Below are 72089 nucleotides of genomic sequence, written 5' to 3'. Positions count from 1 at the left end.
TTGAGATTTTTTCTGCCTTCTTTTTATTTCTAAAGAAAACACCAGCTGTGTGTTCAAGTCTCATGTTTGAATATTAGAACAAATCTAGAAGAGACAGTCTCTGAATGTGAGTATCAAATAGATACTCCCTCCGTACCGGTTTATTAGGCCCCTAATGGCAAGCTCTGCGACCAAGGTTAGCAAGGATTGGCCAGAAGGATTTTGCTGTCCCTTTTTTTCCAGTCCAATCAGCTCTCATGAAAAGTCCCGGGAACAATCCTGTTTAAGGTGCTAATTAATTAGGCCATGTGAAGAGACCGAGTATGCTCATGCATTTGCATGCTAGCAATTTTTTATCTCCTATTTATCCTCTGTGTTTGGCAGTATTCACGTAGTGAAATTAATCTAGAGGAGGCGGAGGAGTGGCCCCAAGCGCGGGAATAAATCGTCGTATTTATTGCTAATTGAGCCCTGTTTATCGGCATTGTTTTGTTTTCAATAGGAGCCCAGTAAACTGGCATAGAGTGGAGTAGGTTATTAGCGGCTTTGTATCTTTGCACATGTTTTTGTGAAATAAGTTGCTCGGAATAACGATGATAGAAAAATATGTAGTTATTCTGAAGGTGCTTGAAGTTAGGTGCTGCTGAAATATTTGCAGTGTGGTTTTGCATTTTTAGCTTGGAGATGTCATCTTCCAGATTTCTTATCGTGTTCCTTGTTCTTAAAGTGTTACAAGTGTTTTTCAGGTTGCTTCTTAAATATTTGCGGGAGATGGTCAGAAGCTCGTGTCAAACTCATTGGTGCAGTATACCACCATTTTTTACAGATGATCGGCCGATGACCACCCCAACAACAAATTGTGAAGTTCCCGCCTAGCTAGGGAATCTCTTCACAACTGCCCGTCAGCACAGTTCTTGTTTGGCTGAAGATTTTGTAGCGCACAATCCGTTGTAGGGTAAGGGATATGCAGCTCTGTAGTAGCAATTATTGGTGGATGCTCAGTAGTAGCTGATGTACGAATTGTTGTTCAAATGTATGTTATGTGCTTTGGTACATTTGTTTGATACAAGTACATGAGAGCAAGCCCACCATTTGCTGTAAAGTCAATACCTAATGATAATGGCTATTAATATTTTTGGTGCATGCATTGTGTCACACAATGGACAAAAATCACCGCTATCTTGCAGCTCGGTCTTTATTTCGATGCTGATGGAAAACATTCTATAGCCGGTGCATTGTGTGAACTACACTGCTGATTCGGTGGTAAAATTAATATGCAGAATTTTCTATCACATATAAAAACTGTGTATCTTTTTTTTTAGATAAAAATTGTGTTTCTTAGCTGAAGAAAACAAAGCAAGATAGGTGTTTGTGATACAAACACGTTGGCGTGTCTAAGCAAAAAATGAAAGCCAGCTGCGCATCGTTAAGTCTAAAATGAAATAGCTAGGCCAGCTGCACATCCTTAGTCCGGCTCTTTTGATTGGTTTAGTAGGTCATGCACAAGGACCCTCCCTGACAGCACACCGGTCCGAAGCAGTGTCAACAATTTTGTTGAGCAGCAGGCGAAGCACGTTGGTTCAAGATGCGTTCCTTCAAAAGCTGCCAGGAAATACGAGGAGAAAACAAACATAGGGGAGAGAGTCCCGATCATTGTGCTAGTTTCCACGAGATATGAGTAATTGGCGGAATCAACATTTAGAGAAATCAACCATTAGGCCAGAGTCCACTTGAATTCCATGCACACATTAATTTTTCACCTAGCTCTACCTAGCCGCGCCAACACGCATAATTAATGCCAAAATTACTGGGACGTTTGCTGTTTGGTTTCCCTAGACTAGCTGGCATGTCAGCGATCCATGGCAATAGTCATCTAGACCATCAATTCTCTCTACTAGTAGTATCAATCAATGAGAGGAGCAGGAACCGAAAACTCAGCCCCACTTCCCGCGCTTCCACATCTCTTGATTTCCCTCGTCAAAGTTCAAACCTACCTGCTGGCTCTTCTATAAGTAGAAGCTAACAGCGAGTAACCACGCGCGGTATCGTGTGTGACTTGTGACTTATTTGAGACATGCAAAGAGAGCGTGCCTTACTAGCCCTGGTGTGGTGATTTATACGCCAACCATAAAGGAAATCGTTGTGATTGAGATTTACTATATAATTTCTAGCATCAATCGAAAAAGATTGGATAAGGAGAAGGGATGGTGTGTGTGCGTAGATCCTAGAGAAACGCCATAACTCCTTTCAGAAAAAATAAGCGGTCCTACAATTACGATTACCTGTGCATGCAAGTCACATAGTTAATGCCTACTTATCGGGACGTTTGCTGTTTGGTTTTCCTAGACCAGCATCCATGTGAGCAATCCATGCCAGCAAGTATCTCAACCATCCATTCTCTCCATCAATAAACGATGACCAGAAAATCGAGAACTAAGCCCCTTCCCGCTCCTCTGCATCTCTTGATTTCCCTAGACTAGTTGTTTGGTTTCCCTAGACTAGCTAGAAAGTGAGCAATAGGGATCTAAAGCACCCAAAAACGAGAGGAGTAGGGAACCAAAAACTCAGCCTCTTCCCGCTCTTCTACATCTCTTGATTTTCCATCGTCAAAATTCAAACCTACCTGTTTGCTTGTCTATAAGTAGAAGCCAGCTGCGAGAAACCGCGCGCGGTATCGTGTGTGACTTGTGACTTTTGTTGGGCGAGGAGAGCGAGAGCGAGGGCCATGACCAACCAGCCAGGCGACGGAAGAGGCTCTTCAGCACCTTGATGGAAAATTTGATGGTGATGCAGTTGTTGGGCGGCTGCGTCGGACGGAGGTACATGAATGGTGAGGCGAGGTGACGTGAAGGAGCGGTGTTCCTCATCATCGATCAAGCGGCCGACAGGTAATTGATCGACTCCATCTATCCACACCTTCTCAATTATCTTTTTGTTTTCTTGCTTCCATGCATGAATCAGTCGATCCAGTTGTTGTAGATTAATTTGTTTTGAAGAGAGCGTTTTCTTTTTCCTATATCCAAGGTGTCCTTTTTGTTTTATGAGGCACACATGTATTGTTTTTATGTACACTTGCTGCTCATCTGGCTGTGTGGAGTAACCACATGTTAGCAATCAGTAAGAACGGTGAGCTTACACCCAATGGTGTAATTGGATCAAGACCGTGTAGTTTAATTCAATAGCTGACTTGGTAAGGAATGGTCTAGCATATTTTATTGTAGAAACCATTTTTTTTGTGCGGTGTCATTCTTCTTGGTATATAAATGATTTGTTACTCCGATTTTTGTGATGAGGCTTAATGTATTACTAAAACTATGATACCATGCCTTTCATGCTGCTGTTGGTGACTTTCTCGAGCTGATGCTCCTGCCGCCGACCACCACTCCAGCACGCGGCTGCTCCTGCCGCCTCCTGACCTTGATATTGCGGCAGGGGTCTCCTCTTCCATGTTTCAATCCCTAATTCTTTTTCCCTCCTTTGTCCAAGTAATTGAGAAAAGTTGATAATGGAATCCTTGTTGGTAACCTGACAAGAATGAGGATAGGGAAGAGATGGGGATAATATGCGACCCATGGGTCGTGGATTGAGCCCAAGACTAAAAAATGGGTCGGGGACGGGATTTTCCAGGATGGGCGGGCCCAAAATCTATTACCAAATGGGCTATGGGAAAACTGGAAATTCGGAAATGGGCTGAGATAATACTCGCCTATCCCCGCAAATACTCTGGTACCAAACGAGGCATAAAGGAAAAGCTGTCGTGCCAAGCCCTACCTCTGAAACTTGCCTTATCCCCTCTTTTGAGGCATTGTTCTACAGGTAGCAGCCATTTGTACATCTAGACACCCAGCTGACCTTTTGTGAGATGATTTTGGTGAGCTGAGCTCTCACTAGTAGGAAAACCATTATAGGTGGAAACCACCTCTGTGGCGCACCAAACCACCCATGCGCCACAAAAATATTTCTGTGGCGCACCACTTTAATGCGCCATAAACAAATGGCTGTTTCTGTGGCGCATGAGCAAGCATATGCGCCACAGAAGATGGAGATTCTGTGGCGCACCGTGGGCAGTGCGCCACAGAAAGTTTGTGGGACCCACGCTGGGTCCACCACTGCACATGGCCGAAGGATATTCTGTGGCGCATGGTCCAGCGTGCGCCACAGAAAGTTAACTTTCTGTGGCGCACGTTGGTCCATGCGCCACAGAATTTCCTGCGGGGACCACCCCCCGGCTCACGCCACCATGATTCTGTGGCGCATGTGCTGATATGCGCCACAGAAGTTCATGTTTCTGTGGCGCATATCAGCATATGCGCCACAGAATGTGCACAGTAGATCTGGCTTTTAGGACTGCTTCCCCCTCTTCTCTTCCAACCACCACTCTTTCCATTCTTGTCTCCTCCAACCAGCTCGTGTTGCTCCTCTCTCCCACTCCATTTTGATCATACTTGGCTCCATTGTTGATAGCTCTAAGCCTATTTTGTGGGCATATTTGTGAGGGGAAGCCACTCCAACTTGTAGAGGGGTACTAAAAACCACAATTCTCTTCCCCTCCTCCACTTTCCCTCTTGCATGGTCCATTGTTTTCTCTCCACCACCCCATCCTCTTGCTCCACCATGATTGGTAGATTTATGAGAGGTTGAGTACAATTGGATGCATGTTTTGTGTGTATGGATGTTTTGTAGGTGAAGATTATTATCGCGCTCCCGGACGGTTTGCGGTGGCGAGACGATGATGTTTATATGTGTTGAGCTTTGTGTTGTGGTTGAATGTTTGCTTGCGAAGAAGCTTATTTGTGTTGTTGGTTTGTGCCGGCGTGTGGTGCATGGATGTTTGCCGAAATGTTGATTCATTTCCATTTCGGCAAATTTTTGCACTAGCCATATGTCCTACTTTTAGGATAGGTCATGCCAAAATTTTCCGGCGATCATGCATGCATGTGTGTTTGTGCATGGTGTGTGTGGTTCTGTGTGTGGTTCTAATTAACTCTCTTTTGCTCTATATATGTATGATGCAGTCAACCATGGTCGTCCATATGAGGGAAGGACAAGTGGTTAGATACAAGGTGAACGCGAAGGCCGACATGGTTAGGAACAACATGACCCTGATAAGATGTCCGTGTCGAAAATGCGGACTCCGGCAGTGGATCGACCCTGATTCTGGACAACTGGAGGAACACCTGCTCAGGCGCGGTTTCATGCTCGGCTTCGACGAGGAGCCGGCGGCAAATGTTGGTCATGAAGAAGAGGCCGACATCGGGCGAGAAGACGAAGAGTCTCCCGAACATGGTGTTCATCATGAGGAAGGAGAGGCCGATGAAGGAGATGATGATGCCGGAGGAGATGGTGGTGGAGATGCCGAGAGGAAGCGAGACGCCGCTAACGTCGGCCCTCGCGGGACCCTCATGTTCAAGAGCTTCTCCCGAAGGACACGGGCAACGCCAAACCTGAAGTCAAGCTGGCGCAAATGGAGGTAGACGGGATGACTCCATTGTATCCAGGGTGCCGGCCCGAGGATACACGCTTGAGTGTAACGCTCGAGTGTCTGGAGATGAAGGCGAAACACAAATGGACCGACAGCAGCTTCAGCGATAACATGAAATCCTCGGCATGCTCGTCTTCCCAAGGACAACACATTGCCGACAAGTATCGACGAGGCCAAGAAAGTAGTTTGCCCACTCGACCTACCGCACGTAAAGTACCACGCATGCATCAATGATTGTGCACTTTTTCGGAATGAGTACAAGGATAGAACCACATGTCCGGTGTGCGGCCAAGGACGGTACAAGAGAGGGAACAAGAAAGTTCCTCTCGAAAGTTGTCCGGTACTTTCCTATCACTCCCCGTCTGCAGCGGTATTTCGTAGATCCTAAGGAAGCAAAGCTCATGCAATGACACGCGGAAAGGGAGAAGCCCGCAGATGATCCGGAGAAGGGCAAGATCCCGACACACCCCGCGACGCTAGCCGTGGAATGCGTTGGACATTGAGTTCGCAGATGAGTTCGGGAGCGAACCGAGGAACATTCGTCCGGGCATGAGCACCGACGGACTCAATCCCTTTGGAAACCGGAGTAGCACGCATAGCACCCGGCCCGTGTTTGTATGGCCATACAACCTCCCCCCCTGGCTGTGCACAAAGCAGCGGTACGTACACATGAGTATTCTTATTCAGGGGCCAAAACAACCGGGCGTTGACATGCATCTGTATCTCGGTCTGTTGAAAGAGGAGTTAGCCACGCCGTGGCGTACGCCGGCCCGTACTTGGGACGCGTACAAAAGAGATTATTTCCCTCTCGTAGCCGCATTGCTAACGACAGTGCAGGACTATCCCGGTTACGCATATGTATCGTGCCGGGTGAACCACGGATTCAAGGGATGTGTCAAGTGCATGGATAAGACCCCGCATCCGCAGCTGCCGAAGCCTCCCGGTCTTGTAAAACCGTGTTCCAAGGGACTCGAATGTGGCTTCGCTTCGATCACCCGTGGAGAAAACGCAAGGATCCGTTCAACGGCGAAGAGGAGCTCGGAAGAGCCCCACGACCGAGGAGCGGCGAAGAAATATCCGAGCTTTTGGAAAATTGGGAAGAGTGCCCCGCGCCGGAAAGAAGCGACCGCGAGAATCGCCGCTGCCGGGAGTATGGAAAGCGAGGTCCGTTTTCCGGGACCTGCCGTATCGGAAGGTCCTCCACACGCCCCATAGCCTCGATGTCATGCACATCACGAAAACGTTACCGAGAGCCTACTTGGCACTCGATGAACATGCCGGAGAGGACCAAGGATGGCCCGAAAGCAAGAACCGACCTGAAATTGCTTGGCCTCAAGAAAGAACTTCAGTACCCCACCGATAGTGATGATGATGATGAACAGACGGAAACGACTCAGGGTCACCACAAAAGGGCTAAGAAGAATGAGGTGGTGGTGCTTAAACCTGCCCGCTTCACTCCGAGCGAGGAGGAGCTCGAGAGGTTTTTCGAGTGCCTCCTAGGAGTAAAAGTTCCTCACGGTTACTCGGGGAAGATAAGCGGATATCCGGACGTAGCGAAGAAGAGGTTTAGCGGGATGAAGTCTCACGACCGTCACGTGCCGATGACACGGATACTTCCCGTTGCGATGCGAGGGATAATGGACGACCACGTCCGCGAGACGCTGTTTGGCCTCTCGCAACTTCTTCGACGTCATCTCTAGGAAGTCCATCGGCGTTAAGCAGCTCAACAGGCTACAAGAAGAGATCGTCGAGATACTATGCGAGCTCGAGATTTACTTCCCGCCAGCCGTTCTTCGACATCATGGTGCATCCGCTTGTCCATGTAGTGGATGACATCATCCACCTCGGGCCGACATTCCCGCACAACATGATGCCATTCGAAAGGTTGAACGGTGTCATCAAAGGATTCGTTCGCAACAGGGCCCGTCCGTATGGAAGCATAGCCAAGGGCTTTCTTACCTACGAGTGCATCTCCTTCCGCCGGAACTACCTAAGCACCGAGAACGAGGATGTCGGTCCGCCCACCAGGAAGCACGTCGGCAGGCTAGCAGGTGGTTTGGTCACCGCGAGGGCTACCGCGCAATGCATGTCGGCATCGCCGGTCGACACGCCGACTTTGACAGGGCACACCGAGTCGCGCTACAACACATAGAATTGGTCAGCCCTTGGGTGGATAAGCACAAAAGCTTAATCGAGCAGAAGTTCATCGACCTAGGACGGCCGAGGAAAACAGGGGACGTTACGAAAGAGCACAACTCCAACTTCACGGGGTGGTTCAAGAAAAGGCTACCGGAAAGTCCCGCACCGATGCCTTCTACCGAAGAGCAGAAACTCATATTCTCCCCGTCGCAGGGACCCGGGCACAACGTAAGGACCTATCAGCCGTACGACATCAACGGCTATAGATTCTACACCGAGGAAAAGGACAAGAATAGCGAATATCAAAACTCAGGAGTAACTATGCTATCCTACACCGATGACAAGACCGATGTCAAGGAAAGATTCTACGGAAGGATCGAGGAGATTTGGGAACTCGACTACGTTGGAGTGACGATACCGATGTTCCGTGTGAGATGGGCCAAGAGCGTCGAAAAAGATGGACTATATTTCACCACCATGGTTATACCCGATGCCAAATCGAAGACCCCTCCGCGAAAAATGAGCCGTGGGTGCTCGCTACCCAAGTTGACCAATGCTTCTTCATTACCGACCCGTCAAAGCCCAGCCGTGTGGTCGTGAGGAGGGGCAAGAGGAGCATCATCGGAATGGAAGGAGAAGCCGACAAGCAAGACATCGACAAGAACGGCGATCCGAAGATCGAAGAGGAATTTGACAAGTACTTCGACAAGCCTACTACTTATTCAAAAATAAGAAGGAAGACCACCCTACCGGCTAAAGGTTGCCCGTACACAAGAAGAAATCTCAAGGTGGCCGGGCTAAAGTATTCAACAACCGCGATGAAGAAGGGCAAGAACATTGTCAAGAAACGCTAGCTAGCCACCGATCGGAACCGAGAAGTTCAATTGTGGCTTTTTTTGTGTACTATGTACTTTGGCAAAAATCACATGTGTCTATATGTGTGTGTATATATGACACACAAGAGCATCCATACATGCATGTGTGTGTGTGGATGTGTGTATATTGTGATTTTTTTTTGAATTATCTATATTAATTAACTTGCATAATTGAACCTTCATTTATTTCTTGGAATAATACACTAGGAATGTATTAAAGGAAAAACTATTAAAAATTAATAAAACACTAGCTATATGATGCAGGATTTAGAAATATGGCTAAGTGTGGAATTTCGTGGCGCACGAAAGCCAACATGCGCCACGTAATCTTTACATTCTGTGGCGCATGTTGGCTTTCGTGCGCCACAGAAATTCCACACTTAGTCATATTCCAGAACCCACAGTTACTCTGCGCCACACGGTTACTAGTTGGCCAAAATTCTGTGGCGCACCACAGCCTACATGCGCCACAGAATTTCAAGATTCTGTGGCGCATGTGGGCTTTGGTGCGCCACAGAATTTTGGCACTTAGCCATATACGAACGGTTTCGCCCTTCTTCTCCCCCAACCCTATCACATCTCCCCCAACTGTCGCGCCGCCGCCTCCTCGCCGCGCCCACTGCCCGCCGCCTCGCCGTGCTCGCCCACTGCCCGCCGCGCCCACTGCTCCGCCGCGCCCACTGCTCTCGCTCACCTCGCCGCCTCGCCGCGCCCACTGCCCGCCGCGCTCACCTCGCCGCCTCGCCGTGCTCGCAGGAGGAGGCCCGCCGCCTGCAGGACTAGGAGGAGGAGGCCTCGTCGCCCGCCGCCCGCCGCCCGAGCCCTCGCCTCGTCGACGACCACCAAGCAGGGTGAGCTCTCCCCCTCCCCTCTCCCCACTCTCCCCTCCCCTCTCCCTCCCCCTCCATTGTTCTTCAATTCGATTCTTCCACAGTCAGTAAATGCTTATATGATCTGGACTGCATAATTGCACTCTCCTACGATGGAAGAAATATTTGCTGTTGGGCAGTTTTTTTTTACTTAAAGACAGGAGCATATTTATGTTGTCTGTCCCTTGTCATTGGTGAATTCCTAGTGTAAAGGCATTCCTATTCCTAGTGTAACTGCATTCCCAACTTCTGTAATGTAATACTTGCATCTTGGAACTCAATTGTTGTACAGAATCTGTCTGAGATTAGAATCTGTCTGAGATTAAAATTGATGCTTGGTGGGTGCTTCTTTAATTATATGTAGTAGCAGGACATGGCAATGTGTTTGTGACTATGCTTCCTTAATGTCTCATCATGTTTCCTGATCTAATTTGGACAACTACCATCTATGCCATTTACTTGAAAATGACACAGTGCTAAGTTTAGACATGCCATCTATTGTTATTTGATTTTATCTACATAATTGCTACTGTTAAATTGCTACTGTGTTAAAATTCCCACTGGTTATAAAATGAGCAAGGTGGCTAGCAAGCAAGCAAACAATTTTATCATTAATTGTTTGCATAGGTTAATTGCCCACTGGTTATAAAATGAGCTTGCTTGCAAGCAAGCAGTAGTAAATTGATGTAGTAAGCAAGCAGTAGTAAACAATTTTATCATTTTGGATATGCTACAGTATTTCTGATATGCTACAGTAGACACATTCTTTTTTTGGGTGCTTAATTGAGTAGGTTTTTTCTCATTGCTTAATTGTAATAAGGCCATTTAAATATGTTGGCTATCATTTCTACCAGGAAAAATAAGGCCATTTAATTTCTACCAGGGAAAATATGTTGGTTTATCAATTTTATTCATTTATCTGTTGGTAATGTGATGCATTTGTAGTGAACATGTATTAGCAGTAGACCCTTTAAGAAGTTGATCCAGTTTACTTCCTTTGCTTCTCTATTCTTCTCAATTTGGCAGTAGCATTGCAAAAAATGAGAATCAATTGAGTAGCATTGTATATATAGAGAATCAAGTCTGAAATTTTGTTTCTTATTCTCCAAAACTGCAAAGATGCAAGTCTGGTTGGCAGTAGCATTTTTAATTCATCATGTTTACCAATAATTATTGGCAGTAGCATTGTAAAGATGCAAGTCTGGTTTGAGTTCATGAATTGGCAGTATACTGGAGCATTATATTGGCAGCTGTAGTGGCATGCAGTAGTGGTGTGTATGTGTTGCTGCTGTACACACAATTTTATTACTGCTGCTGTATAAGTGTATAAGTGCAATTGTTGCTATCATAAAATTTATATATTGTTGCTGCTGTTGTTGTATAAGTCACTAGCTATCATTTACTGTTGTTGTATTGCTGGTGCACATTAATTAAGTGTATGTGATGGTGATGGTGGGGATGGTGTGTATGTGCTGGTGATGGTGATGGTGGGGATGGTGTGTATGTGCTGGTGATGGTGATGGACCTGATGGTGTGTGTATGCTGGTGATGGTGGGGATGGTGTGTATGTGATGGTGATGGTGATGGTGGTACTGTGTATATGTTGCATTATATGTTGCAGGGACTTCAATGAGCTGCCCATTTCTCCCGAAACGTTGATTCACTTCCGTTTCGGTTGAGAAATGGGGCTCCTATGTCCAAAAATTAGCAAAGGTCATGCCGAATTTTCCGGCCGACAATTGTACTAATAGATTTCATCCTCTTCTTTATAGAAATTGCAAATATGTCGGCCGACGACAACGTTGCCGGCACTTCTAAGGCCGCCATGACCCTCGAAGAGGAAGCCAGAGCGGCGAACGTCGAGTTCGGGAATTCGGCCCCTCCCAGCGACAAGAGGAGGAGGAGGTGGACTTGGCGGCGGAGGAAGTCGGAGCTGACCGTCAGATGACTGAAGCTGGGGAGGAGGAGGAGTATGAACCCACCACCGACGGCGGCGACCACACGGGGGGTGACGGCGTCGGGGAGGCTGACGGCGTCGGGGAGGCTGACGGCAGCGGCAACCCGGCTGCTAAGAAGAAGAAGAAGCCGCGGAAGGATCGGAAGCCGACGGTGCTCGCCAACACCACCAGCGAGATCACATTGGTCTCCGAAAGTGGGCAACCACAGGAGCCGGAGGCTGTTGCCGCTGGGTACGGCATGCAACTCGGGTGCATTGTCCGGGAAAGCATGTCGATCAACACGGTGAAAATCCGAGGTGAAGGCAATGAGCATTTGGTCGAGCTCGCCTTCGTAAGCTTCACCGACGGTACAAGTTCCCGCGCCATACAATAACTTGGAAAGATCCAACCCGGTGAATAAATTGGCCATCACGAAGATGAGCAACGCCCTGAGCAGCTGGAAAAGCCGGGTGAAGGCCAAGATCGACAAAGGTGAAAGCTTTGAGAGTATTAAGAAGGGTGAGCCGATGCTCGATGAAGCAGAGTTCTAGATATTCAAGGAGCGGCTGGATAGCGACGATGCGAAAGCATGGACGGAGTGGGGTAGACAAATGCATGAGCTCAACTTAGGAGCACATCACCTTGGAAGCGGCGGTTATAGAGGAAAGATTCCCATTTGGGAAAAGGAGGACGAAGAACTTGCACGTGCTGGGAAACCGAACCCATGGTTGAAAATTACGGACCTGCAGGTGAGGTACTTTGTCCGGGCCCGCTACACTCTGGACAGGAAGACAATGGAATTCGTTACCGAGCATGACGACGTGAGGAAGTTCGAGGAAAAGCTGGTAAGGGAATTTACTCGCGCGGTCCATTGCTGCACATATTACATATATGACGTGAATGCAATGCCCTAAATGTGTTCACCCTATCCTTGTCCGCGAACGAGCGAGTTGGCGAAGGCCGATCTCCCCGAGGCCGAATCGTCGTCCCAGGGCTCGACGGAGCCGTGGGACACGCCTTTCAACAGGGCGTTGAATATCCTCAAGGAGAGGCCAGCATCCAAGCCGCCGACGTCGGCCGGACGTGTCTCGCGGCTTTGGTACAAGCATGAAGTTTCGCGAGTACTACAAAGAGGAAAACAGCAAGAAGAGAAGGAGGAGCGCGATGTCGAAGAGGATAAAGCCGAGGTGGAAGAGCTGAGGAAGAAGGTCTCCATGCTCGAGGAAAAACAGCAAACTCGATGGACAAAGATGAGGTGGACAAGCTTTTCGAGAAGAAGCTCCGCGATTTCCCGCCCCCTCAGGTCATCGAGGGGATAGCTGCGTGGAATGCGGCCGGTCGGTGGGGTCGATAAAAGTGCCTAGCGCCGGGGCCAGCAACTCGATCTTCAACGCGTCGCCATCTCCGGATCTGGTTACCCCGCCGCCCACCATCGCCGCGGGGCAGCCGATGGAGTTGGATGAACCGGTGCCCCCGCTGATCCTGCCGAGGCTACCAAGGCGCAGCCGGCGGCGGCGGTGCTTCATAATGCACCCGAGCCCCCGAAGATTGATAGGCCGGCCGCCACTGTCTCCACATTAGCACAGCTCAACGCCATCACCAAGGTACTTAACTAATTAGTTATTCCATGCCATCTCCTTCATGCGTTTTGATACCCGGCTATCTAATTAATGATGCCCAACATTACTCAGGACACTCCTTGCGTGCTCCTTCACCGCGCGCCCGGCGGCGAGTTGAAGGATGTTGCCACGGGAATGATCATACAACCGAAGAGCACCACGTTGCACACCGTGGCTATGGACGCCAACGTCCCGAAGGTCACTTTGGGTCGGGTGTTGCCGGGGTGCGAAGACATGGACCCCCAATACAGCCCGAGGGAGCCGACGAGCACCCGACGCTTGAGAACTGCCATGGCTATACCATGGTATGGCCAAAGACCCGGATCCGTCTTGGGGGTCGCTCCACCGGCGCCTCCTCGATCATCCGCCGGCCGATCGTCCGGCCGCTCGCTCGGAGGGCAGCTCCTCCCGTCGTCACCGCCACAACAAGCCGCCACAAGAAACCGCCGGGAGAGTCTCGCCTCAACCGCCACCGGCGGAGCCTAAAGGCAAGGCCGCTGCACCGCTATCGCCCATCCCATCACCCAACGAAGATGACATCGATGATGATGGGCCGGTAGACGTCGATGCCTACCTCAACACCGGCGCCGACATAGATGATTTGTACATGGCGGGCGCGGATGAAGAAGCATACCGCGCTCGCGACGAACCAGCCGGCCCACCCAAGGCAACCAAACAGGCGCTCGGTGTTCCGCGGCTTCTCTCAAGAGACGCCTCCGGCAGCCGATACACAAGAGCCAACCGCCGCAAACATCTTCAGCCCCAATACGCTGATCAACAAGGTCAACGAGCAGTTTGAAGCGTCGGGGGCCGTTGTTCAAGAAGCCCCGTAAAAGACCTAGTAAGAACAAGGAGAAGTCTCGCGAGCCAGCCACCTCCGACGATCCGTCATCGGGACTCCATGGTACCTCCCAGCCAAGGATGGCTTGACCAGAATGCATGAAGCCGGCAAACCAATACCGGGTCCGGAGCTGCAACACCTTGCTTCCGGAGCTATGCTGCCTCTGCAGGACAGTATCCTGGTCCTAGAGAGTATCCTTCTTAAGGACAAAGATCCAAATTACCCGGTCTTCACGGTCAAGGTGCCAAGAGATGTGGGCTTCATCACTGATGCCCCCGCGGATATATTCTTTATAGCGTACGAGGACATCTTCAAGCTATTCCACGCGAGAAGGCTGGACTATAACTTGGTCCGCCTATTCGCGCTCAATCTGGCGATGAAGATCAAGAGAGAGAGTACCCCGGACGTCGCGATAGCGGACCCCTACTACATGCGTGAAAGCCAGTTGAACTTATCAGCGGTGCGGGTACGGGCTTCGTTGTACCTACGAAGTGCTTCTTGGACAACAAGAGGAAGGACAACATCCTCTTGGCTTACTTTCCCGAGTAAGTACACATCCGCTAGCCCTGTAATAAATTTCTTTTCCATTGTTCATTTCCAACCTCGATCCAAATTTGTGTTGCGCAGAGACACGCACTGCGTACTCATCTCCATTGCCCCGAAGTTTTCTCTTGCCACCTATTTCGACTCGGGGAGTGCGAAAAAGAAGAACTACGCCAGAATAAGGGGTGTGCTAGATGATGCTCTCGAGGGCTACTTCAAAAGGGAGGCGCCTTCAAAGAAAAGGCGGAATGTTTCAGGGATGATGGTAAACACAAGTTCAAGCACGTGTTCGAGTTCCCTCGTGTCAAGCAGCCGGAAAACAGCACTCGGACGCCTTCTATGTCATGCATCACCTAAAAGGGTTTGTCCGGGATAGCCAGAACTTGCGTTTACCATCTGCTCTCCGAGGATGGGCCGAAAAGTTGGCGCGGATCAACGATGATGACCTCAGAGAAGACTTCCAGGATACCAGGGTCAAGTTATCACATATCATCATTCAAGACGTCACCACAGGGGGAGGGCCCTTGCACCAGGGTAGAGCGTTATGCAAGAGGGACATCGAGCACCGCCTCAAAGCGCAGGGTGACACGAGGACGTGGATTACAAAAGATCTGTACAAGCCGTTCCCGGAGCCCTGCGAGCCTTGACTTAGTGTGTGATAAACTAGCTATCTTCATCGGTTAGTTTGTATATATATCGATGGACGTGGTCTTTTGTGTGGGTCGTAATTAAACTCTAAGTACTATGTTCATCGGTTTATGTGTATCGGTGGACGTCGTCTTGTGTGTGCGTGTCGCAAACTTATTGTTGCCGTGCTCAACTTTACTATATACTTTGGTCTAATATTTATCAACATATATATATATGCATGATGTACTAATATGATATACTAATATACCCTTGTCAATAGAGATGTCGACGTACGTTGTGTACAAGGGTCGGGTTCCAGGTGTCTACGAGGAGTGGCAGGACTGTCTCGAACAGGTGCACAAGTTCAGCGGGAACAGCTACAAGGGATACGCGACTAGAGAGGAGGCGGTAGCACAGTGGAGGGCACACGTGGGCAAGAAGAAGAACCGGCTGAAGTTCTTGGTCCCCCTCTTACTCACCGCCACCGCGGTTGTACTCTACTTTACTTTAGTCTAGGTGGCCGGTGACGATGCATGTGCATATGAGACGAGATGAACACATGTATGTGTATGCGACGATCAAACACATTTCTACTTGTGTAATTTGGATCTAAATGATGTAATGATGAAGACTTGTGTGTATCATGTCATTTGTGTGTCATTTGTGAGTAATTCTGTTATTTCTGGAATGTGCTATGTATTTCTTGTATATATCTGTATATTTCCTGTGAAATACCACTATATACTGCAGAAATGGAAAAAATTCGAAAATCCAAAAATTAACATTCTGTGGCGCATGAACTGGCAGTGCGCCACAAAAACTTATAAATATTCTGTGGCGCATGGAAATGTAGTGCGCCACAAAAGCTGGCGCCAAATTCTGTGGCGCACGACCGATGGTGCGCCACAGAAGTCTAAGATTCTGTGGCGCACTGAACAGCGTGCGCCACAGAATTCCAAACTTCTGTGGCGCACCCGCTGCTGCGCCACAGAATTCTAATACTAGTCGCGTGGCAACTGTGGCGACGGCCATATGCGCCACAGAATCAAAATTCGGTGCGCCACAGTTAGCCCTTTTTCCACTAGTGTCTGAGAGAGGCGTGAGTTGTAAGGTGGAAAACTTGAGATAGCATAGCTACCGCGGCCCTGGTGATTGAGCTTGCGACAGCGGCAAGTGCACTCTGCGATTTGGCTCGTTGGTGGCGCAAATCGTGGCGTGCTCTCGCCGCCTGGACGCGGTTAGCATCTTGCACGGCGGCCCCCGCTCACCCTCGACACAGGAGCTCGATACTAGCTCCAACGGCCAAGGTGAGTTGCAGTTCATCACTTGATTTACCATGTAGGGCATACTTCACTTGTAGCATATGGATTTGTTTACTGTAGCACATCAAATTGGGAATAGCAGATTGCTGAAAGTTCCTTAGAGGAAATTTAGTGTCTAAAACCATATACTCTATTTAACTTGACAACTAACACTGGTGGAAAAATGGCCTTCGGTCGCGGTGCGCAACTGCCATTAGTCGCGGTTGCGCAACCGCGACCTATTATTCGCGACTAAAGGTCCCACCTTTAGTCGCGGTTCCTTACGAACCGCGACTAAAGGCCCGTCCACGTGGGCGGCAGGCGAGCGCCAGGGCGGAGGACCTTTAGTCGCGGTTCTGCTCGCCAACCGCGACTAAAGGCCGCCGCAGGTTTAGGGTTTTAGCCCCCCCCTAACCTGGTTCCCCTAACCTGGTTACTTTTTAAGTTGTATTGTTTTATTTCTTTTGTGTTTTATTTTAATTTTGAAGGAGTTTCACATATTCTACGGTATACATGCATGTGAATGTACAATTTCAAACAAATTTGACATTAGAACCAAAAAGAATTCAAGAGGAATATACAATAATATATATTCAATATCGGACGACCACATATACAATTTTGAACAAGTTTCCATACATAATTTATAAGTGCATATAAAGTTCTACGTCCTCTACATAGTGTTCTCCTCTAGGATCGATGACTTGGTTCGCCAACCATCTAGCTAGTTCCTCTTGAATTGGTCGGAAGCGAGCTTCTGGACTAAGCGTCGCCCGGAGGTTAATCCTCTTGAGGTTGTTCTCAGACGGCTCCCGCTCAGTGGTGTATCTCCGGATCCTCTCACAAACATAGTATCCACATAGATTGGTCCCCGGTGGCTGAATATCCCCAGGCGCAGTCTTTGCCCTTTTAAATTGCAGCTCTTTTTTAAATTCACCGACCTTTTGATCTACGAACCGTCTCCAAACCCTACGAGGCAAAGAAAATTAAATGAACAAGAGAGTTATTAATAATTACTTTTGATATTAGGAAATGATGAACTAAATAGGCCGATCGATATAGAGCGCAAATGAATGAAAATAATTACTTTTGCATCATTTTTCTCATGTCGCCCCAAAGCGCCGAATCCATATTCAGAGAGTCGTGGACGAGAACTGTGGAGTTATGAATTTGAATTACTAGCAGAATCCAGTGGAACCTGTGGACACGATACACGCACGATCATGCATAACTCATCGATTAGCCACATACCATGCATGGAGTAAACAAAAGAGAATGTGCTCAAGACAGAAACACTCACCCAAAATGGTAAGGAAATAGAATATCACTTTTGAGTTCCTGTTTTGTAAGAAACCGCCACAGGTCTGCCTCCACGTCCCTGGGGTGGTGTTCTAACGTATATGAATTAACGATGTGTGGGTCAATGAACCCAACATCATGGATGAGCCTTATTCGCATTTCCCGCTTCTTCAATCTGCATAATAGCGTACACAACAAGATAGTTAGGACAATATATATATATATATATAGTGCAGGCAATGAACGAGATGGGGTAGAAATTAATAAATCACTTACGTAACATAGCAACCGATGATAGATTTGTCGAGCTCGCGCAGATTGAACAGCTGGAACAATTCATTCCGTTGAATTGTTATAGAGTAATGTTTGAAGTGATGCTCGGGTCTAACATCCGCATAAATATAGTCTCCGGCGTTTTTAAGTTTTATGTAACCCTTGTACCAATTTAGCGGACCTTTCATTTGTCGAGGTAGATCCTCTTCCTGCGCAGGCTCGACGAGAGGACCATCCTTCACATATCCAAATACTACGTCCTTCATTGCCACGTCATCAAGGCCTAATGCTACACGAAGAGTCGGACCTAAGTCTGCCGCTTGTTCTTTGGCTTTCGCTACAGGTCAATCCCCTGTGCTGCCGCAGCTGCTATGACATCAGGGGCTTCGTCCTCCGGACCTGCGGCTTTCACTATGAGCGGGGGGATCGACTGTTTACTTTGTTCCCCGAGCTGGGCAACTTGTTTCCCCCTTTCTAATTTTTTCTCGGCCTCCTCCAAGGCTTTCTTCTCCTGCTTCTCCGCCTCCTCCTGCTTCCTCCTGAACGTGAGTGCTTGCCTACGAAGTTCACGTTCATAGTCGTCAGGGAGATTCTTCGCGGCTTGGGACGGTGTGTTCAAAAATGTCTTAGCCCACTTCTTTTGCTCATCAGAAAATACTGGCTTGGGCTCGCCCTCTATTTTCTTCTTGCAGCTCGCCTTCCATTTCTCTAAATCAGCAGCCGCGCCCGCCTCGACTTCCTCGGCACTACATTCCAAGACCTCTTGGGGAGAGGCTTAAGTGATGGCTCCGGTATCTTTGTGGTTGCAGTGTACGTAAGGGTCCGGGTTAATAACCCAGGACTGCTTCGCTTCTTCGCCGGAGGTGGATTGGGGGCGGCGTCCGATCACCCGCCGGACGAGGACCGGGGGCGGCGTCTCGCTACCCGCCGGAGGTGAATTGGGGGCGGCGTCGGCTTACCCGCCGGAGGTGTAGGTGAGCCACCACCACCACCACCGCCGCCGCCACCACCACCGGAGGGGGGTGGACTTGTTTGCCTTGGCGCCTCGCCTGGAAACTTGATAAACTTCTTCTGCCACAGAATGAACTGGCGCTTGACATCTCCAAGTCTTGTCGCCCCTTCAGGTGTAGCAATGTCAATGTCCGGGTCCTCAAACCCTTGGACTATCTCCTCCACCGTGACACGAGCATAGCCATCCGGAATGGGGTTGTTGTGGTGGAGTGCTCCAGGTGGTAAAGCATCGCCGGTGGCTACCTTCATGGACATGTCCCGATAGGATAATACAGATGACATGCTTTCATCTCCTTTATATCGTCCACGGGGTAGCGAGGAGGCTCCGGTGCAGTAACTTCGACCACCAGATGCTCCGGTGCAGTAATTTCGATCGTCGGTGCACCAGCCGGTGAGGCCTCCGTGGAAGCCATGCTGCTTCTTCTCTGCTGGCTTCCGAGATCCATTGGATGATCTTCATGCTGCGCCCAAGCTGCATCTCTTTCGGCTACTAGTACACTCACGGTTTTCTTCATCACATCCATTTCCGTTACCAGCTTCGCCACAACATCTGCATCCCGATCCATCTTTCTCTTACGGCTTCTGTAACCGTACGGGTCATCGTTCGGGGAACCCTACTTTCCACGGAATGTCCCCGGGCATGCCTCGTACACGTCCTCCGTGTTCAGGATTCCCGAGGGCTTTTGTCGTGGCGTCGTTCTCTCGTTGAACTTGATCCTCCCCTCTTGAGCATCCCTCATTGCCTCAATAAGCTTTTGGGTGGGTTTAATTATTTTGCCCTGATAAACACACTCCCCTGTCTCCGGGTTCAGCGATCCCCATGCCCGTACCACCAGCTTTTGGCCCTTGGGTCCCATCCCTCCGTACCTGGATGGATTCCTCGCGCCCTCAGCTCGTTCTCCATCTTCTCCCACCTAGGCTGCCAAAAGCGATACCCTCCTGGCCCCATAATATGATTGTACTCCTTCTTGGCCGCATTCTTCTTATTTTTTTTCGACATTTCAATGAACTGCTCCGATTTCTTTTGCTTCACAAATTCTGGCCAATCATGTTGCAGTTTCTCATATTGTCCTTTGAAATCCGGAGTCTTGCCCTTCTTGACAAAGTCATGGGCTAGATTTTGCTTGTATTTCCGGAATGCGTCGGCCATCTTAGAAAGAGCGAACTGTTTGACTAGCTTGCACCTCTCCTTGTTTTCCTGAATCTTGTTACCCGCCTCATCGTATCTGCGGTATTCCGGAGGTAGAACGAAATGTTCTATAAGCTTCTTGAAGCAATCTTTTTTTGTTCTCTTATCGACGAAAGTGAAACCAAGACGTGCCTTCTTTGGCTCATTCCACTCCTGGACGGTGATCGAGACGTTCTCTCTAACAACGGCTCCGCATTGGCTGATAAACTTGGTGGCGTTCTTGCTGGGCTTCAGCGGCCTGCCGGTTGCTTCGTCGACAACCTCGATGGTGCATGTTTCGTTTGGTTTCATCGTCTTGGTTGCGCCACGCTTTGACGACGACGTACTCGATTTTTTCGACGATCCGGCCGAGGGCTAAAATAAGAAAGAGAGTCGCGTGCATTAGTACACACATATTTATTCAAATCAGTTAGTTTGTATATCACCAGAGGCTCAATGTATATATATACCTCGGCGCCGGAGGTGGTTGCTACTTCCAATTGAAGATCGTCGTTTACCGACGTTTCTTCGGCATCATCTTGCTCGACGGCGCCCTTCATCTTCACCGTCAAGGTTCAGATAAGAAGAGATATCATCTTCTTCTTGTCCGGTCGGCACATATGGAATATCGCCTTTTATGATGCCGAATATATGGTCTTCAACGTCCAGATCATAGTTGTCCAGAATCGGGTCAGCTCTATCGTCCGCCATATGTCAGTCCTGAAAACATGTAGTCAAAACAAATTAATTGTGTATATGCATTATCACATCTCTTCTACATATAAACAGAGAGGGCGACGAGCGGGAGGCGAGAGGGGGACGCAGTGACCGCGTGACCGAGAGACCGGTGGCGGTGGCGAAAGGGCGGTGGCGAAAGGGCGGTGGCGGTGACGAGGACACATAACCCTCGCGGTGGCGGTGGCGCGTTGACGGCGTTGGCGTTGGCGCGTTGAATAAAGGCGGTAGCGTTGACGGCGTTACATTTTTATGAATAGAGGTAGCGTTGGCGCGTTGACGGCGTTGGCGACGGTACGGCGGCGTTACAATTTTAGTTCATTTTTTAGTAAGTCAAAATTTTAGTTCATTTTTTATTAAGTCAATTTTTATTAAGTCAAAATTTTAGTTCATTTTTATTAAGTCAAAATTTTAGTTCTTTTTAAGTTGGCGACGGTACGGCGGCGTTACATTTTTATGAATAGAGGTAGCGTTGACGGCGTTGACGGCGTTGGCGACGGTACGACGGCGACACCACGGCGACAACGACGAAGGAACGGCGCCGCGCGCGCGGCGGGGACGAAGAATCGGGCGGGGCGCGCGATGGGACGTAGGGCAGCGGCGGCGGCGGCGTCACGGCGCGTGTCGAGGCTCGCGGTGAAGACGGGCCAAAACTTAACAAAATTTAAGTTTTTGTTAAGTTTTTATATATGAAGTTATAGTTAATTACAAATTTTTAAGTTTTTTTGTTAAGTTGAAGTTATAGTTAATTACAAAATTTTAAGTTTTTTTTGTTAAGTATAGTTAAAATTAAAAATAACAAACATAACATAAAAAAAAGAAAAAAATCCGGCGGCGGCCGGCCCTCTCGATCTCTTTCCTCTCCCTTCTCTCTGATCGCGTGTATGCGCGCGGCGCGCGGTCGAACGGGGCGCCGCCGCCGCCCCCGGCCATCATATGGCCGGCGAACGCGGGCCGGCCGGCAGGGGCGCGCGGCGCGCAGGGCAGGGGGCGCAAGGAGCCGAGGCAGGGGGCGCAGGCGTGCGGCGGCCGGCGGCGGCCCCGGCCAGCACCACGCGCGCTGAGAAGGCCGGCGGCTAGGAACGTCGTCGCAGGGGGGAGAAGGAGGAGGGGCGCAGGGCGGAGAAGGGCGGCGCGGAGACGAACGGCGGCGTGGCGCGCTCCGGCGGCGTGTGTACGGCGGCGTGCGGATCCTCCAGGCGGCCGGCGTGGCGACGATCTCCTCCTCAGGCGCGCGATGAAGACGAGAATGGCGAAGTGTTCGACGCGGCGGTTCGGCGCCAGTATTTATAGCCCCCCCCCTTTAGTCGCGGTTGGGGAGGCGACCCGCGACTAAAGGGTACCCTTTAGTCGCGGTTGGCCAGACCAACCGCGACTAAAAGGTATTTCAGCGGGTTTTTCCCGTTCCCGCGCGCAGAGACCTTTAGTCGCGGTTGGCGAGGCCAACCGCGACTAAAGGTCTTTTTTCAAATTACTTTTCTTTTTCAAAATCATAAAATACAAATAATATATCAAAAAATTCAGAAAAATAAAACTAATTCAATTCAAAATATTAAAAATACAAATTATATATCAAAAAAATCAGAAAAATAAAACTAATTCATTTCAATATGTTAAAAATACAAATAATATATCAAAAAATTAAGAAAAATAAAACTAATTCAATTCAAAATGTTTAAAATACAAATTATATATCAAAAAAATCAGAAAAATAAAACTAATTCATTTCAATATGTTAAAAATACAAATAATATATCAAAAAATTAAGAAAAATAAATCTAATTCAATTCAAAATGTTTAAAATACATATAATATATCAAAAAATTCATAAAAATAAAACTAATTCAATTCAAAATCTTAAAAATACAAATAATATATCAAAAAATTAAGAAAAATAAAACTAATTCAATTCAAAATGTTTAAAATACATATAATATATCAAAAAATTCATAAAAATAAAACTAATTCAATTCAAAATCTTAAAAATACAAATAATATATCAAAAAATTCAGAAAAATAAAACTAATTCAATTCAAAATTTTAAAAATACAAATTATCAAAAATTCATAAAAATAAAACTAATTCAATTCAAAAGTTCGTTGGCCCCCTCTTCCCGCCTCTTTCCGCCGACCCCCTCTTCCCTCCTCGTATTCCCGCCATTTCTTCCCTGTCTTCCCTCCTCTTTCTTCCCGCCAATTGTTTCCCGCCAATTTCTTCCGGCCTCTTTCTTCCCGCCAATTTTTTCCCGCCAATTTCTTCCCGCCACTTTCTCCCCGCCTCTTTCTTCCCGCCTCCCTGTCTTCCCGCTCCCATTTTTCCCGCCATTTGTCACTATATATAGGTAGCCCGGCTTGGCCGGCATTATCACATCTCTACAATCTCTCATCACTCATGGCTTCCACCGCACCCACTCTAACCTACCAGCAGGTGGAGGAGCTTTGCGCCTCGAACTACCCTTGCCCTCCGGGCTACCGCGTCCCTGCCGGCTGGAGCCTAAGCGCCGGCGGAGTGCCGGTCCCTCCCGTCCCTCAGGGTACTGCGCGCCGGATGGCCATCACGAACCACTACTACCTCGACCTCACGCCGGAGCAGCGGATGAATCCCCGCTGGCATCCCGATAACCAGCATACTTGGGACGCCTTCTTCATCAATCGGCGTGAGAGGGCGCTCGCCAGGTATGAGGAGGACGGTCCGCCTCCGGAAACTTCCACGAGGCCGGCCGTCGGCTATGGTGGTACGGCCGGACTCGCGGAGCGTCATGGACTACATCACGACCGGCGATATCCCCCGCCTGCGCTACCCTCGGTTCGAGGCCACGAGCGCCGCCCGACGACGGCCGACGACGACGCCGGCAACTTAGAAGGCGACGACTACCGGTACAACGAGCGGCGGCTATGAAGACTACGAGTATGCATATTATACGCCTAGGCAGGAGTATGACTAAATCACTCCAAATTTCATGTATGCAGGAGTATGACTTAGTCACTCCAAATTTCCTCGTATGCAGGAGTATGACTTAGTCACTCCAATTTTCATGTATGCGGGAGTATGACTTAGTCACTCCAAATTTCATGTATCATCGGTGCTATCTCGAGTCAATTGAATCATTCGAAAATGGACACCAAACACATCACGGGTAATATAATTCACATGATTCATTCAACAAAGTTTGGTACAATAATAAATTATTACACATCATTTCTTCCCTTGTGTCCCCGCTTGCTTACGATTGTGCCGTATCCATGGAGCATCCTCATCATTTAACTTAATGCTTGGGTCGGTGTTCACTTTGAAGGGCGGAATTTCAGCAAACATATTATAATCTTCGACATGTCTGTCTTGTCCTCCACTCCCACGATGTTTCTTTTCCCCGAAAGAACAATGTGGCGCTTTGGATCATCGCATGATGTACTTGATCGTTTTCTTATCTTTCCGTTTCCTCGGTTTGCTACTCATGTCCTTCACATAGAAAACCTGAGCGACATCTTTCGCTAGGACGAATGGTTCGTCAAGGTAACCAAGATTGTTGAAATCCACCATTGTCATTCCGTATTGCTGGTCCACCGTTACCCCACCTCCTGTTAGCTTGAACCATTTGCACCGGAACAAAGGGACCCTAAAGGAGGGTCCATAGTCAAGTTCCCATATCTCCTCTATGTAACCATAATATGTGACCTTTTGCCCATTCTCGGTTGCTTGCATCAAAGCGGACACCACTGTTTTGGTTGGTGCTCTTTTTATCTTGGGCGATCGTGTAAAATGTATTCCCATTTATCTCGTACCCTTGGAAAGTCGTTATAGTCGAAGATGGTGTCTTGGCCAACATGTACAGCTGATCTACAACCTTATTGTCACTCATTAAATGTTTTCTCAACCAACTGCCAAAAGTCTCCATGTGGGCCTTCCTAATCCAGGATTCAGGCTTCCCAGGGTTGTCCGAGCGTAAAATATTCTTGTGTTTCTCAAAGTACGGAGCCACCAAGCTGGAATTGGTCGAACTCGTGTGGTGTGCTTCGGTCGGAGAATGGCCGTCCATACATATCGTTGATTTCCTTCCGATCGTGCCTTTTCCACTTAGTCTCCCCTCGTGCCGCGATTGAGGAAGACCAATCGGCTTAAGGTCGGGAACAAAGTCAACACAAAACTCAATTACCTCCTCATTTCCATAGCCCTTGGCGATGCTTCCTTCTGGCCTAGCACGGTTACGAACATATTTCTTTAATACTCCCATGAACCTCTCGAAGGGGAACATATTGTGTAGAAATACAGGACCGAGAATGGAAATCTCATCGACTAGGTGAACCAGGAGGTGCGTCATAATATTGAAGAAGGATGGCGGGAACACCAACTCGAAACCGACAAGACATTGGACCACATCGTTCCGTAACCGTGGTAGAACTTCGGATTGATTACCTTCGAGAGATTGCATTGAGGAATGCACATAGCTTCACAATGGCTACTCGAACATTTTCCGGCAGGAGCCCCTCAAAGCAATCGGAAGCAATTGCGTCATAATCACGTGGCAGTCGTGAGACTTCGGGTTTTGGAACTTTTTCTCCGCCATGTTTATTATTCCCTTTATATTGGACGAGAATCCTGACGGGACCTTCATCTTGCTCGGGCATTCAAAAAAGATGACCTTCTCTTCTTTGGTCGGAGCGTAGCCGGCACGACCTTGAAACCGTTCCGGATATAGGTCATCGGGGTCTTTCAAACTTTCGTTGGTCCTGTCGTGCTTCCTTTGTATCATTTGACTTCCCATACACGCCCAAGAAGCTTAGGATGTTCACGCAAATATTCTTCGTAACGTGCATCACGTCGATTGCAGAGCGGACTTCTAGGACTTTCCAATATTCTAGCTCCCGAATATAGATTTCTTCTTCCACATGGCTACGTGCCCGTCGGCTCCCTTCGGAACCGATTGTCCGCCGGGACCCTTTCCAAAGATGACTTTCAAATCCTTGACCATATCAAATACCTCAGCACTAGTGTGTTCCGCAGGCTTCGGCCGGTGATCTGCCTTGCCGTTGTAATGCTTGCCTTTCTTTCTTCTTCGGATGACCTTTCGGAAGAAATCGACGATGCCCAAGGTACACGTTCTTCTTACAATTTGGCAAATGTACACTTTGAGTCTCATGTAAGCAGTGCGTGCATGCATTGTATCCCTTATTTGACGAGTCCCGAAAGGTTACTAAGAGCAGGCCAATCGTTGATGGTTACGAAAAGCAACGCTCGTAGGTCAAATTCCTCTTCTTTGTGCTCATCCCACACACGGACACCGGGTCTGCCCCACAGCTGTAAAAGCTCATCAACTAATGGCCTTAGGTACACATCGATGTCGTTGCCGGGTTGCTTCGGACCTTGGATGAGCACCGGCATCATAATGAACTTCCGCTTCATGCACAACCAAGGAGGAAGGTTGTAGATGCATAGAGTCACGGGCCAGGTGCTATGGCTGGAGCTCTGCTCGCCAAAAGGATTCATGCCATCCGTACTTAGACCAAATCTTATGTTCCTTGCGTCGGCTGCAAAATCTTTGAACTCTCTGTCGATCTTTCTCCATTGCGTTCCATCCGGGGTGTCTCAACTCCCCGTCCGACTTACGGTCCTCTTTGTGCCATCGCAACAACTTGGCATGCTCTTTGTTCCCGAACGGACGTTTCAACCGTGGTATTATAGGAGCATACCACATCACCTTGGCGGGAACCTTCTTCCTGGGTTTCGGCCCTCAACATCGTCACCGTGGTCATCGCCTCGATCTTATAACGCAATGCGGTGCATACCGGGCATTCATTCAAATTCTCGTATTCACCGCGGTAGAGGATGCGATCATTGATGCATGCATGTATCTTCGAGAACCTCTAAACCTAGAGGGCAGACAACCTTCTTTGCTTCGTACGTACCGGCGGGCAACTCGTTATTCTTTGGAAACATATTCTTCAACATTTTCAGCAAGTCTTCAAATGCCGAGTCAGCTACACCTGCCTGTGCCTTCCATTTCAGCAAATCCGAGTGTGCAGCCCGGCTTTTTCGGACCATCATCGCATCCGGGGTACGGCGCCTTCCTGTGATCCTCTAACATGCGATCCAAATTCTCCCTCTCTTTTTCAGTTTCGCAGCGACTCCGTGCATCAGCAATGGTCCGACCAAGATCATCAACGGGATCATCACGTGCCTCTTCTTCACCTTCCCCTTCACCTTCCCCTTCACCTTCGAGCATCCTCCATGAAAGTATCACCGAAATGAGCAAGATAGCTTTCATCGATGAAATCATCCCCTTCTTCATCTTCTTCCATTATAACCCCTCTTTCTCCATGCTTGGTCCAACAATTATAGCTTGGCATGAAACCGTGCCGAAGCAGGTGCAGCTGAACATCTCTTGAGGAAGAGTAACCCTTCTGATTCTTACATTTAACACATGGACAGATAACAAAACCCCCCTGCTTGTTCGCATTAGCCACTACGAGGAAATCATTCAAACCCGTACTGAACTCGCCGGAGAGTCGGTTACCGTACATCCATTGTCGATTCATCTGCATTATTATAATATAAAATATATAATTAACCATCATGCATTTGTTAAACTAACTAGCTACAAACAATATAAATTAAACAATGAACTACACACACATGCACATTTTATCAACGACACATCAAAGGTTCAAGTTGCTAACCGCGATCGAGGAGGAAAAAATAAATGAGAAAGCTCAAGTGTGGCTCCAACACTTCATATCATGTTTGTTTCATGCTCTTGGGGCATTTCATCAAACACCTTATGTGCATAAGAGGAACCAAAAGCAAACCTAACACCCACTTGTGAAGAAAATGGCACCAAATGGCTAAGTGTTGGCTGCTGGGTGGGTATACATAGGGGGGGCGGCTTTAGCCGCGGTTGGCCAGGCCAACCGCGACTAAAGGCCTTCGGGCACCTTTAGTCGCGGTTGGCCTGGCCAACCGCGGCTAAAGCCCCCCACGTGCAACGGCTGGCCACCGAGCGCCCCTGGCCCAGGCCTTTGGTCGCGGTTCGCCTCCCGAACCGCGACTAAAGGTACCATTAGTCGCGGTTCCTTTACCTTCGCGACTTATGGGGCTCACCGGAAGCCTGTTTTTCTAGTAGTGTAAACCATAGGAAAATATAATAAGTAGTGACTAACCAATACTCTTATATATCCTTCCCCGTATGGTGTGTCCTGGCTCCTCGGAAGTGCTTGTAAAGGTTGCGCTCGCTGTCCCAACGCAGCCGGTAAGACACCTCTTGTCCTACACCTACGTACTTTGCATGGATATTAAGGTGCTAAGGTGATCAACCGTCTCCTCGACCACCTACGGGCCTAGGCGGTTAAAACCTGTACGTTCTACCTGATGTGCATACTCAGTTTTTTCTGTGGCTAGATAGCTAGTGTAGATGATGGCATGAACTAATTCGCTGTGCTGAACAAATTTTGCAAATAGTACCATCAATGACTCCTTGAAAGAAATACCAGGTAGTATTGAACGATACATTAAAAGAAGTACTAGGTCTCCCTTGGGTTCGATCTCGAATGACGACCCTTTCCGAGAAGAGGTTTGTTGTTCTGTGTAACCTAATATTTAATTGCATTCTCAATCCTTTTTGCTGGAATTTCTTTTTGCTTGTTGGATGAATGCTTTATAAGTTATCTCTCTCGAATAATGGAATCTGATGGAATAATTAATGTTGTGGAGTGTCGGGTTTCCAGGAGAACCACCATGAACCAACAAGCGCCATGGACCACGCGGCCAAGGAAGCGTGGTGGTGCTGCTAGGTGCCAGCGAGGAGATGCCCTGTGCGGTCCGTCCTAGGTGTCTCATCAGATGTGCTCACAAGGCCATGCAACCGGTGAGACACCTCGAGTCCTCTTACCTATTATGCATGGGTATTAAGGCGCTAAGGTGATCAACCCTCATCTCGACCGACTATGCGCTTAAGGCGGGCAAAACATGCTTTTTGTTTACCTGAGTTGCATGAATGTGCCTGGTGTGAGATATGACCTGAGAAGTGATGATGCTTCACAAGTATTTTCTTTGGACGATTTGTGTTGCGCAAGTGTAGTATGTTGTTTTTCCTCATGCTAGCAAGCTGATGTGCATGTCAATACTCAGTTATTTTTCCTGGTGCCCATGCTACCTAGCTTGTGATAATGTGATGATGGCATGAACTAGTGCTCTGTTGTTAAATACATTTTTTGAATAATTACATCTGCGACCCTTTAAAAGAACTACCAGGCAGTATGGAATGACACATTGACTTTGAACATTTTGGGTGTGCCATCTCTTCTTTTTCTAAAGAAAATACCAGGTTCGTGTTTAGGTTTCATGTCTGAATATAGAACAAATCTAGAAGTGACTGTCTCTGAATGTGAGTACCAAAAAGATAGGTTAGTGGCATTGTATGTTTGCATATGTTCCTGTGAAATAAGTTTCTCAGAATAACGAAGACAGAAAAAATGTGTAGTTAAAGTTAGGTGTGTTGCTCAAATATTTGCATTGTGTTATTGCATTTCTAGCTTGGAGGTGTCATCTTCCAGATTTCTTATCTTGTTCTTTGTTCTTAAAAGTGTTACAACTATTTTTCAGGTTGTTTCTACAATGGGGAGATGGTTAGAAGCTCGTGTCAAACTCCTTGGTGCATCATACCACCGTTTTGTACCGATGATTTTTGGACGGCCATCTCAACAATAGATTGTGAGGTTCCTGCTTGGAGAGTCTCTTCATCACTGTCCATCAGCATAGTTCTCGCTTGAGGCATTGCGATCCACAACCTGTATAGTAGAATTACGTGGTTTGGGTTTAGCATGATCGTGGCGTGATCTCGCCGCCTGGACGCGGTTAGCATCTTGCACGGCGGCCCCCGCTCACCCTCGACACAGGAGCTCGATACAGAAGAAGCATCTTGCACGGCGGCCCCCGCTCACCCTCGACACAGGAGCTCGATACTAGCTCCAACGGCCAAGGTGAGTTGCAGTTCATCACTTGATTTACCATGTAGGGCATACTTCACTTGTAGCATATGGATTTGTTTACTGTAGCACATCAAATTGGGAATAGCAGATTGCTGAAAGTTCCTTAGAGGAAATTTAGTGTCTAAAACCATATACTCTATTTAACTTGACAACTAAACCATAGGAAAATATAATAAGTAGTGACTAACCAATACTCTTATATATCCAGCAGAAATATGAATGGTATAGACCGATTCTGAAAAGCAAAGTTCATACAGAGCCATTTAAAAATATTTATCTTGTTGATGACTTGGTTGACCTGCAAGAAATAAAAATATTTTTATACGATAGGCAATAGAATTTATTCCATTTGATTTGTGAGTAATATTGAAAAATACCTTACTTGGCAGCTGGCCATTTTGATATGTTGGCCATCCCAAGTCTAGCAACACTAGAACCAGAATTAAAGGTAGGTAGCAGCAAGAAGAAATCGTACACCAGGAAGCGCATCCACATCCGGAGGAGGAATCACTGAACTTAGAATAGAATCATGGAAAAGTTAGAAACCGTACCACGAGCACGAAACACTTACACACAATAAAGTGGGCGTCGCCAGCATCGGAGACATATCTTAAGCAACGCCGGTGACAGACACGAATCTCTTGTGGAAAATCGGCCGCTGCTTCTGTCCAGCCAGTCCTTCACTCTTTTCTATGAGCTGATTCACACCATCTTCTCTTCTGAAGTGGAGACAGATATCGTACATGCGGAATTCAATGGACCGAAAGCCACACACCTGAAAGGGAAACCGAGCAAGTGCTAAAAAACAAAGAACAGGTCTGAATAAAACCCAATAAGACTCCAACTAAATGATCGCTCTTGCAAGTATTGTGAAACAGAATCGCACGAGCGAAAGTATGACTGTGCACCAATTAGAAAACAGCTAGTAGCTGTTAATTAGGAAAAAGGGTTTCTGACTGCTCAATGCAACTCATGTAGTATTACCCAATGCCGATGGCCCTATATCTATCAGATGCATATTCGGTTCTATCAGAAGTGAGGGAAAAATAACAATGCAATATATTCCTGCTGCCATCTAAATACAAGTTACTGTGGTTCGGCGATTGAATCGCCAGGATCTAAACTCGTGCGCAATCTCCTCCTTCCGTGGAGAGAGTTCAGCGGACAAGGTCACCGAGAATTCCTGCAACACTGTGGCCTTCGAAAGCAGAAACCGTGCAAGTATCCTATCGAAGGCATGTCCGCTGTACTTTGCAATGTTGATCTGTTTCAGGCTACAACGCAAGCAGGAGACGTTCATCCGCCACAAACTCTTGGTCAGCCTGCTATAGTCCACGCTATCGTCGATGCAATTCCCAGCTGGTTCAGCTTCTGAGTCTGATTCATCGTCGTCGGAGTAGCAGTTTTTGTGCTTTGGTAGCGTGGAACCCTGAGGAAGAAGTGTCAACATTTCCAGGTTCTTGGTGTTGCCGAGCAAGATGGCGACGGAGCGAACGGCGTGATCGGCACCAAGGAACCCCTTGAGGACCAGGTGCCTGAGAAGATGCAGGGAGCGGGCAAGGCTAAGGTATGTCAGATTGGTGAACCGGCCGATGAGCTGAATGAGTGGAGCAGCTTCATGTTTTACTCTGCTGGAGAGGTCCTCACAGATATCAATGATTACCGCCGCCACCGCGGCATAGTCTACGATCGAGAAGAAGGACGAATCTCGAGGAAGCCCTCCTCTGTAGTGCAGTGACCGCAGGCGCCGGGTGTGCAGCACGACGCGCCTGGCGTTGTGGCAGCAGACCATGGAGAAGCTGCGCAGGTGGGCGCTGGTCACCGTTAATACCTCCGTGGCGGTGGGGCACTCCTCCAGCGTCAGGTTGACGAGCCGCGGGCAGCTCGAGAGTAGCTGCTGCAGCGCCCCGTCTGGCGCCATGATCCGCCTAAGGTAGAGCGTCTGCAACAATGTGATGTGGATTCCATCCCTGGGCAGGTCGAGCGTCCAGTTCGTGAGGCACAGGCGGCGCAGCGTGCTGCAGCGGAACAGCTGGCGTGGCGTCTTGCTGTACATGCCCCTGACATCGTCTCCGAAGTCGGCCGATGCTTTCGTGGACCTGCCGAAGGGGCAGAGCCTGCGGTGGGAGTGGGCCAGGAAACGAGTGTATCCCCACCGGTAAGTCCAGTATCGCAGGTAGACGTCAACCTCCTCGGCGCCGGAGGAGGCGGCGACGATGATCCACTGGTTGAGCAGGTCACGCGGCGGGCTGATGGCGTGGATGCGGAGGACGCGGATCGGCGTCGCCGAGGCCTTGGAGAGGATCGCGCTTGTCACCTGCTGGTCGAAGCACACGGGCTTGTCGTCCGACCGGCGGGGGCGGAGCTTGGGGTCGATGAGGTCGACGGTAGGGACGGAGGCGAAGACTCGGCGCCAGCGATGGGAGAGCGCGGAGGTGCGCGCGGCCTCGTCGGACTTGAGGTGGAGAAGGATCTGCTGGAGCGCATTGTTCGGTAGGGCGCTCAGGCGGTCTCTGTCATGCACCACCATCTTTGATGAGTTGAGAACTTGAGATGCGTTTGATGGATGCTACTTGCACCGCCGCTCTGTCTAGGACGAGGAGTTGGAGATATCTCGATCCATAATTTGCGAGTTATTCATGCTGGCTATACCCTTGGATCCGATATGTAGATAGCACGTACTACTCGCGAGCCGCTCAGGCGGGCTGATGACGTGGATCCGGAGTACTCGCGAGGTGCCGAGGTCGCCCCAGGCCCACGCCTTGGCGTCAAGTTGGATGCCGAGGCGATTGCATTTGCGGCCCGCGAAATTAATACAGCAGCTGGTTAGTCACGTGCTGCCCGGCCAAATGGGCGGGGTTGTGGGTACGTGAACCGTTTGACTGCCGCGAACACACACACGGCCGCGGTATGTTGAAAAGTCAATCAATCAATCAGCTGAGCGAGTTGGCTAGCTGGCTTAATTAATTCCAATGCGATGCATGAATCTGAATGGCTTCTTCGATCCCTGCAGTATGTGTCCATCAAAACCAAACCTTGCTTCGCTAGCTCCATCATTCATTCTTCGATCTCTCTTGTCGATGTACCGCGCGCGGCAGGTCTTTAATCCATCTCGGTCGCCTGCATACGTGCCGCCGCCAGAATTAAAATGCTCGCCGATAAAAACCCGACCTATATCCGCGATAGTAGTACATCGCGACGAATCTCAAACGACCAAGAGGGCCAATCAATTGAGTTTTATACGGACGGAGGGAGTACAGTACACCGGCGCGCCGGTCGCACCCGCCCGCCTCTTAATCTCTCTAGCGCTCGCTCGCGTTTGTTCTTTCGCGCGTGCGTGCCTGCTCCCTTTTTAGTTAGTTAGGGCATGTTTGGTTCTTAGCCACACTTTGCCAAGCCAAAGTTTGACAATTTGGCATGTGTTTGGTTCTTGCCACACTTTAGAGCTGCCACACTTCACTATTCATATGGCCCACTTGTCATAGAGTGAATTTTTTGCCAACTTTTGCCACACTTTGTGGCTTCCAAAATCCTAGCCACACTTCTGTGGCTGCCACACTTGCCAAAGTTAGGCTTGGCAAAGTGTGGCCGGGAACCAAACAGGCCCTTATTAACACATGCCGCCGGTGCTTTTCCATGATGTTCTTCACGGCAAGGAACAAAAAAAAGTAGAGTACTCTAGTCAACAGTGCTCGGTGCTTTTCTCAACGTCTAGCTGTGTGGTGTAGGGGATTCAAGTGGTATTCTGGTTTCCGATCCTTACTTTGCTCGTGTTGCCTGTTTTCGTGAGCTTTTTGTAAGCACGTTTGTCTGTCGTTGGTGGCTTTGTTAATTTGAAGCTTGGCTAAGGCCTTTTGTTTAAAACATCACCTCGCCGCCGCAAGAGGGGACGACCGCTAGGGCTAGACATAAAGCTCAAAGCTCGGTGAGTTAAAGGAGCGCTTGGTTGCTCAACTCGTTTGAGCTACACTCCTCTTCTTAACGATCCGAGCTAATCAGCAATATTTGCTCGTTAACCTTAACAAGCTAAATAATCGAGCATACATTATTCGTGAGCTACTCGTCAAGATCGGCAAATAATTAAAGCACATCACCAATCAACTCCATTCACAAGTGAAATACATGTCAACTTCCTCATTTGAGTTACTCCACCTAACATCATTGCATAAATTAATTCAACTGAAATTTTCATACTCCACCTAACCTCGCCATTGTCGGAGGAGGCGGCCTCGCAAGGCACAAACATCTGCGCTAATTTCATCAGAGGTTCAACGTGTCGATCTAGCATCTACGCATGTCCTTCACCTACAAAGCAAGACGATCCCGTTTCGGATTTAGGACCGAGACAACCGGCGCGAATGCCAGCTCCTGATCCGTTGGGGCCAACGACGACAGTGGCGCCCGTGGGGCGTTGTCAACTTGTTGGATGCCTCGTTGACGCGCTTCTCGTCTTCGCGTCCAATTTATTCGGGAGGTAACCCTAGATTCGGCTCCCTGAATCGGACGGTGTCAGCTTCGCGTTGTCTCCGATCTTGAGGGCTTCGTTTCAAGTAGAGCTCGATTTGTGGTTCCTGTTGGTGGTCGTCGACATCTTGTGTAGCAACGACAATGAGGATGCGCATGGATGGAGTCGGGGCAAGGTTGCGGTAGTCGCTCTGCGGTGTGTCCGAGGGTTTTTCGTCGTTTGTTTGTGGCTTGAAGTCGAATATGCGGTGGCGAGGTCCATGCGGCAACAATGGCAAACTATGTATACTTCTGCTCGGCGAGCCTTCGCGATAGAAACTTTGCATAGTTCTCATTCGTAGCTCAGGTTCGTCGGCGTGTGTGGCCAGTTGTTTTGTAATCCCTCCGTTAGGGTCTATAAGGCGAGAGAGCTTTCTAGGATTATAAGCTTTCCCTTATTTATTGCCCTCTCTGCCCAATGTTTGTTCTATTTTTCTCTCTACTCTCTTAAAATTATTGGTGTACTATGCGATAACTAATGAGAAAAGTTATAGAGTTGTCCTAGCGAATTAGACCTCTGAGTTGATAATCCCATACGGGGGGAGTAGTCCTGATGGCTTGATGCCCTTGTCACGGTGAGCATATCTCCTATGGAAGTTGATGGCAAATTCGGGTTCACTAGCTTTAGGAGGAGAGACGGCGATGACGCTTGTGTGTTATATATATATATATTTTTTTTTGCAAACACAATACCTCAGTGTCGCGTTTTCCTCGACGGAGTGTGTCGGTCACATCACTGCGTGTTGTTCAGCCGTCCGCGTCGTACCGATTTTCCAAATTTTAACCGGACACTCTCATCGTCTTAATCGATGGAAATATAAGTCTTTTGCCCTGTTTTAAAAAAACATATCATTTCAATTTGTACCGGACCTCGTTTGCAGGAACTAAACCATTGCCTGTCCAGCCAAATGGGCAATATATTTGGTTACGATTTGCCTAATGGCCACGTATACATCGCATGAGACCGTATATAATACAATCCACATTGGGTACGTGCCCGACGAAACGAACGAACAAACAAAGTCGGAAAACAAGAAGGAAACGAAGCGTTCAGGAATCCCAATTCCCAAACGAAAGTCAACATCAAATTGAAAACAAAGGAAATGAAGCGTCCCCGTCCTCGCTGCCTCTTCTCTCTCTCTCCCGACCGCCATCGACCCTGAGACCACACCGCCGCCGTCGCATCCCGGCCGCACCAGCCTCTCCGTTCGCCTGCGCTTCCTTCTCCCGGCCCACTCAATCGCCAACACTACATCCCCGCCGCCCCCGCCAAGCACCTGCATCACCTGCTCGACAGCTTCCCCGGCGTCGCCTCCCCACCGGACACCGGTGGTATGTGAGCCGGCGGCGGATGATGCGCCTGACACGGAGGAGGCCTACATCGCCTACCACCCGGAGAGAATTTCACCACAGCCTCCATCCGCCTCGCGAACCCTGGCGTCGGCCACGGCGCAGCGCACACCGCCGATGATGTCGACCACCGCCGCCGTCGGCATCTACAGAAGCATGCATGCTCAAGGTATTGATTGGCCTAGGTCCAATTTGGAATCCTCTTCCTTCTCCCCCAATTTAATCTGTCCGACTCCAAAATCGATTATTTCCCCGACCAAGACCAACACAAGCAAAGTTGCTCGGAGCTGAAGCTGTGCGCGGGCAAAGTCAAGGAGGCAGCCAATATCCATGATGGGCTACGAGGCAAGCCTGGACGTGCGCGTAGGCGCAGCGTCCTGCAATATGTGCAAGATACAACCGTCACGGCCAGACCAACAGTCTGTCGGCGGCAACGACGCTTGCTGCCAAATGGATGGCTCAGCAGCCGATCAATGTTCATCTTGTCCTGCCAAAGCATGAATCTACTTTCAGTTCTGGGGCAGCTTCTAAATATAGATGGATATAATCAATCATGTCGATCTGTAGGTTCCCACTTTTCCTGTTTAAATGTTTTAGTTGTGCTAGTATGAACGCTCCTTTTTCACAAGGTACATCGATTTTCCAGGGAGAGGATTCTGTATGTCACGGGACCAACCTGAAATTTGGCCTACTATGCATATAAATAAATTGACATACTAACCTAGGTCAGAAAACCTGTCTAGTTTGAGAATGGTTATTTGTGGATCTTATAGAATGCAACATCAGAGAAATGTAGATCACACATCTTTAGATTTAACCGTACCCGATTTTATCTATGTTGTCTACCTAGCGGTCACATTGGCTATAATGTTGATGTAGGTAAATGGAGCGGCTCCGGCGGCAACGCTCGGCTAGGCATCCCTCACATCCATCTACCACCGTGGTCAGAATGCTACTAGTAGGACCTGTACTTCGAGGAGGAAGTGGGGACATTCGCCCTCTCTGCTTGGGTTCACCACCGACGAATCTGCCCCTGGATCCACGTATGTTCTTGGAGAGGACACAGCCGTCCTGTGGCATGGCCGTGGATGACCTCAAGCATGAGGTGTCTAGGATGGACACTTGCTGGCATTACCATCAAGTGCGGCGCCAAGGTAATCTCACTCACCCCAATACTGTTGTTCTGGTATGTATAGATGCTGCACATGCTCATCTCTGTGTGTGCGTTATGTATGGTTCTTGCAAAATCTGAGGATGGGTTTGTGAAGAGTAAGAATTCCTGAAATTTTGGTTCAGAAATACTATGTTCCCTTGATATTTATTTGTGATGTAACCGTCGTCGAGTGTGTCGTGCTTGCTGTGTGAGTTCAATGAGAGCTACAAATCAACTCTTTATGTATTTGGTTACATATTTGGATATCCTATTTCTAAAGCAGCTAGATTACTTACTTTCAGTTTTGTTTTTTCTAAAATATATATAATGGATCCTGTCAAGGTGTAGGTTTCTTGTTGTTCTGTTTGAATGTTTTAGCTCTGCTATTCACTTGTAAGAACGGCCTTTCATGAGGAGAATTTATTTGGGTTCAATGGAAAAGATTTTGTATGTGAACGCAACAACTGAAATTTGGTCTGCTATATAAATAAATTGACATGCTAACCTAAGTTAGAAAAATCTGTCTAGTTTGAGGATTGATATGTGTGGATCTTCAGAGTGCAACAACAGAGAGATGTTCATCACATTTCTTTAGATTTAAGCGTAACTAGATTTTATCTATGCTGTCTATTTTGCTATTGTACGAAACACTCATATTTGCTATATTTTTTTTTGCGAATTATATATTTGCTATAATATTGATGCAGGTCAATGGAGCGAATTGGTGGATCCAGCGATTGTGCTTGTGTCATGGAAGCCGAAGATACCTCTCAGGATGCTATTAGTAGGGCTTGTACTTCGAGGAGGAAGTAGGGCTCGACCCGTTCGTTGTTTCTGCAGCGCACATGGTTCTGGTGTGGTGCCTTTGCCGCCCGGGTTCACCGCTGTCGACACCACTCTCGCCAGCCACGGTGCTGCTACTGTCCCGGAGAGGACACTACCGTCTGCTGCTCGGGCATGGATGACCTTGAGCACGGCGTGTCTAGGAGGGGCACGCTTACCAGCTGGCCCATCAAGTATGGCGTTAGGGTAATCTCACTCCAGCTAGCACAGGTTGCTTGGTATTTATGGTTGCTCCACATGCTCATGTGTATGTGTGCATCATGTATGTTCTTGCCAAATGCGAGAAATAGACTAGGAAAAATTAAGAAAGTGAGAATGTTTGCATGGTCCTTCCGTTTTTCTTCTGTTGGATGATTTTTTTGATCTGAATTACTAACCCTTTTCTCTTGGTTGTTGCTGGCCATGTACAGGAGGAGACCATGGTCGTGGTCATGGATCTGGAGTTGCTTGCATTTGGCATGCAATGCTCCACCAATAGCACACCTTCTGCCGCAAGGTTGTGTATTACTTCCTTCCCGTTAAAATCTCTTTTATTTCTACCAACTGCTCATGTACTTATGGTTAAAAATAAAAAAATAGCCACCGAATAAAGTTGACTACTTCTCTATTTTGTTGTGTGAGAGGGGAATAAATAAAGTTGATTGATTTCACAGTTAACTAGCTCACTTTCTCGTGTGGATGGATGCATTTGGTTTATGATTGTGTTGTCGTAGGTGAAGGACATGTGTATGCTCTATTAGGCCTGGAAGGATCTCGATGATGTTGTGCCCTTCCGAGAGCAATCAGACATTGGCATCTACGCTAGCCATTCCCTGTATAGCTGATCTCACCGGTGAGCTATACACAATCTAATAAAAAAGAATTACATCAAATTTCCCCCAATTCTAAGGCTGCTAAATGAGTTTGTTTGCTGTCACAGATCGATTTGGATGGCGGTGAAGACCATCCAGTTGTTTAGGGTGGTTCATATGAGGTAGGCAAGCATGCCTTTCGATATGGTGATGATATTGCAAAGAATTTGGGTACCTGAGGGTCATACATGGTCTTGGCGATGTGCGCGGAGATCTGGTTATCACCGTACGAATGGTTTAGAAAACTGGATAGGTTCACTGACTATGTAAACCGTAATGGTGGGTTTGTGGATAAATCCCAGTGTCATCTATAGGGTAGTACTACCCATGTTATTTTTGGTATGCTAACGAGCTTTCCCTGGCCTAGCTGCCTAGTTATACCTTATGTTCGTACAAGTATCAATGTTTACTTTGTTTCATTTGGAGCTTGCGGTGTTGAAGGAGAACAGTTATGGAGGCCAAATTGATAAATTCAGAGTCAGAATCCTGCTTAGTAAACTTTCAGTGGAATGATCACTGACTCATTTGATCTTAAAAAGTTAACCTCTTGCAATAAATCTTTATTAAACAATGTAGCGGCTGTAGTGGTTTGCTTTCTGGTTCAAATTAACTTGGGTATTTGGCTACATTATTCAAGTAGAGATCATATAGTTCCTCCCCTAAAAACCTTGATAGCTGAGAAAATCTTTGTAATCTCCAATCAAATACGAGCATGTATCTATCTTCCAAAAATACTTTTGCTAGGATGACTACGACATGTAACTATGGGTTTGTGGATTATTCTCTGTGCCATCAATTGGAGGATACTGCCCATTCCTTCTAAATACTGTTCTTCCTAACATATTGAATTTGTTAGCAGCGTGAATCATGCATAATTCTTATGAAGCCATATGAAGGTTTAGGGTTTGGTCCTGATGCTATATCGCATGTCGATTACCTGGATTAGGCCATGAATCTGCAGGATGAACTCCGGCCTTTGTCTTTTTTAATCGCTCCCAAAAAGATGCCTTTTTTTTCTCGTATCCACATTGTTACCAGTACACAACTTCAGGTGTGATGTGAAGTTGTTTGATTCCCGAGGGATCAAATTGTGTCCTGGTTGCACACAATTTTTTTTTTTGGTTTTTCCCCACAGGACGTGGAGGCAGCTGCGAAAGCTTGCATATGTATGGAAGATGGGTTTTTTTAATTGATAAAAAAATTGTCGGTCGGTACATGTATAGGACTCAATTCCTATTTTGATTGTTTTATGCTTATCATGCATAGGCTGTTGTGGCCACTTAGAGCTTCCAAGGTGATAGGTGTATGAAACAGGAGGACGAGCTCTTCCTCCACATCTAGGTGCTGTTGTTGGCGGATAGATGTGATAGCAGGGGATAGCGATGGAGAGAAATCAGAGGGATCGGGAAGAGAAAATAGAAGATATGGTATTGTTGTTGCTTTCCCTAAAATGCACGGGATACACATCCTCTTATAGGAGGAACAACCGCCGGGAGACCTAGTGGACCAAGCCGACTCCAAGTCGTGTAGAACACAACTAGGACTCTTTTGACTCTCACGTTACCCTATTTTCCCTAATTTGTTTTATCCCGTAGTAATTGAACTGGACTCTAGTTATGGCAAGTGCTATACAACTAACGGCACAACTACGACATCCATCGCCAATCTCATACTATTTCATTTATCTTATAGGTTATGTGATTTATAGTCCCATTTCCGCTACACTAAAATTTGTGGCATTCTATTGCAGATTAAAGTTGTCGTTGGCAGTAATGCACTTAGTATATGCAATCATATTTTTGAACCTGTTGCATGCTCTTTCATGATTTTGTGTACACTCTTTTATATACACTCTCTATTTTTCTTATCTGAATATGTTTTAATCATAAACATACTCTTCTGTAGGTATGCTTCTTGTAGTCAACCCTGCAGCCGGAGAACCTTCTTTGCTTCAGTGTAAGAGATAAAACTCTTCCATGGGAACGTGGACATTGGTGAGCTGCAATTTGCCGCAAACCTGAACTCCTTCTTTTGTCGACAGCCACTCCTATGTAAGTGATGACATGATCATGCACTGATTCAAACAATGTTCTTGTACTAATCACATGTACGTCAAAACCCAAGATTTGATTTTGACCATGCTCACACTCATGCAGATAAGGAGAAGGAGCTTGGTGGCGCTCAATTTCATGTCCTTTTTCGCCCTGTCCTCTCAATTTCGTGTGTGTGTGGGGGGGGGGGCATGGTGGAACAGATCATGGGTTGCCTGCCCCCGCTGCTGTTACAGGTGTCCACCAGAAGCTGCTGTTGGTGACTTTCTCGAGCTGATACTCCTGCCGCCGACCACCACTCCGGCCCGCACCTGTTCCTGCCACCTCCTGACCTTGATATTGCCGCAGAGGTCTCCTTTTCCATGTTTCAATCCCTAATTCGTTTTGCCCTCCTTTTTCCAAGTAATTGAGAAAAGTTGATAATGGAATCCTGAACTCCCCAATGTTTAATTACCTGCTAGCATGGTGGTTTGATAAATTCCAGCGAGTATTTGTGGACAACCATCAATGTGTGATGGTTAATTTACGGCTAAATTGAATTATAAACATGTTTGGAACATAGTAACCTACCTATGTAAGTCATAGATGATTTCTCATGATTCTAATGTCCAGATAAATGTGCTATTTGTAGTTATCATGATCTTGTAATCATGTCCAATGTTACATCTTATTGTTCTAAGTGCTGGAGTATTTGTGTAATGTATTCAATTCTGGTATGATAGCTAATATGAAAAAATATCCAAACTAAGTTAGTTCCAATGGTTTGGTGCTTTGTGGTCTTTGATTTTGGCAAGCCATGGGATATGTATGTGGTAATGAAGTTCTTCTGTTGCTGATATGCATGTATACTTTTTCCGTGCGAAGGAAGAGATGTCGGTCACCTTCCAAGGCTGCTGCTTATGCCGACTTCCTTGACAACATCCGCAAGATGTTGCTTCATGATTTCCATATTTTAGGTGATCTTATGCTTCTCTCATTCTTTCCTTCACGCGGATTTGAGCATGGGCTGTGATGTTCTAGCGACATCCACTTCTATTTAACATTATAAACTTGCACATTTATCTTGCATCAACATCCTTTTTTAGTTGATGTGTTTGTATTGTATGGTCTGGTGCTTTCATCTCCTTGTTAGTTATCTTGCAAACTGCTGGTTATATTGATGGGTATAAGAATGTTGTGGATGCATAAGGCTCTTAGTTAAAGATTGGCTGGCCCTGTTTTTAGTGTTTCAATTATATATGTTTAAGATCTATTTTTTCTAGGTTTTTATCAAATTTATGTATGAAGTTATATGAGCTAAATATAGATCTAATACTAAAATGCTTAAAATACAAGTCAAGTACTATGTTTGTTGTACATGTTCCTAATCATGGTCTTGTTACATGATAAGATCGCGCTGAAAAAAATACAAGACAAGTACTAGATGGAAACATGTAAGCTGATGTAGCTTGTGAGCTTAGGTTGCTGAATGAAAGGAAGCAACATGAGGACTAGATGATACCTATGGTAGATGGGACCTGTAGTTTGCTGGATGCATCACTTAGAAGATGCAAAACCCGTCCAGGACCCTGTTGCATTGATTATCATGCAACAACTTTTCTAGCACCTCAACTCTTCGATAACACAACATGCATGTGTTGTAATAACTGTACATGCCAGCATTCACTTTGATGCTTTGCATCATCGACTTTGCCTTGTCATTCATCGTTAATTTTTGTGGAATTTATTTCTGGTTAAACTAATGGAGTTGAACTGTATGTCACATTATAAGTGATGTGTGCACATATGATAGTTGATTTTTCAAATTTATTAATTTTTGTATGATGTGAATGTCTGAAAAAACAGCATAGGTCATGCTGAAAATTTTCAATACTCGCTAAGCTTTAGTTGGCCAGTTAACAAGTATTTCACTTTCTTAAGGAAAATGCATAAATTCCCCTGTTTGTTAATTTGCAAATGACTGCTTAATTATCTCGTACCTGCCTGATCTGACACAATTGGTGTTCAATTTGCAAATACAGGGGTTGCATGCTTTATCATAAAGAAGCTGATAGGACAGAAGTTGAACAAAGAGGCTCCTGCCTTGACTTTCTGCTTTGTCGGTTACCTCTGTGGCTGATATGTCTTATTGTATCGGCGGTGACCGTTACATGTGTTTCGGCTGCATACTTCTGCTTGAAGGTGGCGTCGTGGTCATAACTGCAGCTGCAGCATGTGGTAGTTGTCTTATAATCCCTCCCCCATGCTCCTGATTTGCCTATTTTATCAAGTGTATAATGTATTTTGATCTGTTCGAGTCATTAAAATTGTAGTGCACGCAACAATGTTTTTGTTCGTTCAGGAATAGCCTAGTTATCTGCAACTAGGGTCAACCTTCACATTTTGCAAAGTGGTAACTCATGATAATCATATGAACATTTCTGATCTGCATTAACAGTGAGTGCTACTCTGGACCAGGGTGTCCTTTTTGTTCTCAGAGGCACATATGTAGTTATGTATACACACTAGTTGCTCATATGGTTGTGCCCAGAAAAAGCACACCCTTTAAAACATAATATGAGGTTTGCCCCTTTTTCTTCTTATTTGGTTGTACTGCTGGTTCTTTGAATAACACAATCATGCATGAAGTAGATTTCTTTGTATCCTGACATGTAGCTTATTGTTTAATTCACTATTGGCATCAGCAGCACATCCACTCATTGCAGAGCCCACCCAAGCTTTTGACGTCTTGTTAAAATTCTGGCATTTTAGAACCACCTTAATTTTTCTGTTTCAAGAGTCTGCTTTTGCTACCTGATGACTGCTGATACCTGTCATTTTTCTTGTATTTATGTGAGTAAGGGCAGATTATACAATTATAGCTCAAATCCCTGTGGTCCTTATGGAGACCATAGCTCAATTCTTTATTCATATTGATGTAATATTTTGTATATTGCTTGAGTCTTGAGCCGTGAGCGCATCCTACATAATATCTAACCTATATGCATAGCCAAAAACAATTCGGACTTTACTTGAATTCATCAATTGGAATTAATGTTTGGATTTACCATTATTAGGACAAGACAAATATAGACTTCAACTATAAACATTTATCTGTTGTAGTTTTAATAATCCAGTATGAATTACCTTGTACTAGCCTACCTTGCATTGAGGTCTTGTCCTTGTTTATGAGCTTACCCAGCTTAGTTATGTCTTTCAGGTACACTTTTTCACTTGAAGCTCAGCAGAACGCGCTTAAAATTTGTTTTGAAGAGAGCGTTTTCTTTTTTCCTATATCCAAGGTGTCCTTTTTGTTTTATGAGGCACACATGTATTGTTTTATGTACACTTGCTGCTCATCTGGCTGTGTGGAGTAACCACATGTTAGCAATCAGTAAGAACGGTGGGTGAATTTTGTCCTTTTTCTTCTTATTTGGTTTTGATAATGGTCTATCAGTTCTCATTCCTTGTAAGCAGTGGCGGCGCCAGGAAATGGCGCCTGGGTATTCCGCCAAAAATTTTTTTTACTCTAAATGTAGTATATGAATCAAACACCACTAGCATAACAACAATAGCAATATTTTAATTTATAAGCCCATAACGACATAAATACATAGGTACCTTTTGATTGATAAAGTGATGATATGCCATCATACATTATAACTTTGCATTTGCCTTTTTGGAAAAGATTGATGACATCCTCATCCTTTACTTGCCTGAAGAAATCTCTCTCAACAAATGTAACCATACAATAATTTAAATAGTCATCACCCATTTTGTTTCTGTGCTTATTCTTCAAATAGCTCATTGAAGAGAACATCCTTTCAACACTAGCAGTGCAAGAAACAGAAAATTAAAAACTTGCACCTACGAAGCTAGTAGGAGTGGATGATTCTCTAGGAAGCAAGCAATGAAGCAAATCAAGCAAGGAACGAAATCGGGGGCGAGGAACTGAGGGAGGCGGCCACACCTTCAGAACTGCTCGGGGACGCTGGGGTGGGGCGGGGCGGGGCGGACGGGAGGAGGGGCGCAGGTCGGCTAGGGGCGGGGCCGGGGCGCCGCCGCAGCGGGTGCGAGGCCGTCGCTTGCTGCTCCGGGCTACATCGCCGGCGGCGGTTGTTCTAGGTCGAGGACTCGAGGCGCCGTGCCGTGTGTACTGACTGCGACGCGAGCGAGAAAGTCAGAAAGGGGATTGCGTCTACGTGGTTCTCGTGCAATGGCCTGTTGCTGCCTTGTTGCCTTGTTGGGCTGGGCCAAATATCTAAAAAAAATTCACGTCAAAATCTTGGGTATTCCAGGGAAGACAGGGGAATACCCCCAGCGCCGCCCATGCTTGTAAGTATCAGTTGTGGTTCCTGATCTTGGTACTTTGGATGGGATAGCAGCACAAACTTGGGTTTCAGGGAATGAACTAAAAGCCACAGATATAGCTTCAGGTTGTGTAAATTAACCAAATAAATACAATAGTGTCTCAGTGAAAACTTTGTACATAGCATTCTGACTTTAGGCTATATTCTTCCTAGCAGGGAACTTCACTATTGTGATGATTTCTTTGTGAATCAATACTTTATTTGCCTACTTATTGAGAAGGATGCAAATAACAAGAAGAAGCTGAACTATGTGAGTAGTGCTTGTTTTAGATTAAAATTATAGTGCATGTGTAGAGCAATAGTGAAGTCGACGGAAACATGGGCTTTCTTGACACTTAATTGGCGTATGTGTGCTAGCTGGCCTATGATTTACTGTTATTAGTGTTGCTTTGCCTATGATTTGCTAGTTGGATGTCGTTGCCTAAATAGTTTGCCTTGATCAAAATTTGCTAAACTTATTGACATGTTGGGTTAACTAATACCCTCACTAAACATTTGAGGCCAGTCTAGTTTACTAGTACTCTCACAAGGTTACCATAACTATAAAACATTTATGTTTATGATTTTCAGGTAAAGAAGAGAAGAAATCAAGACCGGACTTCCTACACTCATACGACACTGAGCACAAGAACGACTATCTAGGTCGGAGCGTCCACCTGCCTTTTACTGAAAAAATTGTGATGTTTTGTTGTTGCATGTGCAATAAAATAGATGTAGCTTTGAGCTAGTTTGGGGCCTATAATTTACATGTTATAGTGTTGCTTAGCCCATGATTTGTTAGCTGTCTGGTGTTACCTAAATATGTTGCCTTGATCAAAATGTGCTAAACTTATTGTCACCTTGGGTTAGTTACTACCCTCAGTAAACATTTGAGGCCTGTCTAGTTTACTAGTACTCTCACCATACCACTACAATAAACATTTGTGTTTATGATTTTGAGGTAAAGAAGAGAAGAAATCAAGACCGGACTTCCTCCGCTCAGACAATGCTGAGGCGATGTAGGTGCCCCCTGCCTTAATTTTACTAAAAAATGTGTGTTGTTTTGTTGTTTCCTGTGCAATACAATAGATGTAGATTTTTTTAACACATCACAGTTGGTCTATAGTGCTAGTGTGGGGTCAAGTTGAAACCATCATATGAATTTATTCTTGTTGTAGATATCAGCTTTAGAGCTAACCATCAAGTTATGTTGATAAAGGATAACCAGGAGGAGTAGATGACATCAAGGTTCCAGTTCATTAATTGTTCACACAGTTTTCTCTATAACCAGAAACCTATTTACAGTGTGGTATTGCTCTCTACTGTGGTTGTTTTGTTGACCCCCAAGTTGAACTCTATTGCGTAGCTAATTGATGCATGTGCTGCTGGTTATTTAGAGATGATTTTTTGCCTAACTTGGAAATTGTACCTAGATTTACCAATTCCTTGTGTTCGGGCACCCTGTTTTATTTTCTATAGATCATAACATGTTTGGAAGTGATGTGTTGTTTTCTATAGATGATATACTACAATTGTTTACCGCATTGTCCTTGTTAGTGATGTGTTATGATAGTGCAATGATGGTGATGGTCCTCCAGATTGTGTTGTGCTAGCGAGAAGCATTTATTTACTAGGAAGCCCATGATTATTAAGTGATCTGTGTTCCTGTTAGTGCAATCTGGTTGTTTTGACCTGATATATGCCTTGAACTTTTATTCAGATGATCATTAGAAGCATAGATAAATACCTTCCATCATAATTGAAAATTAGCTCGGTGTGCAAAATGGTACTAGGATCCATATGGATGATTTGGTTTGTTGATTTATATTGACTGGCATCTAGTTGTAGTTTATCTGTATCAATCTTTGGGAATTGACACTAGGATCTTGCCTCCTTTCATTGTGCACTATAGGGTATTTGAAGGCCTTCTGAAATGGAGAAGGCTACTAGGCTAATTTTCCTCAACATAGAAATGAATGCTATGTTGGATTCGATCCCGAATGGCAACCCTTTCCGATAAGAGGTTTGATGCTCTGCGTAAACTAATCTTTAATTGCATTCTAAATCCTCTTGGCTGGAAAACATGTTGCTTGTTTGATTAATGATTTATAAGTTCCGTCTGACGATTAATGGTGTCTGATGAAATAACTAATGTTGTGGAGTGTGGGCTTTGCAGGAGAACCACCATGAAAAGTGTTGTTGTTGTACCCCAGCGAGGGGATGCCCTCCTTCTCCGTGTGGTCTGTTCTGGCTCCTCGGACGTGCTTGTAAGGTTGCGCTCGTTGTCCCAACGCAGGCGGTAAGACACCTCTTGTCCTACACCTACTATGCATGGATATTAAGGTGCTAAGGTGATCAACCGTCGCCTCGACCACCTACGGGCCTAGGCGGGTAAAACATGTTTTTTGTTTACATGACTCGCATGAATTGTGATGCACAAGTGTAGTACGTTCTACCTGATGTGCATACTCAGTTTTTCCTGTGGCTAGATAGCTAGTGTAGATGATGTCATGAACTAATTCGCTGTGCTAAACAAATTTTGCAGATAGTCATCAACGACTCCTTGAAATAAATACCAGGTAGTATGGAACGATACATTAAAAGAAGTACTAGGTCTCCCTGGGGTTTGATCTCGAATGACGACCCTTTCCGAGAAGAGGTTTGTTGTTCTGTGTAACCTAATGTTTAATTGCATCCTCAATCCTTTTTGCTGGAATTTTTGTGCTTGTCGGATGAATGCTTTTTGAATGTGAGTACCCAATAGATAGGTTAGTGGCATTGTATCTTTGCATATGTTCCTGTGAAATAAGTTTCTCAGAATAACGGAGACAAAAAAATGTGTAGTTAAAGTTAGGTGTGTTGCTCAAATATTTGCATTGTGTTATTGCATTTTTAGCTTGGAGGTGTCATCTTCCAAATTTCTTATCTTGTTCTTTTTTCTTTAAGTGTTACAACTATTTTTCAGGCTGTTTCTACAATGGGGAGATGGTTAGAAGCTCATGTCAAACTCCTTGGTGCAGCATACCACCGTTTTGTACCGATGATTTTTCGATGGCTATCTCAATAATAGATTGTGAGGTTCCTGCTTGGAGAGTCTCTTCATCACTGTCCATCAGCATAGTTCCTGCTTGAGGCATTGCGATCCGCAACCTGTATAGTAGAATTACGTGGTTTGGGTTTTGGCATGAAGATTATTGTCTCAATATTTTGATGGGGTTCTTCCCCTTGAGTGATGTTGTATTGTTGCTAGGTTTGTAGCGCAGAATTGGTTGTAGGGTAGGGTGTATGCAGCTTGGTGGTAGCAATTCTTGTTGGATGCACAGTAGTAGCTGATGGATGGATTGTTGTTGAAATGAATTGTATGTGCTTTCGTAGATTTTTTTGATAGAAATACATGAGTGTAGCCCACCATTTGCTGAGTACATGTGCAAACTCAGTAGCTAATGCATGTGTTGAGTGAAGCAGAGGAAAAAGAATCAACGTTGTCTTGGAGCCCGGTCTTTATTTCGATGCCGATGGAAAGCATTGTCTAGCTTGTGCCTTGTGTGAGCTGCATTGCTGATTCCATGGTGAAATAAATATATAGTTTTTTTTTCCATCACTCGCACAAAATTGTGTATCTTAGTTGAAGTAAACAAAGCAGGAAAGGTGTTTGTGATACAAACAAGTCTAACCCCCTTTTTTAATTATAGAAGAGTAATTAAGAATATGGTTCCAGTTGGCGTGCCGAAGCACAAATAAAAACCAGCTGCACAACCTTAAGTCTAAAATGGAACATTTAGGCTAGGAGCAAAAACCTCAGTCCAACTCTTTTCATCAGTTTAGTAGGTAATGCACAAGGATCCTACCTGCAGCACACTGGTCTGAAACATTGTCAACAATTGTGTTGAGCAGCTGGCGAAACACGTTGGTTTAAGATACGGTCCTTCGGAGGAAACAAACATCGGAGGGACTCTCTATGAGATATGGAGTGATTCTAACCATTTACTACGGGGAAATCAACCATCAGGGCTGGCCTAAGAGATATGGCGTGATTCGCATAACCATTTACTATGGGGAAATCAACCATCAGAGCCGGCCTATGAGATATGGAGTGATTGGCAAAACCATTTACTACGGGAAATCAAGCATCAGGGCCGGAGTCCACTTGAGTTCCATGCTCACATTAAAAACATGACCTGTCTTGCAATTATGTAATACTTGTGCATGCAAGTCACATAATTAATGCCAAATTACTGGGACGTGGTTTGCTGTTTGATTTCCCTAGAGTAGATGCGACACCATCCATTCTATCTACTATCAATCAACGAGAGGAGCAGGGAACCGAAAACTCTGCCTCTTCCCGCTCTTCTACATGTCTTGATTTCCATCAAAATTTAAACCTACCTGCTGGCTAGTCTATAAGTAGAAGCCAACTGCGAGGAACCGCGCGCGGTATCGTGTGTGACTTGGATGGCGAGGTGAGGCGCAGGAGTCGTGTTCCCCATCTTCGTTTCAAACGGTAGGTAATTGACCGATATCTATCCACGCCTCCTCAATTATCTTTTCTGTATTCTTGTTTCCATGCAGTCGAGTGGGGAACCTGGGTGGAAAGTTAGCTCGATGTGCAAAATGGTACTAGGATCCATATGGATGATTTGGTTTGTTGATTTATATAGACTGGCATCTAGCAAGGAATGTGAGAGTACATAGTCAGCTCCTAGAGTATATAGCATGAGTATATCTTTATATACTTGGTAAAACTTAGAAATTATTGGATTTTGACTAAATTTATATATACGCCAATATTTCGAGCAGGAGTGTAACAGATAAAATGATCTTTACGGCATAAATTAGTCCCTCCGTGATAAGTTTTTGCTACGAACAGTGATGGTGTGAGCATCAAATGTTGTTTTTCTTGTGCAACATACAAATAAACGTATTATTTTACAATTTTCTGCCAGGATTCCCAGCTTTTGTAATCTCAACGTATTCATGTCGTCGCAGTTTTTCTTTTCCTTTTAAATCTGTAAATGCAATTTTGTAAAAATTACAAGACCCTGACTCTTTTTTTTTTGAGATACACAGTACAAACGCAGACGCTCACATACACGCGCATACACTCACCCCTATGAACGCACACACGCACACCCTACCCCTATGAGCACCTCCGGAAGACTGGCCGGCGGATTAGTCTTTGAAGTCTTTCTACTTTGGTTAACAGCAAAAACACAGAGTACCAATATTCTGAGTGTTAGAGCAAAACAAAGTAGACTGCAATAATTTAGTCTTCGGGGAGCAAATTCAGTTATTGGCCTCGAAATAGCCTTTCGGTCTGCTATATTAATATAGCAACCACACGATACAAGAAGCATGCTGGGCCGCAGCACAACCAAGACCAAGCGAAACTACAAAGAAAGGAAAGAGAAAAAAATGCAGACACCGGCGGATCGACAAGAACAAGAACGATCCGCAACCGTTGCTCCCTCTGCAGAGCCTTAAGTCTAAAATGGAACATCTAGGCTAGGAGCAAAAACCTCAGTCCAACTCTTTTCATCGGTTTAGTAGGTCATGCACAAGGATCCTCCCTGCAGCACACCGGTTCGAAACAGTGTCAACAATTGTGTTGAGCAGCTGGCAAAACACGTTGGTTTAAGATACGGTCCTTCGGAGGAAACAAACATCAGAGGGACTCCCTGTGTGATATGGAGTGATTCGCATAACCATTTACTACGGGGAAATCAACCATCATGGCCGGCCTATGAGATATGGAGTGATTCCCATAATCATTTACTACGGGGAAATCAACCATCAGGGCCGGAGTCCACTTGGGTTGTCTTGCAATTACTACGTAATTGTCGTCGTGGTGAACAGACAGATGCCATAGGATGGCTTAGATTGGGGCCGAATGGACGCAAGAGGATTCGGGGGAGGGTTTGCGATCAGGTGGGAAGAGGTTCCGGATGGTTTCCTCAAGAACTTGGCCAGGGCCGAGAGGTTGAAGAAGAAAGACACAAGGAAGAACTCCCTCTAGATCGCCATGTTCATAGATTCACACAAGTTACAAGCTTTCTCTTCATACACACACACGTACATACCTCGTGCCCGTAAGGAGGGCTGCCCCCTCTCCTTATATAGGGGAGAGGGTGGCTTACAGTGCAAGGAACCCTAATGGCATCTTTGACTGGACAAACTACTTTACAAAGCTACTTTAATCGTAGATGACACCGGAGTCCTCTTTAATCAGGGGCGCTGACGTCCTCCGGCTTCTTTGACCGTCATCCTTCCCTTTATCGTCATCCCTTGGTCAAAAGTTACTTTGCTTAGCTCATCCTTGTCTTCTAGCTCCGGAGAGAATCTTTGACCAGCTTTGCCGACAAGCCCTTCCTTCCGGCGGCCCGGTATCTTTTATATCCAATTCCGGTATCCCTCTTATGAGGATACCGGCCTAACCTGTTCAGCCAAACGCCTATTTTAGACTCCGGCGTGAACATCAAACCGGTACACTGATGGCTTAAACCATCCGGTTTGGCATGCCTTTGGCATACCGGGGGTCATCCCCCCAACATTAGTCCCCGAAGCTGGTATAGTCTGGCGGATCCTATCCAACGGACCATGCCGAGTTCCTATGTCTTTGATACCGGTTTGGTTCATCCGGCGCCACGTTCGGATCCGGCATCTTTGCCCGGATCCTCCTCATCTTTTCTCTCTAAGTCATGCCCCGGTATCTTATCTTCCGGTAGCTTAACCATTAAACGCTTCCTCGGCGAAGTCGAGAATATCTCGGGCCCCGCGTCTGACAGAGACATGCGCACGCGTGGCGGCGCGCCAGTGTCAGTTGTCATTTCGTTTCGACTCCCGCGCGCTCATTTAATGCAGCGCTGCGGATCCCACTAGCCGTTCCAGATCTCTGTGCGCTCCCGTGTGGCCTTCGGTCTTTTTGCGTGTATCCCCTTGACACGTGGCGGCCCATGACGCGAACCGCCGTGGGCCGCGAGGCGAACCGCCGCGGCCCAGCGGTTTCCAGCCCATTTCCCTTCTTCTTTATAAGCGCAACCGCCGCTCTCTCTCCATCTTCTTCGCATTCCCCACTCCTTGCGCACGAGTTCTTCGCCTCCGTGCTCTCCGCCGCTCTTCGTCCTCCGCCGCTCGTTCGTGCCCGTCGCCCGGCGAACTCACGCCTCCGCTCCGCCGGACTTCGGCTGCGCGGAGATCCTCGGCGGCGACTCCGCCGAGCCCGCCGCATTTGCCTTTCCTCAAGCACTTCTTCGCCTCGCCGCCGACGGACTTCCTCGCCGGCCGCAGGCTCGCCGTTTCTCCGGCGAACTTCTTTCTTCGCAACTCCGCCGCCCCGAGGTTAGGTTCGATGCGCCTTTACCCCTTTCTTCTTGCACTTTGGATCTTGGGACGGTAGAGTATTTATTCGCTCTTTGTTTTGCTTTTCCTCTTACTCGTAGATCTTCGCGCGTGGGTTCGTTCGGGGAAAAGTGTTTCTCGGTAGATTTCGGCGTCTTCTAGATCTCCATGTCTAGCGAGGGATCTCTCCCTGCCGCCACTTCTAGTACTCAAGATAGCAACGCCTCCGACGGGCTAACCGACGACCTTGCCCGGATGGGCCAGGCATCCAGCCGGAAGCAAGAGGCCGGCACATCTAGCCGGGCCTCCGGAAAAGACAAGACACGCGGAGCCTGGAGAGGTTCCGACGTGACCCAATACGAGATCGACTGGCTCTACCGGTCCAGGAGGATTCCGGAAGGAGTCATCTGCCGACTTCCTCGCGGCGAAATTCAACCGGTGCTCGAACCCGGTGAGGCCGTTGTTTTCCTTGCTCACTTTGAGCGTGGCTTCGGCCTTCCTGCCTCAGATTTCTTTCGCCAAATCCTCGACTTCTATCGCCTCCAACCTCATCATCTTCCCGGCAATGCCGTCTTTTACCTTTCTTGCTTTGTGGCCTTCATGGAGGGCTACATTGGCATCCGTCCCGCTCGCGAGACGTTTGCCCGTTTTTTCTCTCTTCGGATCAATTCGGTCCAGGGCAAGGACATTCCTGCCCCCAAACCCCCCGTTCAATGCGGGTCTTGCATTATCGGCTCCCGTCAAGGGAGCCCCTTTTTAAGTTCAATGGCCTCGAGTCTTGCCGCTTGTGGCGAGACGACATTCTTCTATGTGAGGAATGCGGGCAACGAGGACCTCATCAACCTGCCGGCATTCAATCCGGCGCCGCCGGCCAAGACCAATTGGCGGTACAACCCCGGAAGGGATCATGCCGAGACGAACCGGGTGGTGCGCTTCATGCGAGGGGTTGATGCGGGACACCAACATGCTGCTCCGATGATATCATCCGCGCCTTCATCGGCCGCCGGGTGCTTCCCCTCCGGCAGCGCGCTCACAAAATTAGTGAGATGTACGGCCACTGGTGATCCCACCAAGATCACCGGCTTGGCCACTGAGCAAGGAGGACGTGGTTCTTAAGGCTAGTCAGATTTGCCAAGCCGACATGCCAAATGATTGGGAGTGGGGCCTTTGCCCCCTCGGCGCCGAGGAACCCTCCGTCCGAAGATGTAAGACGATAAGCGGTTACGGTCGCGTTAGCGGTAACTTTTGTACTTGTGTTTAATCTTTCTTTTTCCTTTGTTTTCAGGCCAAGGCCCGCTTCCCCCGGATTGATTCTGACCGGCGAGGCCCTAAACAGAAGAGGCCCCTGGACAAGTACGATCCGGATCCTGTCGTTCATTGGCTGGATCTAAGGATGGGCCGGACTCCAGCTTCCCGCCTCGGCAAGTCTCCGCCGGAACCTGCTGGTTCGTCCGATGACCTGACCATACTTGAGGTAGTTTTCCTGTTCGTTTTCTTATACCCTTTTCGTTACTTCCAATCTGTAGATCTTCCCTCGGCCGGCAACAAACCACGGGTTCATGAGCATGTGGCTCCGGCCGCAAGCTGAGGTGGGGGACGAGTTCCTGGACAACCTCATGGCCGAAGGCCGGAAGAGCGATCCTCCGGCTGCCGATGCCGGCCCCAGCCGTGCCTCTTCCGGCAAGCGCCCTCGGACTGAGGTCATTGGCGGGAAGCAAGTCGGCGCCAAGCGCTACAAGCAGAGGCGGATGCCGATGTCTTCCGGGTAAGTTTTATCTCTTTTTACTCTCTTTGTTTCCGCCGAGTTCTTCTCCGGTTGCTTTTTTCCAACTTGTTTCCTTTTTCCTTTCTTTCAGCCCTGCACTTGAGCTTGGCTCTGCCGGCTCCGCTGGCTCCGCCGGCTCCGCGAGGACTTCAACTCCTCCTCCTCATTCAAGTCCGGTACTATCTGGTGCCGGCAACACCTCTGCCTCCCCTTCGGGAGGCACCACAAGATTCGGGGCGCGCGGCCCCAACACCTCCGGATCACCGCGCGGAGGAGGAACTCATTTCCCCTCCGGAGACCCAAGACACCGGCGCCGGCAACATCGGCGCCGGCCGGACTGATGCCGGGCAGGGCGGAACCTTTGGTTCCTCCTCCCCGAAGAAGAAGAAGAAGCAGACAAGCTCTTCGCCTACCGCGCCGGATGCTTCCGCGCCGGTACCTTCTCCTCCTCCCAAGGCCACGCCGACACCGCCGCCCAGCCAAGGACCTTCCGTGGCCAAGCAACCGGCGCCGTCGGGGACCCCTAAGATCACCACTTTCCTCAAGCCCGGGGCTTCCCGCGGCAAAGCTGTGGAGGGCGCCGGCTCAGGCAGCTCGGGTGACTTGGTGCTGCACGTCAGCCCCGCTGCCCTCGCTGCACAGGACAAGCCCACCGGCCTCCTGGGCCGGATTGTTGATCTGAAGCGCGCGGGCAAGGACCTGGGGCACCTTCTCCCCTATGCTCGGAAATGGAATGAGGCGGATATCTCCGTTTCTACCCGCGGCTTGGGGAAGGATCGCCTTCCGGCACCGGACCTCGCTGGGCCTCGGTGTCTTGAAGAACACTTCTCGCGGCTCAAACGCGCCGTGAAAGAGTTCGACGGTGCACGGTATGATGCTACCAACAACGTGGTGGTAAGTTTTACCAACTCTCTTTTATAATTTCTATTGATGCCGGTTTCTTTTCTTTCCGGATCTTATCTATTCTCCCGAGTCCCGAGTTTTGGGTTAAGAACTTTGTTCTTAGCGCAAAACTTATCTTAAAAGCTTAGAATGAAACCGGCATTGCCGATCCCGAGTTTTGGGTTAAGAACTTTGTTCTTAGCGCAAAACTTATCTTAAAAGCTTAGAATGAAACCGGCATTGCCGATCCCGAGTTTTGGGTTAAGAACTTTGTTCTTAGCGCAAAACTTATCTTAAAAGCTTAGAATGAAACCGGCATTGCCGATCCCGAGTTTTGGGTTAAGAACTTTGTTCTTAGCGCAAAACTTATCTTAAAAGCTTAGAATGAAACCGGCATTGCCGATCCCGAGTTTTGGGTTAAGAACTTTGTTCTTAGCGCAAAACTCATCTTTAAAAGCTTAGAAAGAAACCGGCATTGCCAGTCCCCGAGTTTTGGGTTAAGAACTTTGTTCTTAGCGCAAAACTTTTAAAAGCTTAGAAAGAAACCGGCACTGCCAGTCCCCGAGTTTCGGGTTGAAAGTTTGTTTCTTTCTCACAATTGCCTTTCTTTGAACGAGCACCGCTGACGCCGGAAGATTCTCTTTGAGGAACTTCTATGGGAGCATCGGGACCTTCTTGAGGCCCACGGCCATTGCCAAGGTTCGTTTGGTTTCTCTTGCCTCCGGCACCTTTTCACCGGAGTGTTTCCTTCTTTGAAACTCACGCATTCTTTGTTTACCGGTTGTTCGGAAGCTAGTCTCGAGGCCACGAAGGCCCGGGTCGCCAAGCTTCAAGGTATCAACTTTTCTTTTACTGCTAATCTGTTCCTTTTTCCATTTCACCTACTTTTGCTTGCTAAGTCTTTTCTTTCCGGTACTTAGGCGAAAAGGAGCAGCTCCTCAAGGAGCACAACGAGGCACTTGGAGGCCCGGAAGACCGCCACGGGAGAGCTCAAGGAGCAAGCTATACAAGCCGCGCTCCGGCATGATCGAGGCCTTGAAGGACGCCCGGGTAGCGGCGGAGGCCGGGCTGGCGGAGGTTGTGGAGGACTCCACGAACACCAACGCCGTCTTGACGGCGAAGCTGGAGGAGGAAAGGAAGGCGCGGAAGGCGGCGGAGCGTCTTATTGACACCATGACCACCGATCACCGGGAGTATGATCGGTTGGTTATGAAGATAGATGCGCTAGCCCTCCGTAAGCTTACGCCTTGCCCCTTCTTTTGCTTATAAGCCTTTTCCTTGAAGATTTATCTTCGTTCCTTGCTTTTTCCGACATGTTTTTTCCGACATACTCTTTCCGGTGTCTCGTGTTTATGTTTTCCCTTCTTCTGTAGAGCACTTCCCGGCATCCCGGGCCTTTGCTTTGTGAAGAAGGTGAGGGAGGATCGGATCGCGCGGGAGTTTCCCAACATGGATGCGCATTCGGGACGGGTACGACTATCTTGTCGCCCTCTCGGCGCGGGTCCGGCATATGCGTTGCGTCGACCGGCTTCTTGTCGACCTGCCAACCGCCGCCATCCAGATCTTCAAGGTGTTATGGCCTGAGGAGGAGCTGCCGGAGAACATCACGCTCACCGCCAACCGGCTCAAAGATGCCGGGCACCGGATCCGTGAGTGGCAATGCTCGCGGCTCGCGCCGGAGCCGACACGGCGCTGCGCTCGCGTGCTCACTGGTACCCTGCTCTCGATTTGGATGCTCTCCGGGGCGTGCGCGCGGATGCTCCCACGGACACGGACCCGGCGCTCACCGCGAAGCGCGGGACCGGGCATGCCGGCTTGCCGAATATGCCGAGGTCCGCACCTTCATCCCACCCCTCCTGGCGTCAAGGACTACCTCGGCGATGAGGAAGAAGAAGACGAGGGAGATGAAGATGAAGCTGCTGGGGACGTGCCGCCGGAAGCTCCCGAAGCCGGCGCTACTCCGATGATGCCGAGGCCGGTGCTTGCTCCATCCGACGCCCCTGCTGCTCGATGACCTTTTATGACACCTTTGCCTGCTATGTACTGTTGGCCCTGTTTACCTTAAGACAATGTCAGTTAAATTCTGCCCCGGTATGCGGGGGCTTATGATGTAAAACTTAAGTTTGCCTGTGGTTGTGCTACAACATTTCCTGCCGGTAAGTTATACCGGTAGCTAAGTATTTATGAGTTTGTCTTAGCATAATTTGCTTTTGGTTTTGATTTTATCCTGCACTGCAAAGATTTCTCAATTTCTTCCGCATCCAATTTGATGCATACTTGGTTCTTTTGCCTTGGCTCTGCCTGCCTTCTCTGGGCGTTCTTTGGCGTATGAGCACAAGGTTCTTTCACCAAACAAGCATCTTCTTGAACTTAGAAATAACTTTGAAATTTTGCAAAAAACCGGTTTAACGGGGTTAATTAAACTTTCCGGATTGTTCTTTCCTGCTCTCCCTTTTCGCAGTTCATGTGCTTATCCCCTACCGGTTTATCTTGCTTGCCATGAAGCCGGTTTGCGGACAGCAGCAGAGTCGAAGACTCCGGTAGGATTTAGCACACTACTAAACCGGAAAGAAAAAACGTTCAATAAGCAACCGGTAAACTGAAAAAATAGACAAGTTACATGCAACTTAAGTTGGGGTAGTCCCCGAGATTTATTCAAGGTTCCGACATCTTTTATTCATAGCACATAAGGTACAAAAAGGAACTTCTTACACCACCACTTCAAGAGTAGAAAGGACGCAACGAGCTACGTTCCATGGACGCTTGCTCTCCTCTCCGGACTTGTCCGCCTTTCCTTTTCCACTCCTGTGCATCAATCAAGTAGTATGCATCATTGTGAAGCACCTTGCTTACAATGAAGGGACCTTCCCAAGGTGGCAAAAGTTTATGCCGGCCTTCGGTGCGCTGCACTAGGCGAAGCACAAGATCTCCTTCCCGGAAAACTCTTGGATTGACTTTCCGGTCATGATAGCGTCTTAGGTTTCTGTTGATAAATGGCTGTTCTTGCCAACGCTAGCTCTCTTGCTTCTTCTAGCAAGTCCACATCATTTTCTCTGGCCTCGTTGACCTCTTGCTCGGTATAGAGCTGTACCCTTGGTGAATCATGGATGATGTCGGTTGGTATCACCGCTTCGCCCCATAAACCATGAAGAAAGGAGTGTACCCGGTAGACCGGTTTGGGGTTGTCCTTATGCTCCACGGCACGATGGTATCTCATCAAGCCAACACCCCGGTGCTCTCTCCCTTGCGTCAATGAGTCTTGGTTTGATACCGGATAATACCAAGGCATTCATTCTTTCCACCTGGCCATTGCCTTGCGGGTGTGCCACTGAGCACAAATCCAACCGGATATTCTTATCCTCGCGAGAATCTTTTGAACTCCCCTTGAGCAAAGTTGGTTCCATTGTCGGTGATGATGCTTGTGCGGGTATCCATACCGCAAGATGATATCCTTCAAGAATTTCACAGCTGTATGCCCATCACACTTTGCGATAGGTTTTACTTCTAGCCATTTGGTGAACTTATCCACCATGACCAAGATGTGAGTCATGCTGCTCCTTGCGAGTCTTGAATGGGCCAACCATGTCCGGGCACCAAACGGCAAATGGCCATGTCGGCGGTATTGTCTTTAAACCGGACGGCTGGGGTATGATTTTGCTTGGCGTACCTGCGGCACCCGTTGCATTTCCTTACCAAATCCTCGGCGTTCGCCAAAGCGGTGGGCCAATAAAACCCATGCCGGAACACTTTTGCCACCAGCGCCCTTGACGAGGCATGATGCCCACATTCTCCTTGGTGAATTTCCTCAAGCATTTCTTTCCCTTCCTCCGGTTCCACACATCTTTGAAGGACACCGGTAACGCTTCTCTTGTACACCTCACCATTGATGAATGTGTAAGCTTTGGACCTTCTCTGTATCCTCCTTGATTCATTTTCGTCGGCCGGCAAGGTGCCGTTGATCAGGAATTCCTTAATAGGTTTAACCCAAGATGGTATCTCTCGAACCAAAAACACAGGTGCATCAATCTCCATGCTATCCACCGGCATCATTTCTTCCGGCACGGTAGTCCACGAGCTTGCCGGAACAGTCCCGGGTTCGCCGGAGCGGTCCCGGGTTCCCTCCATCGATATCCATTGGCACAATGTGTGACTCCGGAACAAAAATTGATTCCGACTCGGGACTTGGCTTGATTGATGGTACTCTCGGGTGCGCGAGAGCTATCCCGGGAGGAATTTCTTGTCGGGATGAGCCTATCTTGGACAAAGCATCCGCGGCTTCATTTTACGCACGCGGTACATGGTGAAACTCACAACCTTCGAAGAATCCGGCAATCTTTTGCACGTGAAACCGGTACGAGGCCATGTTGGCATCTTTTGCGTCCCAATCTCCGGAACAACTGCTTGTACCACAAGATCTGAATCTCCATAGCAAATGATCCGGTGTGCACCGATTTCTTTTGCGACCTTAAGCCCATGGATCAAAGCTTCATATTCAGCGACATTGTTCGATGCCCTGAAATGTACTTGCAAAACATACCGGAGGTGATCTCCTTTTGGTGAAGTAAGCACCACACCGGCACCCAGACCCTCCTTGAGCTTGGATCCATCAAAGTGCATTTTCCGGTACTCTATCTTCGATCCGGCGGTTTGTATTGCATCTCCGCCCAATCAACAAGGAAATCAGCCGAGCTTGTGATTTTATGGCATCTCTTCTTTCGTACACTGGTACGTATGGTGATATACTGAATTGCCCATTTCGCAATCCGGCCGCTAGCGTCTTTGTTGCACATGATGTCTGAGATGGGTGCTTCACTCACCACCTTCATAGGATGTTCCTCGAAGTAGTGCTTGAGCTTTGTGGCGGCCATAAACACGCCATAGGTCATTTTACGGAAGTGCGGGTAGTTTTGTTTTGAGAGGGAGAGCACCTCGCTCGGGTAGTATACCGGCCTGCGGGACGGTTTTCCTTCCTCTTCTCTTTCTACTACCACAACAACACTTACGACCCGGTTGGTTGCTTGCTATGTACAACAACATGGGTTCTCTTTCCAACGGCGAAGCCAATATTGGCGCGGTAGCTAACATTGTTTTCAGCTCTTTGAACGCTGCATCTGCACGAGGGTCCGGACGAACTTATCGGATTTTCTCATTAAGGCATACAACGGCAAGGCCTTTTCTCCCAACACTGCTTATGAACCGGCTCAGCGATGCTAAGCTTCCGGTAAACTTTTGTATATCCTTCAAATCCTGTGGTATTGTCATTCTTTCGATTGCCGGATCTTTACCGGATTGACTTCAATGCCTCGGCTCGAGACAAGGAAACCCGGCGGCTTGCCGGCGGGGACACCGAAAGTACATTTTGCCGGATTGAGTTTCATCCGGAACCTCCTTAGGTTATCAAATGTTTGCGGAGATCATCGATTAGGGTATCTTTTACCTTAGTTTTTATCACGATGTCGTCCACATACACCTGCACATTCTTTCCGATCTGATCAAACAAGCATTTTTGCATACGGCGCTGGTACGTTGCACCGGCGTTGCGCAAACCAAAAGGCATAGTGATATAACAATAAGCCCCGTGCGGGGTAATGAACGCGAGTTTTATTTGATCTTCCTTTTTCAAGGGAATGCGGTGGAAGCCGGAATAGGCATCCGGGAAGGACAACAACTCACACCCGGCGGTTGAATCAATCACTTGATCGATTCGTGGCAAAGGAAAAGGGTCTCTTGGGCAAGCTTTGTTGAGGTTAGTGTAGTCGATGCACATGCGCCACACCTTCGGAGCTTTTGCCTCCGGGTTCTCATCTTTCTTCTTTTCAACCATCACGGGATTGGCCGGCCACTGCTGTGTGCGTGACCTCCACAATGAATTTGGCAACAAGCAGTTTGGTTACCTCTTCTCCTATGATCTTTCTTCTATCTTCAGCGAACCGGCGCAAAGGTTGTCGCACCGGCTTGGCATCTTTCCGAACGTTTAAGGAGTGCTCAGCCAGCTCCCTCGGAACACCTACCAAGTCTTCAGTTGACCAGGCAAAGATGTTCCGATTCTCACGGAGGAAGGCGGCGAGCGCGCTTTCCTATGCTTGATCGAGGCCGGCACCGATACGAACGGTGCGGTGCAGGTAGGCCGGATCCGGCACAATGTCCTTCGTCTCATTTGTTGGCTTGAATGCCGGAGCGCTCGGACTTGCACTCATTGCCGCTAAGCTCGGCTGCGAGGGCCGAGCCGGCGCAACGGTTGTTTGCATCCTTTTCTTTTCCTCCGCGATCACCGGCGATTCCGCTAGGTTCGATCCGGCGAGATCTTTGTTTCCGGCGAGACTTTGTAGTTTCCCACCACAGTTAGTGGTCCACGAGGTCCCGGCATCTTCATCTTGAGGTAAGCCGTATGGGTTGAGGCCATGAAAGCTGCTAATGCCGGTCTTCCCAGCAATGCATGGTAGGGACTGTCTAGATCCACCACCTCAAACTCCAGATTTTCCACCCGGCAATTGTCACGTCCTCCAAATGCCACGTCCACCGGACCTTTCCCACCGGTGCGCGAGGACAAACCCGGAACGATTCCATGGAAGGTTGTGCGCGTTGGCTGAAGCATGTTTTCCGTTATGCCCGGCGTATGCATGGTATGCTTGTACATGATGTTGATGCTACTGCCATTGTCTATCGGCACTTTGCTGAACTTCACTCGAGTTTGTGGCCCCTTCATGATTGGGTCCACAACAAGAGCATATCCACCGGATTCGGCATAATCTTGGGGTGATCCTTGATCGACCAAGTAATTTCCTGGTTTGACCACTTGCATGTACTTGGGCACTGCCGGCATCACGGCATTTACTTCCATGGAGCGGCGATGTAGGCTTTGCACGTACTGTCGGCTCGGTGACAAAAACAACACGGCATACATGTGGGTCTTCGTAAACATTCCGGCCTAAAGGTGGCGGTGGAGGTAGCTGGTTACCATCTTGTTCCACCCGGTTAACTTGCTGATGCTTGCTTGCCGGTTTCGTTGCACCGGTAGAGCGTTTGGCCCGGTAGCGGCGGTGGTGGAGGCATCTGCTGCTGCCGCGGCATGTCCGGAGGTGGCATCATTGCATTGCCTCCTCGCCCTTGGGCATCTTTTCTTGTCCCTTTTTCCATCAAGTACTTGGTCCGGGTACAATCCTTCGTCAGATGGTTTGACGGGTGCGCCGGATTCGGTGTGTGCCACCTGCAAGGTTGGTCCATGGCCGCTTCCATGGTGTATTTTGCGGGTTCTTGCCAGTTTCTTTTCTGGACCCAGGGTTTCTTTTCCACCCATTGTTTCTTTGGACCCGCCCATGGCTGCGATCCGGTTCTCTGCCTCTGGCTGCCACTGGCATCAGAGTCCTCCTGCACAGCAGCAACTTGCTGCGGACCGTACCTTCGATCCGGAAAGTCTTCTCTCCTCTTGTTGTTCCGGTTGTCCCGGTGTTGCTCTTGGCGTAGCTGTTCCGGTTCGAGGCTGCAGTGCCGGCTGCGTTGGGTCTCCCAACGCATAGTTATCCGCCACACGTATCATCTCTGCCAACGTTGTCGGCATGTTCCGCTGCAGCCTTTGCCACAACGGCGAACCTCTTTTGCACCCTCTGCTGAACCAAGCAATGGCACTGCGCCTCGATTATTCCTTCGCAAGAGTTCCTTATGGTATTCCACCGGGCCGGATAATCCCGGTGCTGTTTCGTTCGGGCGGCTGCGGACACGGAGCAAGTTGCTTGCGGCCTGTTCGGCCTTTGATAGGTACTGCTGAAATTGCTCACAAAAGCTTCCTCAAAATCCAGCCAGCCGTTTATGCTTCCTGCCGGCAAGTTGTTTAGCCAGATTCTTGCTGGCCCAACCAGAAACGACGGTATGATCCTTACGGCCCAGCGCCGGTTTCCTCCTCCGGCTACGGTTCCTCCGCCTCCAGCGACATACACCGCGGTCACGTAATCCGCGAGCCAATCTTCCGGCTTCGTAGTGCCATCGTATGTTTTTGTGTCACGGGGCAACGTGAAGTTGCGAACTGGTGGTTTTTCTCTCATGATTACTGGGGCCGAAGCACTTTGGACCTGGAGGACCTTCCTCCTCGATCATTTCGACAAGTATACTCTATCCGGACGGTGCCTCGCATCCCGTTCCGGTAAGTATCTCTCTCCCAAGCGTTCTCCCGGAGGGTTCCGGTATGCTTGCCGGTGCTGTTAGAATCAGCTTCATCGTAACGTTCCGGTGCCGCGGCCCTTGCCTGCCGGTACCTTGGTGGAGGCATTTCTTCCTCATCTTCATCATACGCTGCCCTTGCGGCCGGATAGTTTGCCCGGTTTCATGTTTACCGGCATGTTTGTTTCCGGCATAGCCTTCTTTGGCGTAGCCTCGCTCCGCCCCTTGGCTTTTTCTACCGGCATCGTGTTGCCCGGCTTTACGTTTACCGGCAAGGACCGGATCATACACGATCATCTGCCGTGCGTTCACTTCTTTTTCTTTTCTTAAATCGGATGGGGGACGAGGCCTGCCCCTGGGACTTGCTTCCGGCATTCTTTGTTGAACGCGCGGATTTCGAGGCTATTGCTTTGTTCAGCCTAGCCGGCTGCTCTGCGTTCTGCTGCTCTACGGCGTCAAGCAGCTCTCGACACGCTCTTGTTGTTTTGCCGAGCCTCTCCGGTAAGCGAATCACACGGATCTACGGCAGCCTTAGCAGCTTTTATTGTTTTATCCGGACTGCTTGTACTTAGGTTTCTCTACAATGCTAACGGATGCCGAGGTACTCTTGCCGGTAAGAATCTCCTTACGCAAATCCCGATCTAGATTGCGAGCCTTAAGCCTATTTTCCGGTATCCTAGCAGCATGAGCGCTAACAGAAGCAAAGCCATGGGCAGCGTTATACTCACGTACGGTTAGGTTCAGCTCGCGGCTGCGCCTTGACAACGTCTTTGCCGCTCTCGAGTATCCTCGGGCGCTGCGCCTCCGGCTCCGCTTGAGCCGCTGCCGGGTCGATGTTACGCGCGATGGGGGTTGCCGGCGCGTTCATCGCCGTTTGGAGAGGCGTTGCCGGTGGCGCGGATGATGCTCCCGCTGCGCTGCGTCGCGCTCCGGCGGTGGCTTAGCCGCACGGGTCGAAACCGCGCGACCGGCACCTTCGGCCTCCACCTCCTTTCCTGCACCAGCCACACCGGTCATCATTACCTCGACGGCTGCCGGGCGCGCGACCAGCACGAGCCATCTTGGCGGGTCCGGTGCCACCGGCACCGGCGAGAGCGGCGGCGCACGGGGACGGTGCCGAAGTAGATGCGGTGGCTGCCGAACTCGATGATGCGGCCGTTCTTGGGGAAGATGCCGCCGTTGGCGAAGCAGCCTGCGTTGTCGTTGATGAAATCGATGGAGTAGAAGTTACTGCACCGGCGCGGACACCGTCCGCTCACCGGCGAACTCGAGGAGGCCCGCCCGAATGTGAACTCCGGCATGCGCCACTTCATGCCCCACGGTGGGCGCCAAGCGTCGTCGTGGTGAACGGACGGATGCCATAGGATGGCTTAGATTGGGGCCGAATGGACGCAAGAGGATTCGGGGGAGGGTTTGCGATCGGGTGGGAAGAGGTTCCGGATGGTTTCCTCAAGAACTTGGCCAGGGCCAGAGGTTGAAGAAGAAAGACACAAGGAAGAACTCCCTCTAGATCGCCATGTTCATAGATTCACACAAGTTACAAGCTTTCTCTTCATACACACACACGTACATACCTCGTGCCCGTAAGGAGGGCTGCCCCCTCTCCTTATATAGGGGAGAGGGTGGCTTACGATGCAAGGAACCCTAATGGCATCTTTGGACTTGGACAAACTACTTTACAAAGCTACTTTAATCGTAGATGACACCGGAGTCCTCTTTAATCGGGGCGGCGGCGTCCTCCGGCTTCTTTGACCGTCATCCTTCCCTTTATCGTCATCCCTTGGTCAAAAGTTACTTTGCTTAGCTCATCCTTGTCTTCTAGCTCCGGAGAGAATCTTTGACCAGCTTTGCCGACAAGCCCTTCCTTCCGGCGGCCCGGTATCTTTTATATCCAATTCCGGTATCCCTCTTATGAGGATACCGGCCTAACCTGTTCAGCCAAACGCCTATCTTAGACTCCGGCATGAACATCAAACCGGTACACTGATGGCTTAAACCATCCGGTTTGGCATGCCTTTGGCATACCGGGGGTCATCCCCCCAACAGTAATACCTGTGCATGCAAGTCACATAATTAATGCTAAAATTACTGGGATGTAGTTTGCTGTTTGGTTTCCCTAGACTAGCTGCCATGTCAGCCATCCATGGCAATAGGTATCTAGACCATCCATTCTCTCTACTAGGAGCAATCAACGGGAGGAGCAGGGAACCGAAAACTCAGCCTCTTTCCGCGCTTCTACATCTCTTGATTTCCCTCGTCAAAGTTCAAACCTACATGCGGGCTCGTCTATAAGTAGAAGCTAACTGCGAGTAACCGCGTGCGGTATCGTGTGTGACTTGTGACTTAGAATAGAATCATGGAAAAGTTAGAAACCGTACCACGAGCACGAAACACTTACACACAATAAAGTCGGCGTCGCCAGCATCGGAGACATATCTTAAGCAACAGCCGGTGACAGACACGAATCTCTTGTGGAAAATCGGCCGCTGCTTCTGTCCAGCCAGTCCTTCACTCTTTTCTATGAGCTGATTCACACCATCTTCTCTTCTGAAGTGGAGACAGATATCGTACATGCGGCATTCAATGGACCGAAAGCCACACACCTGAAAGGGAAACCGAGCAAGTGCTAAAAAACAAAGAACAGGTCTGAATAAAACCCAATAAGACTCCAACTAAATGATCGCTCTTGCAAGTATTGTGAAACAGAATCGCACGAGCGAAAGTATGACTGTGCACCAATTAGAAAACAGCTAGTAGCTGTTAATTAGGAAAAAGGGTTTCTGACTGCTCAATGCAACTCATGTAGTATTACCCAATGCCGATGGCCCTATATCTATCAGATGCATATTCGGTTCTATCAGAAGTGAGGGAGAAATAAGAATGCAATATTCCTGCTCGCATCTAAATACAAGTTATTGTGGTGCGTCGATTGAATCGCCAGGATCTAAACTCGTGCGCAATCTCCTCCTTCCGTGGAGAGAGTTCAGCGGACAAGATCACCGAGAATTCCTGCAACACCATGGCCTTGGAAAGCAGAAACCGTGCAAGTATCCTATCGAAGGCATGTCCGCTGTACTTTGCAATGTTGATCTGTTTCAGGCTACAACGCAAGCAGGAGACGTTCATCCGCCACAAACTCTTGGTCAGCCTGCTATAGTCAGCGCTGTCATCAACGCAGTTCCCAGCTGGTTCAACTTCTGAGTCCGATTCGTCATCATCCGAGTAGCAGCTTTTGTGCTTTGGTAGCGTGGGACCCTGAAGAAGAATGGTCAACATTTCCAGGTTCTTGGTGTTGCCGAGCAGGATGGCGACGGAGCGAATGGCGTTATCGGCACCAAGGAACCCCTTGAGGACCAGGTGCCTGAGAAGATGCAGGGAGCGGGCGACGGCCGCGAACTCGCTGCTAAAGTACGCCATTGATGGGCGCAGGGCAAGGCTAAGGTATGTCAGATTGGTGAACCGGCCGATGAGCTGAATGAGTGGAGCAGCTTCATGTTTTACTCTGCTGGAGAGGTCCTCGCAGATATCAATGGTTACCGCCGCCAGTGCGGCGTAGTCTGCGATCGAGAAGAAGGACGAATCTCGAGGAAGCCCTCCTCTGTAGTGCAGGGCTCGCAGGCGCCGGGTGTGCAGCACGACGCGCCTTGCGTTGTGGCAGCAGACCATGGCGAAGCTGCGCAGGTGGGCGCTGGTCACCGTGACCTCCTCCGTGGCGGTGGGGCACTCCTCCAGCGTGAGGTGGACGAGTCGCGGGCAGCTGTTGAGTAGCTGCTGCAGCGCCCCGTCCGGCGCCATGATCCGCCTAAGGCAGAGCGTCTCCAGCAACGTGACGGCGATTCCGCCCCTGGGCAGGTCGAGCGTCCAGCTCGTGAGGCACAGGCGGCGCAGCGTGGCGCGGCGTCTTGCTGTACATGCCCCTGACATCGTCTCCGAAGTCGGCGCGATTGCATTTTCCGCGCGCGCCCGAATTAATACAGCAGCTGATTACTCACGTCACGTGCTGCCAGGCCAAAATAAGCACCATTGGCGGAGTTGTGGATCCGCGAACCGTTTGACTGCCGGTGGCCGCGAACCCGGCAATGACACACGGCCGCGGTGGAAAGACAGATGTACGCGCGCGCGGTGGGCGCGGTACACGGAAACGCCAGCTGGCCTTAATTAATTCCTCGGAAAACAACGTGATGCATGAATGGCGCGCTTCTTCGAGAGTCGAGACCAACCAAACCTTGGTCCGACCCTTTGTTCGCTAGCGGTCGCGACTTTTAAATTTTTTTTTCTCTCTCTCGCGCGCCTGCCTGGCCTGGCTCCACCGGTCGCGCGCGCAATTTTCTTTTCTTTGGATCGACTGTGTTTGACTCGCTGGCTTCTTCTTTCTTGGTTCGCTTCACCTTCACCGGTCGCGTCTCTCTTTTTCCTCTCTCGCTCGCGGGATAAATAATTAAGAGGAGCGCCAGCTTAATTTGAAAAACAATACTGTAACAAAAATAGGGTGTGACTGGTGGATGCACGCATATATACAAGCGTGAACCATTTTTTGCATCAGCTGCGCGCGCGCGGGAAGTCAGACCGAGCACACGTCCTTTATTATTCCTTCGCGTGCTTAATTAATCCGTATATACTCTAGCCGGCTCTTTTTCATGATGCATACTAATCCGTATATACTCTAGTCAACATTGTTTGAAATTTTGGCATGGCAAATGCCAATTCTTCGATCGGACATATATCGGGTCATGTACATATATACTGCATTCCTTAGAATGAATAAAGCTTGTATACAATATTATTTTTATAAACGTCAAACCACGTAATGAACACATTAATTTGGAGCAAGCGCCAATTTCACCAGAGGTTCAAGGTCCGCGCCTCTCCTCCGGCGACGTCGTGGCCCAATCGACACAAAGACATGGTTGCCACTCCTCCCTGCAGGGCGCGCACGGCAACACAACAACGTTCCCAGCGTAACATCCATGTCGTGCTTATGACTTTCGTGGCTCTAGCTTCCGGCCGGCGGACCCGGATCCTTGCTGCAACCTCTTCGGCAAGGTGCATTACCTTGGGTTGGTCTCCTCGTGGAAAGATGGCCCATGGCGGCATGTACTGGGGGTGACGGTGCTACCTAGATTTGTCGGGCCGACGACGACGACACCTGTGGGCAGGTCACCTTCCTGGTGGCCTCGTTACTGCGCTTCTTATCTCCGCGTCCAAGTTCTCGAGGGATCCAACGACGTCGGTTTCACGCCGTCTCCCCTCTCGAGGGATTCACTTAAAGTAGAGTTCGGCCAACGGGTTTGTGGCTCATGTTGGTGGTCGTCATCGTCTTTGTGTAGCAGATAGTATGAGAATACATGAAGATGGAGTCAGGGCAAGGTTGCGGTAGTCGCTCCGCCGCGTGTCCGTGGGTTCATCGTGGTTTTGTCTATGGCTTGAAGTCGGAGTTGCATCAACGAGGTTCGTGTGGCGATGACTTCCCTACGACAACAATGACAAACGACGGCCTGCTCGGTGATCCTTCACGGCGCCAGCTTTGCATAGTTCTCATTCGCAACACGCCCTCGAATCTGAGACCGCACGGTCGTCGATGTATGTGGTCATTTGTTTGATGGTTTTTATGGCTTAACGCTCCCATCACCGTGAGTGCACCTCATGTTGAAGTCCATGGCGATGTCGGGTTCGTTAGCTCAAGGATGAGCAACGGCGATGACACATGCATGCTACCTCGGTGGTGTGTTTCCCCTCGACGGTGTGTGTAGCGTTGCTGTGTGCAGTTCAGCCGGCCTTGTTGTACCAGTTTTCCCCTTAATCAATGAAAATAGAAGTCTTTTATGCCTTGTTTTTTTAGAAAAAAGACGCACATCATTTCGATCTTTTAGCCGACGTTTGCAGGAACTCATCCATTGCCTTGTATCGTCTGGCGGTCTGGCCAAATGAAATGAGCACCATATTTGATTGCGCTTTGCCTAATGGCCGCCTTTATATGCACGAGACCGTATATAATCCACTGGGTACGTGCCCGCAAAACGAACGAACGAACGAAGTCAAATGAATAAAAAACCAAGGAACGAAGCGTCCAGGAATCCAAAACGAACAAGTCAAATAAAAAAACAAAGGAAATGAAGCGTCCCGGCTGCCGCTGCCTTTTCTTTTCCATAATGCATCAAACGATCCATCTTTGCTGCATCCTGCATATACTCTCCATCAGTAAACACTTTTTTTTGCGGGTAATAAACACTTGCTCTTTGCTCGCATCTCCTCGGTAACTTTCTTCACCGCGAAAAAAAAATGGTACTACCTCTGTCCATTTTTAGATGTCAAAAATTTGTCTAAATTCGAATGTATCTAGACATTTTTTAAACACAGATACATCCAAATTTATATGAACCATTGTACATCTATTAATGAACGGAGGGAGTATTATAGTCAACAGTGTTTCAAATTTACATGTGCCTAGCCGCATTGCATAAATTAATTCAACAAATTTTTTTTTCAATACTCCACCTATCGTCGCCGCTGCCGGAGGAGGTGGCCTCGCAAGCCACAAAGTTCTGCGCCAATTTCAACAAATGTTCGACGCGTAGATCTAGCGTCTTCGCTGGCGCCTCGCCCCTCCCACGACGTGGCGGCCAGTTGGTGCCAAGACGTTCTTGCCGCTCCTCCCCATACCTCGGCTCCACATCAGTCCTCTGCTCCTCTCCTAGTGCGGCTCCCCATGTGGCGACAACTTTCGTGTTTCCACCTTCCGTTCGGTAGCGGCTTCGGGCATATGTTTGTATCCTTGTGGATTGGTGGCGGACAAGGACGCTGGATAGAGGGGGAGGGGCTATCCGATTCTGCATTTGGTAGCGAGATAGCCGGAGAAAGTCGGGCACGGATCCGTCGTTGCCGACGACGGCGGCGCTGGATAGGAGGGGCTACCCGGTTATGGATATGGGAGCGAGACAACCGGCCCCTAATCGTTTGGGGCCAACGACGGCTGGTGCGCCCGTGGGCGTTGTCAACTTGTTGGAGGCCTCCTTGATGCGCTTCTCGTCTCCGCGTCAAAGTTCTTCAGGGGTAACCCTAGATTTGGGCTACGCGAATCGGGCTATGCCGGCTCCGCGCTATCTCCCCTCTTGAGGGCTCCATTTCAAGTAGAGTTTTGCCAGCAAGTTTGTGGTTTGTGTTGCTGCTCGTCGACGTCTTGTGTAGCAGCGGCTATGAGGATGCGAAGGGATGGAGCCGGTGCAAGGTTTCGGTAGTCGCTCCGCGGTGTGTCCGAGGGTTCATCGTCGTTTATTTGTGGCTTGAAGTTGGAGATGCGGTGGCCAGGTCCGTCGGCGTGTGTGGCCAGTTGTTTTGTAATCCCTCCGTTGGGGTTTATAAGATGAGAGAGCTTTTTAAAATTGTTTGGAATCATAAGCTCTCGCTTATTTATTGTCCTCTCTACCCAATGCTTGTTCTATTTTTCTCTCTATCCTCTTAAAACTATTGGTGTATGCGATAACTAATGAGAAGAGTTATAGAGCTGCCCTAGCGAATTAGACCTTCGAGCTGATAATCCTATACGGAGGGAGTAGTTCTGATGGCTTGATGCTCTTGTCACAGTCCTATGGAAGTGGATGGCAAATTCGGGTTCACTAGCTCTAGGAGGAGAGACGGCGATGACGCTTGCGTGTTATTTTTTTTCCAAACACAATACCTTGGTGTTGCGTTTTTTCCTCGATGGTGTGTATCGGCCAAATCGGTGTTTTTCAGCCGTCCGTGTCGTACCGGGTTTCCAAAATTTAAGCTGACACTCTCATCGTCTTAATCGATGGAAATATAAGTCTTTTGCCCTGTTTTAGAAAAAACATATCATTTCGATTTGTACCCGACCTCGTTTGCAGGAACTAAACCATTGCCTTGTCACTGTCCTGCCAAACGGGCAATATATTGGGTTGCCAATTCCCAAACGAACAAGTCAACATCAAATTGAAAACAAAGGAAACGAAGCGTCCAGGAATCCCAATTCCCAAACGAACAAGTCAACATCAAATTGAAAACAAAGGAAACGAAGCGTCCCCGTCCTCGCTGCCTCTTCTCTCTCTCTCTCTCCCGACCGCCGCCGCATCCTGAGACCACACCGCCGCCGCATCCCGGCCGCACCAGCCTCTCCGTTCTCCTGCACTTCCTTCTCCCGGCCCACTCAATCGCCACCCACATCCCCGCGCCCCCGCCAAGCACCTGCGTCACCTGCTCGACAGCTTCCCCGGCGTCGCCTCCCCACCATACACCGGTGGTATGTGAGCCGGCGGCGGATGATGCGCCTGAATCAGAGGAGCTAGGCCTACCTCGACTTCCACCCGGAGAGAATTTCACCACAGCCTCCATCCGCCTCGCGAGCCCTGGCGTCGGCCACGAAGCAGCGCACACCGCCGATGATGTCGACCACCGCCGCCGTCGGCATCTACAGAGGCATGCGTACTCAAGGTATTGATTTGCCTAGGTCCAATTTGGAATCCTCTTCCTTCTCCCCCAATTTAATCTGTCCGACTTCAAAATCGATTATTTCCCCCGACCAGACCAGCCGGACGAGGAGGAGAGGATGCTCGGAGCTAAAGCTGTGCACGGGCAAAGTCAAGGAGGCAGCCAGTATCCATGATGGGCTACGAGGCAAGCCTGGACGTGTGCGTAGGCGCAGCGTCCTGCAATTTGTGCAAGATACAGCCGTCACGGCCAGACCACCAACAGTCTGTCGGCGGCAACGACGCTTGCTGCCAAATGGATGACTCAGCAGCCGATCAATGTTCATCTTGTCCTGCCAAAGCATGAATCTACTTTCAGTTCTGGAGCAGCTTCTAAATATATATGGATATAATCAATCCTCTCGACCTGTAGGTTCCCACTTTTCCGTTTCAATGTTTTAGTTGTACTAGCATCGACGCAACTTTTTTCGCAAGGTACATCGATTTTCCAGGGAGAGGATTCTGTATGTCACGGGACCAACCTGAAATTTGGCCTACTATGCATATAAATAAATTGACATACTAACCTAGGTCAGAAAATCTGTCTAGTTTGAGAATGGTTATTTGTGGATCTTATAGAATGCAACATCAGAGAAATGTCTATCACACATCTTTAGATTTAACTGTACCTGATTTTATCTATGATGTCTACCTAGCGGTCATATTGGCTATAATGTTGATGTAGGTAAATGGAGCGGCTCCGGCGGCAACA

Source organism: Lolium rigidum, chromosome 6, assembly GCF_022539505.1.
Source record: "Lolium rigidum isolate FL_2022 chromosome 6, APGP_CSIRO_Lrig_0.1, whole genome shotgun sequence".
NCBI lineage: Eukaryota > Viridiplantae > Streptophyta > Magnoliopsida > Poales > Poaceae > Lolium > Lolium rigidum.
This window is presented reverse-complemented; position numbering follows the sequence as displayed.